The 65,095-nt window shown below is 52.7% G+C and overlaps 11 protein-coding genes across 11 annotated transcripts; 4 read left to right on the forward strand and 7 right to left on the reverse strand.

Annotated features, from left to right (window-relative positions):
- The first annotated feature begins 807 nt into the window (after positions 1 to 807).
- Positions 808 to 4,297, forward strand: LOC113147049. Its single transcript, XM_026336216.1, has 8 exons — positions 808 to 1,117; positions 1,474 to 2,036; positions 2,357 to 2,415; positions 2,648 to 2,764; positions 3,014 to 3,125; positions 3,806 to 3,953; positions 4,077 to 4,129; positions 4,199 to 4,297. The coding sequence occupies exons 1-8, from the start codon at positions 808 to 810 to the stop codon at positions 4,295 to 4,297; spliced, it is 1,461 nt and encodes a 486-aa protein (XP_026192001.1).
- A 1,786-nt stretch (positions 4,298 to 6,083) lies between these two features.
- On the forward strand, positions 6,084 to 10,870 carry LOC34620599. Its single transcript, XM_022733844.2, has 10 exons — positions 6,084 to 6,334; positions 6,684 to 6,831; positions 7,141 to 7,244; positions 8,011 to 8,107; positions 8,245 to 8,267; positions 8,470 to 8,861; positions 9,712 to 9,832; positions 10,015 to 10,076; positions 10,227 to 10,366; positions 10,514 to 10,870. Exons 1-10 carry the CDS (start codon positions 6,084 to 6,086, stop codon positions 10,868 to 10,870), a joined length of 1,695 nt encoding a protein of 564 aa, XP_022586547.2.
- Positions 10,871 to 11,283: 413 nt separating this feature from the next.
- On the reverse strand, positions 11,284 to 14,074 carry LOC34620600 (cathepsin L). The gene is made up of 4 exons (XM_022733845.1): positions 13,576 to 14,074; positions 12,947 to 13,062; positions 11,822 to 12,469; positions 11,284 to 11,427 (listed from the first exon to the last, which is right to left on the reverse strand). Exons 1-4 carry the CDS (start codon positions 14,072 to 14,074, stop codon positions 11,284 to 11,286), a joined length of 1,407 nt encoding a protein of 468 aa, XP_022586548.1.
- A 3,122-nt stretch (positions 14,075 to 17,196) lies between these two features.
- On the reverse strand, positions 17,197 to 21,149 carry LOC34620601. The gene is made up of 11 exons (XM_026336217.1): positions 21,061 to 21,149; positions 20,483 to 20,903; positions 20,222 to 20,367; positions 19,278 to 19,954; positions 19,019 to 19,163; positions 18,679 to 18,739; positions 18,329 to 18,403; positions 17,896 to 18,041; positions 17,693 to 17,774; positions 17,516 to 17,583; positions 17,197 to 17,272 (listed from the first exon to the last, which is right to left on the reverse strand). Exons 1-11 carry the CDS (start codon positions 21,147 to 21,149, stop codon positions 17,197 to 17,199), a joined length of 1,986 nt encoding a protein of 661 aa, XP_026192002.1.
- A 792-nt stretch (positions 21,150 to 21,941) lies between these two features.
- LOC34620603 (elongation factor 1-beta) lies at positions 21,942 to 23,380 on the forward strand. The gene is made up of 3 exons (XM_026336229.1): positions 21,942 to 22,224; positions 22,510 to 22,629; positions 23,067 to 23,380. Exons 1-3 carry the CDS (start codon positions 21,942 to 21,944, stop codon positions 23,378 to 23,380), a joined length of 717 nt encoding a protein of 238 aa, XP_026192014.1.
- Positions 23,381 to 27,191: 3,811 nt separating this feature from the next.
- On the reverse strand, positions 27,192 to 29,197 carry LOC113147051. The gene is made up of 5 exons (XM_026336218.1): positions 29,091 to 29,197; positions 28,567 to 28,747; positions 28,363 to 28,488; positions 27,788 to 28,123; positions 27,192 to 27,263 (listed from the first exon to the last, which is right to left on the reverse strand). The coding sequence occupies exons 1-5, from the start codon at positions 29,195 to 29,197 to the stop codon at positions 27,192 to 27,194; spliced, it is 822 nt and encodes a 273-aa protein (XP_026192003.1).
- A 5,795-nt stretch (positions 29,198 to 34,992) lies between these two features.
- LOC34620606 lies at positions 34,993 to 39,901 on the forward strand. The gene is made up of 9 exons (XM_026336219.1): positions 34,993 to 35,289; positions 35,528 to 35,699; positions 35,824 to 36,024; positions 36,220 to 36,306; positions 36,936 to 37,134; positions 37,705 to 37,829; positions 38,028 to 38,155; positions 38,458 to 38,593; positions 38,817 to 39,901. The coding sequence occupies exons 1-9, from the start codon at positions 34,993 to 34,995 to the stop codon at positions 39,899 to 39,901; spliced, it is 2,430 nt and encodes an 809-aa protein (XP_026192004.1).
- A 716-nt stretch (positions 39,902 to 40,617) lies between these two features.
- On the reverse strand, positions 40,618 to 44,214 carry LOC113147052 (methyltransferase OMS1, mitochondrial-like). Its single transcript, XM_026336220.1, has 10 exons — positions 44,154 to 44,214; positions 43,924 to 43,994; positions 43,424 to 43,496; positions 43,161 to 43,213; positions 42,843 to 42,891; positions 42,305 to 42,400; positions 42,053 to 42,114; positions 41,248 to 41,385; positions 40,911 to 40,950; positions 40,618 to 40,700 (listed from the first exon to the last, which is right to left on the reverse strand). The coding sequence occupies exons 1-10, from the start codon at positions 44,212 to 44,214 to the stop codon at positions 40,618 to 40,620; spliced, it is 726 nt and encodes a 241-aa protein (XP_026192005.1).
- A 1,803-nt stretch (positions 44,215 to 46,017) lies between these two features.
- LOC34620607 (replication factor C subunit 1) lies at positions 46,018 to 54,066 on the reverse strand. The gene is made up of 13 exons (XM_026336221.1): positions 53,669 to 54,066; positions 53,102 to 53,575; positions 52,492 to 52,885; positions 51,445 to 51,859; positions 49,860 to 49,961; positions 49,392 to 49,639; positions 49,113 to 49,257; positions 48,742 to 48,845; positions 48,444 to 48,569; positions 47,784 to 47,972; positions 47,533 to 47,595; positions 46,376 to 46,495; positions 46,018 to 46,176 (listed from the first exon to the last, which is right to left on the reverse strand). Exons 1-13 carry the CDS (start codon positions 54,064 to 54,066, stop codon positions 46,018 to 46,020), a joined length of 2,937 nt encoding a protein of 978 aa, XP_026192006.1.
- A 3,428-nt stretch (positions 54,067 to 57,494) lies between these two features.
- On the reverse strand, positions 57,495 to 59,168 carry LOC34617613 (AF4/FMR2 family member 4). The gene is made up of 2 exons (XM_026336222.1): positions 58,197 to 59,168; positions 57,495 to 57,881 (listed from the first exon to the last, which is right to left on the reverse strand). Exons 1-2 carry the CDS (start codon positions 59,148 to 59,150, stop codon positions 57,495 to 57,497), a joined length of 1,341 nt encoding a protein of 446 aa, XP_026192007.1. The 5' UTR covers positions 59,151 to 59,168.
- Positions 59,169 to 59,216: 48 nt separating this feature from the next.
- Positions 59,217 to 60,237, reverse strand: LOC113147053 (melanoma-associated antigen B4-like). The gene is made up of 2 exons (XM_026336223.1): positions 60,129 to 60,237; positions 59,217 to 60,058 (listed from the first exon to the last, which is right to left on the reverse strand). Exons 1-2 carry the CDS (start codon positions 60,235 to 60,237, stop codon positions 59,217 to 59,219), a joined length of 951 nt encoding a protein of 316 aa, XP_026192008.1.
- Positions 60,238 to 65,095: the final 4,858 nt, after the last annotated feature.

The following is a 65,095-nucleotide window of genomic DNA, read 5'->3' on the forward strand; positions in this document are numbered from 1 at the left end:
TGCGATTCATTGGAGAGATCGCAGTCGGGGTGCAATGCATGAGAAACATTGATGTGCGATGAGCGTTGAATGCAAACCTCAAACCGAGAACGCTGAAGCGGGGGAGAAAGCCTGATGTTCCGGAAGGCAAAACAGTCAGAGCACAGAGAACATAAGGAAGGCGTGTCTAATACGTGGCATGCAGTTTAGTTGCACTTGCGTTGCAGCAGAGGCAGCGGCCGAAGCCGCTGCAGCCGCAAAGACAGCGCATGATGTGACCTCCCTGGGCACATGCGCCCAGACGGTGTATGCCCGCTTATTCTTTTCCCCCGGTTCCGATCTTATCTTTTGATCTCTTTGTTTTACTCTAAAAGAATAATTCCATCCGAGTAACTTCGGCAACTCCTTGTTGAAGCACTTGTTCCCCTGCTGCTGACAACAGCCCCAAGCACGCGTTGCTGCTGTTGCTTCTCTTGACGGCGACGCCAGCCGTAGAGTGTACTTCCTGGCTGCAACAGACGCAACATGGGAGCAGCAGCGGCGAAAACAAGAAAGGGCTTTTGCCGGCTGTTCACCGTTGTTGCCACAGGAGCAGCTGCAAGAGCGCTATCGACAATTGCAGCACATCCCTGAAATCTTTCCAATACGAGGGAAAGCGAGAGGCAGCAGCTGCTGCCTGAGCACCTGCAGCCTTTCAGTGGATAGCGTACTGGTAGCAGCTCGAGCAGCCTTTGGTGTAGACACAGCACACAGCTGCTGCAACTGGCCTAATAGAAGAGCAGAGACTTCTGGCGTTTGGAGGGTACAGCTGCACTCTGCAACACCCCCATGGCCCTTCCTATCGAAGAGGCTGCTCCTGACGGCAGCAGCGGCAGCAGCAGAGACTGTAGTAGCAGCAATAAAAGCAGCCACAGTAGCAGCAATGGTAGCAATAAAAGTGCCAGCAGCAACAACAGCAGCAGTAGCGACTGTAGCAGCAGCGACAACAACAGCAATGGTAGGACTAGCACCTGTGGCAGCGACAGTAAGACATGGAGCTTAGATGACAAGATTCTCGCTTTGGGGGCTGAAGCCTATTTGTTGGAGGCTGCGTATGCACCACAGAGATCTTCGAACTTTGTCAGCAACATAAAGGCAAGTCCGTTGTCTCTTCTGTTGTAGTTGCTTCTGCAGCCTCGCTCTTTTTGCTGTGCCTCATCGAAGCCTTGCTCGTGCCGCCACGCATGTTTCTGCAGCAATCGCTTGCCATCCGTTCGTCGAACCGAGCAGTCATTACAGCGGAAGAAACAGGGGTTTCTGGAGGGTCGGGTGCTTGGCTTCCAGTTGGAAATCTTGCCTTTTCTTCAAATGATCGCGGGCTAAAAAGGCGCAGACGAGAGCTTCCAACTAGTAGTAGTGGGGGTGCCACTACTGCTACTGCTACTACTACTGCTGCTGCTGCTGCTGCTGCTGCTGCCGTTCCATGGCAGCAGCAGAAGACGCCACCCCGTTCAGCCCCTCCTCGATGCTTCTATACTGCTTTGCATCTCGAGCTGCAAGCTTTGTTGGAGCTGTTGCATCCCTCAGCGGTGGAGCAGCACCAACGACTTAGAGCAGCCGCACGGCTGCAGCTAGCTGCTGCAGCTGCCTTGCCAGGCAGCAGCTGCTGCGTATTTGGATCCCAGGCAACGCAGTTAGCACTGCCAGGGGCAGATCTTGACGCAGCATTGTGTGTGCCGCCTTCCTATTTCTCTGTTGCTGAAGACACCAGCCGCAAGGCTACGACTAGGACTACTCCTACGAGCAACAGCAGCAGCAGCACCGTCAATGCCAGTAGTAGTAGCAACAGCAGCAGCAGCACCGTCAATGCCAGTAGTAGTAGCAACAGCAGCAGCAGCACCGTCAATGCCAGTAGTAGTAGCAACAGCAGCAGCAACCAAAATGCCAGTAGCAGCAGCAGCAGCGAGTCCATATCAAGGGCACATGTAGTGACGTGCTTAGAGCTGCTTGCACTCTCTATACAACGCTTCGGCTTGGCTCAGTCTCTAGAAGTCGTTAGTGGAGCTCGAGTGCCTATTGTTCGCTATGTGGATGCGGCAGTCGGCGTTGCTGTAGATATTTCCTTGCTGCAGCATTCCTCAGTCAGCACCACTAAGCACATACGCAAAATGGTGAGTCCTTTGGGGGCATGCCTTTAGAGTCACGTAGCAGCTGATGTGGGTGCAAAGGATGCAGAATTTAGCAGCCAGATCTTCTCGGTGGCTTCGTATTTAGGAAGATAGGCGTTTGTTTCCTGCCGCCCCTCCTTCTTGTTGCATGACGTCATTCAAACACTGTGCTTCGTATCCTGATGATAGAGAATCATGACGCTGCTCTCGTTTCTGCCTTCGGTTTGCAGCTCCGTCGTTTTCCGGTTTTGAGGCCTTTAATTCTGTGTGTGAAGCTTCTTTTAAAAGTCGTGAGCTCCCGAAGAGGTGCTGTTGGCAGCCCCCTCTTTGCTGCTAAAGCTGATGGGATTTGCTGCTTATGAATCGTATCGAGTTTCTTGTCATATTGATGAGGCTGCCGCTTCTGGCGCACTAAAACACGGCGTCTCTGCGTATATGTCTTTGCAGCGAAACTTGGGAGACACGTATCGCGGTGGCATCGGCTCGTACCTCTTGTTTTGCATGAGTTTGCTGTACATACACCTCACACCAGGCCTCTTCTGTCGGCAGTCGCAGCCACGCGTGCTGCTGAGTCACCTCCTCATGGAGTTCATGCATTTTTTCGGGATCCAGTGGGATGTCGAGGCGTGGGGGGGCTGGCAAGTCACCTGCTGGTGCTGCATGCGCTGCTCGTGGTGCTGGCAGCACTGTTCTCTCCCCTGCTGCTGCTGCCTGCTGTCATTGCTGCCTCGGCATTGGACTATACTGCCACTTTCACTTGGGTGCATCTGCTATCTCTCTCTGTCTGTCTTGTAGTCTATTTCTCTCTGATTGTTTGACCACCAAACAGCACCAGCTAGCTGCACAAATGTGCGTGTAGGTGGGTGTGCGCGATGAGCTGACCTCAGTGTTCGTGGCGGTTGCCACATATTTCTGAAGGAAACGCAAGCCGAAGCTGCAAGGAAGGGCCTTGTTGTGGATGCTCCCCATCCGCAGCGTTTCTGCATGGAGAGCCCCTTAGTATGGCGGATATCCCTGCAGCGATGAGTGCCACTTCATCAACTCCGGACGAATGCTACAGCGACACTGATCCAACCAGCTAGAAAGTTAGGATTCCTCTACCTCTAGTTACTACTTATGCTGTTGCTGCTATTTCTGTGGGCGCTGCTGCTGCTTTCTCAGGACCCCACTTTAGACGTTGGACGGAATGCTTATAATTTTAATCACATCCGCTCAGTTTTCGCGCATGTTTACTTTGTGAGAACTTCCCTCCCCCCTGCTGACTCGCCGACACCCAGATCCTGAATCTCTCGCTCTGCATATCTTCGTCTCTCCTGTTGCTTTTAGATGTAATACAGAGAGGTTGCAGAAGGAGAGACTGTCAGTGATGCGGCATTTGCCTGCACCAATAGAGCCCTGCTTCGCTTTTTACGCTGCTGGTACTTGCCACACCGCTGGAGAAGCCACGTTTACTGCTGCTGTAGCTTTCGTGATTTTTCATGCGGATGCCACTGCTGCTGCAGACGCTGATGGATCGGCAGGCTCGCTGGATCGCCGGCGAGAGGGGAGAGGTGTGTGTGTGCCAAACCTTGAGCCGTAGCAACGGCCATAGGCCATTCACTTAAATCTCAGAGTAGCAAACAGGAGATGGCATTGTTACAATCACTATTTCTCTAGATCTGTCTCTTAACCTGCTGCAGGAGAGCCTCCTGAGCGCGATTTACCCAATCTGCCACCCACTCTTCGCCCTTCGGGAGGCCGATCCGCTGAGCTCAGCTGCAGCGGAGGCGTTGCGGAAGGCAGGCGTTGTCGCAGCTGAGGGCAGCAAGGCGAGCACGGCCAGTCCTCGTGGCTGCAGAAGGAGCTCGAGGCGATCCCGCAACAGGGCAGGAGCAGCGAGACGAGGCAGCAGCAGCAGTAGCAGTAGCTGCTGCAGCAGTGACAGCGAAGCTGAAGAGGTGACTCCAGGAGCACCTCCGGCAGGGCCATTAGCGGCCCCCAGTTACTCATGGATGTACATGGCAGTGCCGCGGAGTCTGCTGCAGCAAACTTTGAACGAGCTTCTCGCGGTATCACAAACGTGGGATCCTCAGGAGAAGCCACAGCAGCAATCCCAACTGCAGCAGCAGCGGCAAAAGCAGGTTGAGTCTTACGCTGAATTTTGGCTGCGGATGACCGACCCTGAGGAGTAGTCGCGACATACTAGCGACAGTACTGCCAGAAGATCTTGTCATTGGGGGAGCCCTACATAGATTTTTGTTCCACCCACCGCGCTGGCAGACCTCAAGGAGAGTGCTGCAGGAGGGGGTGTTGCTGCTGCTAGGTAACGCAGCCACAGCGGCAGTTATTAGAGTGGCAGGAGTGGCAAACGTCGAGTTCTCGCGTCGGGTTGGTTGGCTGAGGAAGGAACACGTGGGCAGTTGTCTGTGTTTGAGGAAACACGAGAGTGCTAGTGCTACTAGGCCCAGCGAAGATCCGCCAGGGCGAGGAGGCAAGCAACGGAGATACTGGGAAGGGGATTAAGGCAAAGAGGGAGAGACAGAGGCTGCGAGACAGAAGAACCCGCGTCTTGCGATAGAGTAGTACGAATACGGGTATCTAGCTCCACGCAGGTTGGACACTACGATGACGTGTAGCTTGTCGGTCGGTGACCGTCAGGATAAGCTTTTTTTTCCCTGTGTATTGCAGGGCAGTGTATAGTTGTTCTAATATATTTGCGTAGCCAATCTACTGGGAGCCCCCTCTAGTGTTGCGTATCTCGCCAAGTTCAGCCAGCGCACGTGCATGGCTGTTCTTGCGCTCTCCGCCCGCGGGGTGAGGCGGTTGGTACGGGGGTAGATCGGATGGCTAGTGCAAAAGGAATATGGCTATCTGTATGCAGCTTGCAATAACTGCTTTGTTGATTGTTCTTCGGTGTTGAAATTGGCAGCTATCTGCAATAACCGTAAGTGTGCACGGTGGGCAGTCGCAGTAGGGCTCTAGGGGATCACGAGTTGCTTGGATTCCTTGGCCTTCTGTTCCAAAACTCGCTGACATTTTCTTTTAGACCTGCTGGCAAAGTGCTAAGGCTGCACTTCTAGGAAGGAGGGAGTGCCTGCTTGCCCACACAGACACACACACACACACTTTCCGCTTCCCCGTAGTCTGCGGGCTACAGCGCTGCTTAACGAGGAATATGCTAACAACAAATAGGATTATCATATCCTTAAGAGAATCTCATGTGTTGCGAACATATTTACCCAGCAATTTCATGAAGCAGCAATGGACCGAAGGCACAGACACCCTCATCGCATGTGTTCATGAACATGCACACATACACCACCGGTGCAGCAGTGCTGCAAGGGGGCCCTGCTAGATTCGTCCTAGTCAGCGGAGGGCTGCAAGTACAAAGCAAATTCAGATAGAATGACGTTCTGTGTGTATTATAAAGCAGTATAGAGGAGCAGCTTTGGCCAGTAGGGCGCACAACAGACGCATCGAACTGCAGCAGCGCCTGCGGACGACATCGGAGAGGTGTGTGTGGGCCCCATGGGGTGGTGTAGTTGCCGCTATATTCATTGTAACCGCCTGAATGTGTACTATTCGTGCCAGCCAACCACACAAAAAGGAGAGTCTCTCTCTCTGTTTCTCTCTCCCTATGCATCCGCAGTGCGTGTGCATGGTACGACGATCAAGGCGCCATTGCTATGGCAACAGCAAGGGCCACAGCATCACGATAGAAAGTAACGGGCGCTCGAATCAGCGCATCATGTTTCCATAAGGTGCGATTCATGGTCAGACACAGTAGCGGCAGGCTTCAAAGGAGATACGACGTAGCGAGGCGTCGAACATGGGAACTTCCTGTCCGTTTCAGCCCATCACGTACGACCCCCAACACCAGCACTGGCAGCATCAGAAACAGCCACAGGAGTCGGAGAGACTGGCAGTGGTGGCCAAAACGGCAGAACGTGGCGGGGGGAAATAATACGGATGAAAGTGATGGAGATGCCGCCCTCCACTGTACGACACACCGCCGCTCTCGTGCGTAATCGAGGGGATAACGAAATTGGCATCTCGGTAAATGCACTGCCGCAACAGCAGCAGTGGCATCACCGAGTAAAACTGCTTGCTGCCGCGCGGCAGCTGCAACACGAGAAAGGCAGAGAGCGAAGCCTTCTAAGGAGCTGCGTTGCCATGCAGGTTCTCACAGCTACTGTTGCTGCATTGCTGCTCGCAGTACCCACTAGTCTGTGAGATCCACAGCATGCACATCCGATCCCGCGTTGTCGTTCTTGTTGCTGTTGTTGCTGCTGCTTTGCTGGCGAGAGCTTTCGCATGGCGCTGCTGTTTCTGAGGGTGATGCATGCTGCTCAAAAGGAGATTCCATCCACGCGGTTCCTGTCGCTGGCTGTTGTGGCGCCTCTGTACTTTCATGCAGTTGCAAAATAGACTAGTCACCGCCGATGGATGCATGTGTATTTGTGTGTGAGCTTTTGGTGGCTGTTAATAAGCTCATTTTTGCTGCTGGTGTATGTGTATGTGTATGTGTGTGTATGTGTGTGTGTGTGTGTGTGTGTGTGCATGTGTGTGTCTGTTTAGGGTTGTTATTTCTGGTACTTCCACCTTTGCTTTGGAGTTGCATGTACTGACTTTCTTTTCAGTTTTAACAGAAAAGGCAGAATATCTCGCTCCCGACGAGCGGCAGCCTGCTCTGATCGCAGCTACCCATGCTGCGGCTGCAGCGCATGCACAGGATATACAGCAGCAGGTACAACAACAAGTACAGGATGCAGATCAAGGGAGTGACAGCAAGAGTCTGAGCAGCCTTCATCGTGAAGTCTCTCCCTTTCTCGCACACACCGCAGACCTACGCGACAATAGCAGTGACAACAACGGCAGCATCACCAGCAGTAGCACCACTTCCCCCTCTAGTACGGACGCAAGTAACAACAGCACCAGCGGCAGCAGCAGCAGCAACAGTATCGGCAGCATCGACAGCGGCGAGGATAAAGAAACAGAGGATACATCTGCCGATATTACACCCGAGGAAAGGCAGAAACTTTCTCAGCGTCTGCGGCTAGAGGCGGGAGACCGTTGGGATGAGTCCATCACGAATACTCTTCATGCTCTTGCTCTCGAGGCGTGTGTCTACTCTTGCAGGTAAGGGTTGCGGGGTGGAGCCTCCCTGAGGCTGCTTTCAGCGAGGTCACGTGTTTGCGCATTGGGGGTGTGTATTTCTCAGCAGCAGTAGCAAGAAAAGGGCATGCATCAGCGGCAGGAGCGGCAGCAGCTCCGGTGTGTGTTTGCATCTGTGTTAGTGTGTATACTATTGTGTGTGTGTGTGTTTAACTGTGTGTCTGTATTCCTGTGCGTGTGTGTCTGTATATGGGTGTGTATCTGTGTATATCTGTGTGTGTGTCTGTATGCATGTAAGTCTGTGTCTGTATGCATGTAAGTCTGTGTCTGTATGCGTCTGTATGCGTGTGTGGATTACTGGGTATTAGTGCGTGTCTGTGTCTGTATGCGTGTAAGTCTGTGTCTGTATGTGTCTGTATGCGTGTGTGGATTACTAGGTATTAGTGCGTGTCTGTGTCTGTATGCGTGTGTGGATTACTAGGTATTAGTGCGTGTCTGTGTCTGTATGCATGTAAGTCTGTGTCTGTGTCTGAATGCGTGTAAGTCTGTGTCTGTATGTGTCTGTATGCGTGTGTGGATTACTGGGTATCAGTGTGTGTCTGTGTCTGTATGCATGTAAGTCTGTGTCTGTGTCTGTATGCGTGTAAGTCTATGTCTGTGTCTGTGTCTGTATGCGTGTAAGTCTGTGTCTGTATGCGTCTGTATGCGTGTGAGTATTAGTGGGTGTTGGTGTGTAAGTGCATGGGGTAGTGGAGCCGCTTGAATTTTCTGTTGTGCGTTTTTGTTGCAGGACTGTTGAGGGATTTTTCGACTGTCTAGCCACTGCTGCGGCAGCAGGCTGCACGATCGCAGCTCTTGCCTTCATATCTGGAGCTGCTGCGTTTGCTGCAGCCGTCGTGACGTTTTGCTGCATGGGTGTAGGGCTTTTGGTGCTGCTTTCGCAGACGTCAGTTGCAGGAACAAACAGCACCGCGTCAAGAAGCTCCTTCGTATTGGCGGCTGCCTGGCTGTGGCAGTCGCTGCTGCTGCTGCCGCTGCTGCTGCTGCATGCGTGTAGCAGGAGCCGTCGGCAAGCGCAAGGGCCTACTCCTGACGTGTATGTGATTCTTCCTCCTGAGGAGCTGTCTCTTGCTCGCGGCAGCGTCAACGAGGAAAGCAACAGCATCCACGCAAACAGCAACAGCATCCACGCAAACAGCGACAGCATCCACGCAAACAGCAACAGCATTCGGACGAGTCTTATTAGCACCAACGAATCTCCTGCTGCCGCTACTGCGGATGCCGCGAATTTTCTCCTTGCGGCAGCGGCAGAAGAGCAGCAAGGGGCTTCCGTGCCTGGTGCCGAGGAGTCTTTCATGGAGCAGCAGCAGCAGCAGCAAGAAGCAGCAGCAGAGTGTAGCCAGGAAGACCGACAAGGAAGCGCTTCAGGGGGTTCCCCATCCGAGTCAGCACTCGCGGCGAGACAAACAACACCGAGCAACGCCCCCTGCAGGCGAAGCGACAGCAACGCAGCGGCAAAGGCGGCAGCAGATGCATTTGTCTGGAGTAGCAGAGCGATACCGTTGCTGGCTGTTGTCGTGGCTTTGCTAGCCTTACAGGCAAGAAACGTGACCTCTCGAATGCAAATCGCAGGAGCACAACGCAAGGAAGCGAAAAACGCCAGCTCCTTCAGCCCCCACACCCTCCACGAACGCTGCAGTGCGCTGCGCTGCCTGCAGGTGTACATACTACTGCAAGAGCTGTCCAGGGTAAATGAAGACAGCCCTGTCCTACGAATCCTTAATCCAAACCAACAAAATTTCGCCGCAGCAGCCTCAGAGAGCTACCGGTCAGCTATCTGCACCGTCGTGCTGTCTTCATGTCAATATCCAACCTCCTCCTGCACGGCAGGGCATTTATCGAACGCCTATGCCGTACTATGCCTCTCGGTGTTACTTTCGTAACTCCCTGCTTTTCACCCCCTCTACTTTTCACCCCCTCTACTTTTCACCCCCTCTACTTTTCACCCCCTCTACTTTTCACCCCCACTACTTTTCACCCCCTGTACTTTTCACCCCCTCTACTTTTCACCCCTTCCTTGTTTTCTTAAAAGTGTGCGTGTAATATATATATATATATATATGTAATATTTGCACACATTCGCCAGTACATTCCGAATGAGCGGTGTCTCAGTGCTGCCCTTGTGATCACCTGGCTGTGCAGAGTGCGTTTCGGCTCCTCTTCATGGGGCCTGATCCTGTTGTTGCCGCTGCTGCTGCTTACACGCTGTTGGCTGCAGCGATTGCTGCTGCAGCGTAGCAAAATAGCTTTTCTCGTGAAGCGGCACGCGGGAAGACTGCAGCGGGGCTTCCACAGACACACACACTCGGCATCGAGCCTAGCAGTCACGTAACCGCAGCACCAACATCAGGCCATGACGGCACTGCTTCCCCCACACAAATATATGCATATATATATACATATATACGCCTCCCAAGCATGCACCGAAGAGGTGCAGCAGCAGCAATAACTGCTCTGGGCGTAACAGCCCGTTTGGCGATGCTCAGTGTTGCCCCTTCCGTGGCTGCACTGGAAGAAAAGGCTGCCTTTCTATGTCGTTTGGACATCTACTCGCGCCTTTTGTGCATTTATGAATGAAATCGTGTACGACCCCTAGTGGCTACGCGCACGCCTCATAGAATGCAGTTTAGAGGCACCGGAGGGGCAGCAGGCAGGCAGTGAGGGGGTTCACGGGCTCTACACAACTGGGTGCGCGCTAGTGCGCCAGAAAGCTTCTCCTGACGTCGCACTACAGCGAGAAAATAACTGCTGCTACGGCATCCCCAGCGGCTGCTGCTGCTCCGCAGTGCTCACGCCGTTCGGCCTTCAGCAGCCAGCACTCACTAGGCGCGTCAGGCTCGGCGTTGTGGGGGCTGCTGTTGCTACTGCTACGGCACGATGCGTTCTGCAGCGCTTCCTAAACGCCAGAAAATGCCTCAAATACGTGCCCTGCCCTAAGTCCGAGAGTCACTGGGAGGGAGAGAGGGAAGATGCCAAGTCGAAGAGAAGAAGAGTCAAGCAAAACGTGTCACATGCAACAACACACGTTTGTTGTTACTGCTGCTGCTGCGCCATGCAGCCCTCCCGCCCCTAGGGTTGCAAAGAAGGTGCCGCACATAGGCAGCAGAAGTGATCTGATCTGCGTATATTCTCCCTAGATAGTTTGTGTGGAACTGGTGTTTGTTCGGCTAATGTGGTCGTCTGCCCTCCGCCGCTACCCACTGTTCGCCATTTGACCGCAAAAAATCGGGGAGCGCAAGTGTGCTACAATAGCGCGGCCTGTTGCCTGTACCCCCGTACTGCGGATTAAAAATGAGGCAAACAAACTTGGGGGCAGCCTCTCTGCCCCTCAACGTGCTCTACGGCTAACCACGCTGCTGCGGAAATATACTGCTGCACCTAGGGAGAGCATGAATACCAAGGAGGCGGAGAGGCGCCTACAAATGAAAGAGAGGGAGGCAAGGGCGGGGTATTCACGGGGGAGTCCGAGATGTGCGACAGAGAGAATGAGAGAGAGAGCGAGCGAGAGAGCAAGAAAAAACAATAACACCCCCGCCGACCGCTTCCCCCTCCCCCTTTCCCTTCCCTGTTGGCGTCCACCAGTGCCATAAGCTTTATTATACTACGCAAACAAAGAACTGCATGCAGGCACCCAACAACCCCGTGCACAGGTTCCCCTCCCTCCTTTCCCCCGTCCTGCATGTAGACACTGCTCCTGCAGCTGCCACTGCACAGGCTGTGCAGCTGCGGCTTCTGGTGCTACTTTTGCAGCAAATCCCCCTTCTGAGCCAGCTACTGCAAAGGCCATAGCGCTGAAGAAGAGACAGCGTCGCAAGGGGCCAGTGCAACCGGGAGTTCATACATGCACCATCGCTCTCGGAGAGGAGGGGCACTGTGCACCCACATATGTATATGTATGTGTACTTATATATGTATATGCATTTACATATATGTATATAACTCTATCTATACGTATTTATACACCACCATAGCCTCTCAAATCGCGACGAGGCTGCTGCTTCTGCTATGAAGCCGATGCTCCCGACTCCACCGGCTCTGCTGAGGTGCTACTTTGACCGTTGCCTCCTGGACGGGCTGTGCTGGCGCTGGGCGGTTTTTCTCCCTCCACAAGAGGGTATGAACCTGCTAAGAGGAGACCGCACTGCCCCTGAGGACACAACAAACCAGAATTCGGCACTCTATAGCCACCCCATACATGAACATCCATATGGTACATACACGTATCTGGATAAAATATGTACACCATATATGTACATATATACGATGCGAAGAAGTGTATGCATACGCATGCATATATCCCGTAAAATGTCTGCTCCCTCTCGCGCCCCCTTCCCTCCTGAAAGTGCGCTCGAGGCGCAGGAAGCACGGCATAGATTTATGTTTAGATCGCTCAAGAAAGACAGAGAGAGAAAGAAAGAGAGAGAAAAAGAGAGAATACGAGAGCTCTATATATAGCAAGGGTTTCCCGGGGAGGCGGTGTTGCCCGTCCTTTATTTTCAGAATTATCTTTGCAGGTATCGTTTCGGGTGTATAGACAGTACCTCTTTGCCCTTATGCTGTGCCATTCTCATGAACCCCTTCTCTCCCCATCCAGTGCCCCAGCTGTTTTTCATGATGAAAAAGTCTCTGTGTGTTTCTTCGTCGGTGCCGTAGCCCACGAGAAGGACGCCATGATCAAGGTTGGTGCCGCAGGGTGCGTCAAATACGCCTTTTTTGTAGAACTGAAAATCGACTTGATCCGCTTGTATTGCTACAGAAACGGGTCCGTGGGTGGCGAGTGCTGCCTTCATGGCGGTTTCGTTCTTTGGGGGCACGTCGTAGAAGCCCCCAATATGCACACGAACTTTGCAGCGAGTTGCGCGGCACTTGTCATCGTGAGCTTCATAGGGATAGTCGGCCTCAGTGCAGAGGCCCCTGTGCGTGATGTAGCTGAAGGCATCATCCATGAGGCCCCCGTTGCAGCTGTTGTTGCCAAGATAGCCGGAGCAGTCCATCAGCATCTGCTCGCTGAGACTCACCAGCTCGCGTGTCTTGCTGCACCAAGCGCCTTCTACTGCTCCTGAAGCAGAGAAGGCCCAGCACGATCCGCATTGCCCTTGATCCTTCGGGGGAGTGACGCAGCCCTTCGAACGCCAGTCCACGGACGCCGGCAACGAGGCAGGAGAAATCACTGAGAGAGAATGATCGACCTACAGAAAACAGGCAAATCCACACTGGCAGAGAGAGATATGCAGGAAACTATGGAAAAAAAAGCCAGACGGCGGACGGCAAAGAAGAAAGACACACCCCAGCGAGCAACACGCAGACTTGAATCATGCAAGATGACCACAAAGCCAGGAAGAAAGGACACCCAAAATATGATGTATAAAGGAGAAGGATCATGCAAATATCTATATCTAGATAATATCTATATATCTATATAATATTTATATATATATATGTGGGGCAGAGACGGGGGGCACTCCCATCCAGAGGTAGCAAAAAAAAAGCAAACAAGGGGGAAACAGTTCACGAGACGCAGGAGCCGGGTGTAAACAAAAGAGGGTAAGGCCAGAGGGACAAGTGCATATGGGCTAGAAAAAAGGAAGCGCAATGCCACGTTACACTGCAAAATATCCTAGGAAGAGAGGTCCAGAAGCAGAAACAGAGTCTGGTGCCTATCGTACTCCTAATCTTGAATGCTGCATAGACGAGGGATTTTGCTTGAAACCCTTCACCATGCGGCCGAACTCCTGAGCCGTCCAGTCGCCAAATTTGTTCATAGCCAGCGAATACGAGTGCCCTGAAATTGTGGAAAGACACCATAACGAAAGAGGAAGACATACATGAGCAAATAGGAGTCAAAAGACATTCATAGAATACGAAACGGAGGCACGCGCCGCTTGCTGGGTGCTAAATGATGGCCCAGACGAAACACTATGGCACAGTTTTGTGCAAAACAATACAAATACATATATTATAACCCTTGTTGATGTGTACACATGCATACTCAGTAATATCTGCTCCTCCTGTCTACCCCCTCTCCGCAAAAGAGCGCTAAAGGTGCAGAAAGCACGGTATAAAATTTCTGTTCTTTGCACCAGAGAGTGCAAGAGCTCTTCACAACAAACCTGGTCATTACATTCAAGACAAGCGCAAGGCGGAGGACCAAAGGATGTGCAGGAAATAAGCCGAACAATTGCCTGTCTCATGTTCAATTCTTCCCGCTGCCAAAAGAGGCGAACCCTCGCCATACGTTAATATATCCATACAAACAAAAGAAATTGTGGCTGCCTTCAAGACGCTTCGTGCGTACCTTGCTGGTTGTGAAGCATGATATGGGTAAGATTCGCCTTGTAGATCTTGAATCTCTTTTGTTTTTCTTCGAGCGAGGCATACGACTTGGCGTGATCCGTCATGAAGCGGCTAAACGATACCGCGAAGTGCCTATCCTCCCACTCATAGATGTCCATCGGCATCTCCTCTAAAACTGCTGGGGGAATAATCCCCCCAGCATCTCTTCCCTCTTCGCATACGGAAGGTGCCTCCTCATGAGTCAGGAAGGGCCCATCAGGAGGCCCTTCACGCGCCACAAACAGGAAGAAGCCAAACACCAAGAGCAGAGAAACGAACGCTGCAGCAGCCAACAGTGCGGCCTTCAGACGAAAGTCAAACGTATACCGCTTAAGGCGTCGTGCAGAGCGAGAGCCAAAGAAGCGACCGCTTCTGCCAATGCTGCCGCCACGGGAGTTACCCATACCTCCACCTTCACCGGAGAGGAAGGAGACGTAATGCGTCTCGCCTGCAGACTCCATCTTGATGAGAGAATGACCTGAGAGGGACAAATGAAAGAATGAGGAAGAGAAGGACCCCAATAACGCACCCACTGCAACACGGAGTACAGCAGCACCGTTGCTTCCTTCTGGTGGCGCTGCTGCCGACTGTGTTGGCGGATATCAGGGCATTAAATGCTCTGAATGACGGAGAAACGAAAGAATCAAGAGGGTAAACGGGAGCTTTTGATATGCGAGGCGGCAAAGCTAGGTCTGCCCAGCCACAGTGAGTAGGCGTAAGAGGTCTGCCAAAAAAGTGACTGGTCTGGGGCCCCCCAACGAGGCACGAGACCTCTGTGCTTGCTGGATCGTGGATAGAGTTCCTTTTATTTTTCATCGATCAAATTTCATTATGGTGGTTTTTGTTACGGGGATGTGCGCCGTAAACTGGTTTCTTTAGATGACTAATGCGGATTGGCAGTCCGCCTCGTCGATGGACGTGGAGAGGCGAGATAGATAGACAGTGCTCTTGAATGGACTGACAAGTCTCTTCAAGCCCGATTATTCATTAACCGCGCGTTCTATTTTCACCGCTCTTTTCCGAGCTGTAGGAGTTGTCTTTGCCTGAAAGGCCCCTGCTGAGCCAGTGTTGACCGCTGCACACAGGATACGGCGAAAACAAGAGCACGAAGGAAAGCCAGAAACAAAACAACCTCTAAACAAGATGTGATGTAGGATCCCTAGCTAATGCAGCCCAGGCAGACTGTTGTGTCGTGCTGAGCAGTCGAAGTGGGTAGTGGTGCCTGAGTTCTTGATACTGGGAAGCGCGATGCTCCGTTTTGTGCCCCCAATGAGTGTCACAACATGCAGTTTCATGAGCACTCGAGAGCAAAATATTATATTTCTCTATTTACAGTGAACGTGCACCTAGGCATCAGGGGAAAAGGGGCAGCAGGTCTGCAATTCCGTGCGGCTATCGGGACAGCCCGCCCAGTTAAGCACTGTTGTTAGAAGGGAAATTCTTTGTTCACCCCAAATGATTACAAAGCTTAATAGAAAAGTGGTGAGTGCCTCTCCAGAAGAGCGCTCATTCGTGCTTCTCGACTGTAGTACGCTGAGGTAACACTGAGGCCCGTTCTACTGCACCCGCTGGTTCATTGAGAACAAGTCATGAATTGACCGATTCGTTTATCCGTAAGCACATCTTCATGATTGCAGAGTACCGCTAGTTCGTTGGAAGAAGATGCAATGCTGTGTGCGTGTGCGCTAGAGGCAACGTCCAACTAGCTGTGAATGCTCGGAGTGCTTCGCGGGTGCAGCTGCCCAGACCCTCACTGTTCCTCGTTTCTCATGTCGAGAGCCCTGTGAGTGGGGGTGGCTAAGGCGGGAGCTCTCTTGATGAACACTCAATGAATTGCTGTTCGGTCTTTCTTGAGTCTGGACTTGACTTACCCTCAAAAAGACCTCAGAGGGAGCGGTACAACTAATTTGCAACAAAGAGCCTATGCATACGAATGGCCTATCCGCTTAGTCGGCTCATAACTTGTCCTTCGTGAAGTATAACATTTGTTGTGCAAAGCGCCATTCCTACGTGTTGTTGAGCGCGCTACAACGCACGTTTTCCCTGGGGAATTGCCTTGTGTGGTGAGACTGAGTGCCTTCGCCTTCAACCGTGGTTGTCAAGCTCATGAAAAGTATGAAATCCATTTTCATAATGGCGGTAGCGCAATTGTGCCGGCGAACGGCCGACGTCCATCTTGAATTTCTTCATCGTGGTTGCGTATCGCATGTCGCAGCGTTTCACTTGCACAGCCCCCATCGTGCCTCCAGGCCTCGATCCCTGAGGAGCGGCGGTTCACTCATGTGACGCTGCTCTCAGCACGTCTTCCACATCCACAAGGAGCACCAAATAAAGGCTCATCACTGGGTGTAACCTATTCTCCCGGTTGCAAAACGATTAAAAGAGCATGATTAGCGTGGCCTCCAGTGTCCCTTTCTTAGAACAGACAAAAGGCCGGCCAATCAGTCAAAGCACCAGAAACAAACATGCAGGGAGAATTATTGCGTTCTAGGGTCTGGAAGTTGGTCGACAGTGCAAGTTGCGCAATCCACCACGCGCTGGTAGGAATGCGTTGTGTCGCTTGAGACTGCACCCTGTAGCAGATAAGGCGCGTAGCCAATCCCCCACCGCTGGACACCAGTCCTGCGGGGATTCACGCCCTAGCTCCTAGTCGCTAACTGTGAGCTACCGATGGCTCCAGGAGCAAGTTACGCTTCAGCGCCTCCAAGGGAGCCTTAGGAAGGAACAGCGACTGAACTAGAAAGACCAGAGACACCGGCTCATTAGCAAAAACCTTCTGCACAGCCTCGCCCGCTGCAAGGGACAATAGGCCCAGCCAAGCGCATGTGCTGCAGCCGGAGGCGAGATGCGTGGGCTCAGGAGGGAAAACGCAGGAGGCAAATGCGAGAGCGTTCTGGTTCAGATGCTTTGGCAGGCATTCACCCGCAGACAACAGACTCATCAGAGCCGAGACACCTATACGCCCCAACAACGGGTAACAAACAGAGCAGACACATGGGTGGCCACTGCAGGAGCGCACAGCTTTTTCTACGCCTCCCGGCAATGGACCAGATCAGAAGAAAGATCCTCTTCTGTCGCTGTATCCACCGTTGTTGAGGGGCCTCGAAGGGAGGAGAAGCCACAACGAGCAATAACAATCATAGTGAGAGCGCTGCACATAGGTACACCCCAAACCGTTACGCGAGCGGCGAAGGGGGGAGGAAAACTGTGTTAGCGTCTACACGAAAAGCTGCAATGCGCCTTTGTGCAGCTGTCCATGCAGACGGCCAGGACGAGTCAGGGGCACGAAGAAGGGCCCACAGACACGATGTAATACACGCTATCAAACTTAACGGCCCCTCATGTACTCATAGGGGCAACTGAAACCGGCTAACACACGGAAGGATTTCTTAAGGAAGTTGAAGAAGCTGCACTCAGAGAGCTTCAACAACAATGGGTGGGCTGCTCCAGAGACACCATGGAATGTCTAATGTAAACAAACGCACCAACCCCGAGGCTCAGTAACTGCACTGAGGCGACATCGCTAGAATGGGGAGAAACAGCCTCATAAACCATGATATTCAGCTAGAATCGCTCAGATCCCTTAAGCGGATGCCGTGAAGGTATTAAAGGATGCTGGTGACTGCTCCTCTTCTTCATCACTAAATCCATCAAAATATCTACAGCACATAGCAAACGCCAGCACACAACAGTATGAGGGCCCGATATTCAACTTATATTTTTACGTGACTCCATTGAGCATATAGACTGCACATTCATACACACCCACCAGACATTGAACAGCCCGCGACTTTTGGCAGATTTCACGCAGATACACTTCGCAGGGCCGGGAAGACATTCATCCCGCATGCCACTCCGCAGTGTGGCAGGCGAGCCTGTGGTGCAGTGTGCAGTGTACGTACGTTGAAATTATCCAAGAAACCTTTCTGTCGAGGGCCTCATTGCTCAGAAATTGCACACTTTCCATTTTCTGTGGAGGAAAGAGAGATAAACAAGGAAATCATGACCCTAAGCCTTAGAATTGCTGAGGAGGCAACAAAGGGAAAGTCTTTGATCCGTTTGCACCCCGCCGAACTTACGGCGATTCCGTCAAGGGCGTAAATTTCCTGACGAGCCGAAGGCTCTCTCTCGAGGATCGCGGAGATGTAGTCCAATGCAATGCTGCATGCCCACAGATGCGATTACAACACCGTCTTCGCACGAACGCGTTTAGGAGCAGGGCTGGTATTACGGTGCATGGCTTAGGACCCTCTTGCGTTCAAAAAGCTTCCAGTTTTCTCACATGGCGGTAGGCAGATCGTGATTTACTTTGCATCGATCAAGGATATCCAGGTAGGAGGGCAACACGGCCGGAGTCGCTGCTACAACGCTCTGCAAGTGGCGGCAGCCGTTGTTGAATGCCAAGTGTAGCACCATCTCCGCAGCTTCCTGAGGCGAAAACCCCTAAATGCCAAGCCCTAATGGCGCTGCAAAGAGAAAAGACTCAAAAGCCCGTGCAGCTGAGCTGTACGTACAAGCCCTGAGCTCCATCTCCAAACGCCACGCACAAAGTGACAGCTATTGTATGTAGAGGAAGAGCAAAAGCGCGGAAGAACGCAACAGAAAACGTTGCGGCACAAGTCTTTAAAAGGGGGATATCTTCTATATCTTTCCCGTCTAGTGACAACCCTGTGCCGCTGCTACCCAGCTGTCTTCCCAACGGCTCAGCCTCTTACTCGAACGATATCGTAGGTGTTGCCGCTGCTCAAGATTGCAGCTGCTTGAGGCAGCAACACCACAGCCGCGTCCTCCTGAGATAGAAGCCACCCCACACCTTGCAAGCAAACCATTTTTCTAAGGCATGGGGTGCTAGAGCAAAAAGATATCACTGCATCCCAGAGGACCCTTGGAAAAGTGAGAAGCAACGAGCCAAACTGAAGAGGCGGGCAGGCGCGTAGTACATGGCCGTTTTGGCACGATTTTTGCACGGACGTTACACATCTATTCACCGGTATGCGGGCACGTCAATGTGATAATTCCACGAAGCAAGCGAAATAAAAAAAGAGCCAAAGAACTCTTTGCCTACCGTTTGAGGGGGCCCTGCAGCAAGGTTACAGGCGACGGAGAGTGCAGCCTGCAGCACACCCCTGCGCATATGGCATAACGCAGCAGAACAAAAGCATCTCGCGATGGAAAGCGATCAACGACACTAGAAAGAGCAGCCTAATATGATACACTCTGCACCTGCAAAGCCCCCTCTGTAGCCTGCCCAGCCGCGAGACCCCTCAGAAGGCGCCATGCCTCGCTGGCACGCGGGCAGCAGGAGAAAAGAAACAAAAAATCCGCTACCTCCCGAGGATTCTGCATGCACGATAGAGGACGCACTCTCCCGCCTCCCAAAGCCGTAGAGGCGTTCAGCAGCCTACCGATGATCATCTCTGCTGACGAGCTGCTCTAGGAGAGCTATCAATGCGCAGTTCTTGAAAGCTTCCGGAGATGGACTGCCTTGAAGCGGCTGCGTCAGCATCTCTGCCCATTGAGTGCCAACACGGCGAGCATCGCACAAAATAGCTGCAGCATCAACAGCGCAAGAACCTGCCGACTCCGGCGACACCAATGAAAGCCAAGTGCTGCTGTTTCTGCTTCTCTGAGACGGTTGCTGCTTTCGGAGCACTTTGTTCTTACCGAGAGCCTGGAGAGTCGGCATGAGGCCGTCTGCGCCTGTTGTGTCGAGGCGTTTTCGCATGTACGTGTCTGCACCTTGTTGCTGCTCTTGCAGCTGTTGCTGTTGCTGCTCTTGCAGCTGTTGTTGCTGCTTCACTCTATCTCCCCCTTGCAGCGCGAGATCTGCAATCTGCAACAGCGTCTGTCCTAAGCGGGGGCATGCCTCAGCAACGGCGGCAGCAGCGGCGCTGCGATACCCTCCGGGCTGTTGCTGCTGCTGATTTGGCTGAAAGAAGTGTGGCAGAACTGTCACAAGTGCAGCGACACACCAGAGGACCTCTGAAATAGCGGCACGCCGCTCGTCTGCAGAGCTCAGCAGCAGCAGCGCCTTCTGGTGGTGCAGTTCAACTTGCAGCATGGCTTCGAGAGCAGCGATTTGCGCCGTCAGCAAGCCGACGTTTGGTAATGGTGGAGGAGATGCTGCTGCCGCTGCTTCTGGCACTGCTGGCAAGGGGACGCTCGGAATGTGCGCCTGCAGACTGCGGCACAGTTGGGCAGCCGCAGCCGCAAGGCGTGAAGCTCTCAGCGCTTCCTCCTGCGCCGGCTGAGAGCGCTCCTGGTTAGAGCCGTACGCAGCACTGAATTGCTGCTCCGCCTCACGCAGCAGCCGCAGTGCAGCTGATGAGGCTCCTAGGGAGCTGCATGCTGAAGGCCAGGCAGAGGCAATGTGGCTCAAGGCGATCGCCGCTCGCAGTTGCAGACTCTGCTGCATAGGTCTCAGTGCCTCCTGATGCTTCTGCTGGTAAAGAAACGGCAGCAGTGCAGAGACTAGCGGCTGCAAGGTGGACTCGTCTACAGGTGTCACTGCTGCCAACTCCCCTAGGCAGCCGCAAGCGTCGACGAGCAGCTGCAGGAGCAGCAGCTGCGCCTCCTGTTCGCCTCCCCGGGAGGTGCACTGTACGTACAGCTCAGAATTTTGTTGCAATGCAAGTAGGAAGACCACTTCAGGGTCGACCACCTCCCGTGTAGTACCTCCTGGTGCTGCCGCCGCTGCTGCGGCGACGGCTGTTTTTGCTTCTGGCAGATAAGTGACATCTATTGGATTTTTTTCCTCGGAAAGGGCGTCTAGGAGGGAGGGGGATGTTGCCATGAGCGAATGCAGCTGCTTCAGCAAATGCGCGTTTTGATGCAGCAGTTGCATCAGCTGCTGCGGTTCCCGTTCTTGCTGCTGCTGCTGTTGTTGTAGCAAGAGCTGGCAATACAGCTTCGACATGAGGTGCCTCAGCGGTTGCGGCTGGGGAGGCACATCTCCGGGGAGGACTTGCTCGATCCGCTTGAGGGCGAGCGCGCGCTCCCTGTGGCTCCTCCGCAAGCTGAGCAGCGCTGCCTCCCTGGCACTTTGCCGGATGGTAGCCGCAGTGGTCTGTTTCACAGTCACGTGGTGGTGGGAATGAACACCAGAAGCCCCTGCATCTCCAAGATTCGCGTCGAGACTGCCTCCCCCTGCACTGCCCCCGTTGTCTCCCTGAGGCGCGGTGGTTGGGGGACGGGAGGCGTGAGGCTGGTGTGTAGAGGACGACATGCTCGAGCGGTGGAGTAGATAAAAGCGGGGAGCGGAAGAGGAGAGTCAATGGTGCGCAAAGGGGACTGAAATTAAGCTGCACATACGCTACGGGAAAACGGCGCCTCGGGGGCGAAGGAGAGACCCTCGAGGACCATTTGAAAACGAGGAGCAAGACTGAGTAATCGCTGCCGTGTGTGCAGCAGCTGCTGCTGAAGGGAAGGTGTTTAGCGGATAGGTGACTCTTGGGATACACTATTGGGTGCGACAAAAGCAGGAGAAGCGAACGTAGGAGCCGTCGAGTGTCTGCTTCCTGGGGTGGCAGCCGGCATGAGATCTATCTGGGTTACAAGTGTATTTGTTGCACCTAGGCTGAAGGTGATCCGGCAGAATTGCACACTTAATATAATAATACGCTGTAGACAAGGAAATTTCCGCTGGAGGGTATTTCCGTTATTGCAACTCTACGGCGAAGCAACTGTTCTCCCCCGAGAACAGCCCCGCTTGTTCCCCGGCCGGTGATTCTCTCGTGCTCTCCAGAGTGGCTCAACCTCATGAGCAAAATGACATGGAGTGGGCGTTTTTTTCTGCCAATAGCTCTAAACTGTATGTGCTGTCGAAATTATGGTGGGTAGAGGCCTCCGGCATTATAGCGTAAGTCAGCTGGGCAGCAGGTGGAGCGAGCGCATACGACGCACCGCCAGGTAGTGTGAATGCAGCGTGTTCATGGAGGGATGGAGGCAACCGTGGGATGGTCCATCTGCCTATTAACTAACGGGTCTGAGTAAACACAAACCCTTCGACTTATTGGGTATAGTTCACGCAAACGAGTGTCCTATTACCTCCCCGTGGCTCTCAGATATTGGGCAGTGCAGATTGGGCATGCAGTAACTTGGCAGCCCCAAAGACTTGCAGGCGTAGTGGGGCAGATGTCTCGGGTTACTTGCTTGTCTGGATGCTTCTCTTCGCGCGAACACCGAACGGCCTGCTTTCCCCTTTTGTTGAGCTGCTGGATTTCATCCTTCCTGTGCCTTCAAGCGCTAGCGATTCTTCCTATCAGCTGCTCCTCCCGCCTGCGCCTCCCTCCACCCGGACCCCCTTTCACCGGCTGAATTCCTCCGAAAATGACAGTCCCAGAATTCGGAAATCTGCGATCTGACGCAGGTCTGGAAAAGCTGAACGCGTATCTCGCGCCCCGCTCGTACATTAGTGGATACACCGCAACTCAGGACGATGTTGCCACGGCAGCAAAGATGCTGGGTGCCCCCAGTGCTGCGAAACTGCCGCATGCCTTCCGCTGGTACAAGCACATCACCTCCTTCCATCAAAACGAGCAAGCTTCGTGGCCTAAAGGCAGCTTGAAGCAAGAAGCCAAGCAGCAAGATGATGACGACTTCGATCTCTTCGGTGCGTGCATGACGCATGGCAATTCCACATCTGCGTCCATAAAAGCCCTATAGCGACCCTTCGATAATTTCCTACGACACCGGAGCCCGCATCATCGAACGCACCGGGTGTTTCCTGGCGTGAGAGGGGGGTGCTCGAAGGGTGGACTGATTGGGAGAGAAAGCATTCATCAGGAAGCAGTCATTTCCCAATGGGGTTGCCCTCGCTGCTGGGTACTGCGCCTTTCGATGGCTCTGTTCAGGTGCCTTCACGCCTCTTGTGTCTGTTGTTGGTGTGCCTTCATAGGAGATGACGACGAGGCCGAGTTGGAAAAGCTGAAGGCGAAGAAGAAGGAAGAAACGGCAGGCAAGAAGAAGAAGGAAGTGATCAACAAGTCTTCCCTTGTTATCGAAGTCAAACCAGCCAGTAAGGCCCCCCCCTCCCCCCCGCCCTCTCTTCCTCTTCGATGCACGTAGCTGCTAGATGTCGCCCTATGGTATCTAGTTGAACAGATTTTCGTGTCTCTTGCTGTCACCCTGTCCACATCTGGTTCGGTTTCGCTTCTTCTTCGAGAGTGTGTGTTTCCATAACGCGCTCACTCCCAATATATGTATATATATATATGGCCTTTGTCTTGGTCCTGCAACTCTCCCTGCCGAAATCTCTTGTGGTTTGTACAATCTCGGCTCGCACATTTCCTCAGAATCTGTATCGCTCTTGGCGCGTTGCCAGATCTCTTGCTACAATTGGTTTCGTCTTTTGCGTGCATGTTGTTGCGACTTCTCGATGGATGCGCCGTAACTATGGTACTTATGTGGGGGGCGGGCGATGTGCGTGCTGATTTGTGGGTGGCCTCTCTACAGGTGCTGACAGTGACTTGGATGAGATCGTGCGATTGGCAAAGGATATCACGATGGAGGGCTTGACATGGGGAGAGGCTGTCAAGAAGGTTCCGGTGGCCTTTGGGCTGTACAAGCTTCAGCTATCTTGCGTGATTTTGGATGATTTGGTGAACACGACTGAGATCACGGATCAGCTGGAGGCTCTTGGAATGAATGAAGAGCAGAAGGAGCAGCTTAGGAAGAGACAGGAGGGTGAGGAAGAGGAAGAGGATGAAGATGAAGAACCCGAGGGCCTTGTGCAGTCAGCAGAGATTGTGTCTTTCAACAAGCTCTAAGCAGAGAAAATGGAGTGCGCAGCATCTCAAGGGCAGGAAGAAACGCATGGCAGGCGCTGCAGTTAGGCAGCAGTGAAGATAGGGGGCTCAAGGGGGGGTTGTGGATTCATGCAATTCTTCGGAGGTGTGCTTTCATGTCTTTATGTGGTGGGGAATGCTGCATTTTTTGGCGAGCCAAGAGAGCCGCAGCGCCCCAATATGCGTCTCTCCTGCTGCGCTTTCTTGAGCCTGTTGGTGACTGTGAGCCATGACAGAGTGACAACTTGCGATCCTTTTCTCTCTTTTCAAAAACCGCCGGCTAAATTAGTCCATTTTTACTGCTGCAGCAAGTGTTCTCGAGGGCTTACGTATTACGTTTGCCTGCACGGGCACTTGGACCCTTTTGTCTGCCCCTGCGTAGGCGGCTGTCACGGAAAAGTCTTCCTGTTGGGGGAGGCCCTGCGTATTTGTAGGAGTAGGGGGGAATCCGGCAACGACAGGCAGCTCTGATTCAGGCCTAGTACTGTCTTAGGTATCTGGATTAGCTCTTTCTTCTTTGTGGTGGCAGAAGGCCGTCTTGAAAGGAGCGGAGGTGGTGATTTGCTGCTGCATATGGGTGAACACGAAGCTTCACTGCCTCTAGGGCCACTCCGAGTGAAAACGTCAGAATGCGGCGTTCCCTTTCATCTGGTCCACACGCGCCGTAGCAGGCGGGCTTTGTGGTGGCGAGGTTTAGTGTTTAGGATGCCAGTGAACCCGTGCACTTCCAACGCTGCTAACCCGGCTAGTGGAATACGAGAACATTCATTACGATTTAGGGTTGCCTCGCGGAGGTTTCTGGGTTCGAGTCACCGAACAAACAAGCCTGACGCTCTTTGAGAATTGTTGGGGGTGCACCTTCATGACCGAGCGGAGCATGCAGGGTCAGCACAAAAGGGGCAGGGTCAAGGGAGGGCGTGTCTGGCAGCAAGAAAATGTGTGCAACGTTACTCAGATCTGAATGCCGACAACGCAAACTTTGGTTGCCTTTTTCTTTACTCTACCGCATTCGGTTCCTTCATGGGTTCAAGTGGTGGCTGGCCTGGTGCCTTGCTATTATGCATGCGTTTGGGGCTCCTGTGTGCCTTTAGGCAGCAACGCCTTAAACGCATTCACGCAGTAAGAAACACGGCTCTTTGGGGAGGCAGGGACACGTTGAACAACTCGAATGCGCACTCAGAATGCTACCATTTACCAGGGGGAAACTGACTGTAGCTGATGCTAGTCGCGCCTCAGCTGCTGCTATGAGTGCTAAGTCTCGTACATCCTGCAGTAGCACACCGTTTAATTTGACACCGAACAAGACAAGGGGCATGTGGGGCCCCTGAGCGCACAGGGCAGCATACTATGTATACTCTCTTTTCCAAGATTATCCTCTATATTCTGCCCCCAGAATGACGGCATATATATGTACAAACCCCCTCATAGGTGGGATTTCCTGACTTGCGGTCTCCATGATGTATTGTTGTCTACCACCTGGGCCGCTCTCAGTGTTGCACGGGCCTTACGGTTTGAACTGCAGGGTGCTTTGCGCCCTTCCGATACTATGAACACAAACGGCCACGGCAGCTCGTAGGGTAGTGTGAGTTTCACCGAAAGGCAACTCCCACCACATGTTCTCCTGATGCCATGTGCCCCTTGTTGCCAAGGTGGTCGGTCTTCGCACAATCTGGAATCCCTCCAACACAAAGGTATCCGGGACGTCCAGGTGCATATCAAAGCAGTAGACAGGAACACTTCAAATTGTCACGACTGAAATCCACAAGGCCAAGGCATTGCTTCTCCAAGAGGGTCAAGGGTAAAAGCTCATCGCCATAACGCTTTTCTAGAGCGTAAAAATAGGATTCGGCACAGGCAAAGATACACAGAGGGTCAATCTGGACACAGGGGGGCCTCATAGCGAAACGATCCAAGGTTTGGTCACTTTAGCGTTTACCTCTGGGGCCTCACTCTAGACCTATCTGTCCAAATGCGCGTGGAGTCGTCCAGGGGCTCTCTCTCCCTCGATGTGATCGATGCAGAATCTGTCTAGTAAAGTGCAGTTTTGGACGGATGGCTGCAGTATGCGTCCTGGCACTTGCAAAATAGAAAGCTGAAGAAAGAAATCGAAGGAAAGCGATGCCTCTTCGGGAGTATAAACGACGCGAGCGAGTGACGGTCAGTAAATGCGAAGGGCCATGCGAGGCATATACCAATAGGGATATGTACGCAGGCACACAAAGTAGAAGGCGCACATGAACAGATGAAAGGAGAGGCTTGGAAGTAGGCACTGAGAGGAAGATTCCATGAAGCAGCAGAGGAGATATCGGCCGGGAGACTGGCTCTGCTTAATGGAGGAAGAATTACAACCTGGAATAATACATGAAAGAACAGTGCCCGATCTTTTCTTTTAGCAAGAGGTGTTAGATTTCTTGCTTTTGCTATCCGAATATCCAGGCTGTTATTGGCTGTGCCTGGTCTGTGCAACCCTTGAGGCAGGCCCGGGAATCCATATGCCGGTGACCTCCCCCACGGACCTGGCGGGAGCAGGATTGAGAATATATGAATTGGACAGTTATAAGATACGTACAGCTTAAATCCTAAGTAATTGTGAGTTGGTTCACGTAGATTCAAGAATTAATGGCCAGGGAAGGAGGTTTCGGCCTCTGTAGTGCCATTATTGAAGCAGGAGGTCACTTACTACTCCAGTTTTGCTCCCTGATTCGCGTGAAAGAGCCACAGGCTACATTGGGTACGCGCCTCTGCAAATGCTTCTTTTAGCCTTCTTTTGTGCGTAAAATAGCACCTGCAACAATGGGGTCTCAATGTGGCGGCAGAAAAGAAGAGTAGAGTAGGTGTTGCTGAGGAATACGATTATATGCTGCTGCTCCGGATTCCGATTTGCGCGTGTTGCCGCTCATGTGGCTGTTCTTTGTTCCCATGCATTCTTTTTCCTATTGCACAGCCCGTACAAGCTGCGAGTGGCAGGTGACATCTTTTGCTTCGCCTATGAGCCGTAACGAGGTCCAGAGCACATGGTCAGGGCCTCCTGGCACTCGCGGCAATGAGCCAGGAACACTCATACCACAAATTCTGGGCCTCTAGCCTTCTTGCAGCCCTCAATAATTCTTGTCACATGCAAGGCGCCTTGTAAATATTCTTTCTTCCTATGACTGGCACCCCGCATCCCCGCGGGTGCCCCCTACACCCCAAGGTGGCCGCACGGTACCGCCCCCTCGCTCTAATGACTTCCAGAAAATATCCTAAGTCTGTTGAAGGGGTGATCTTAAGAGTTTGAGGGTCAGTGGAGGCCCCCGTGCGCCGGTACGGCGCATCATGACTAAGAAAAGTCCCAGCAGCCCATACCCTTACAGGGGGCCCCTTGGACTCAGGAAAAGCGTTTTACTCTCTACCCCGCTCCTCTGGCTGCCATATTAGACTGCCAATAAGAAGGCCCCTTCGAAGTGCCTGCAGGAAGGCACTCGTCGTCCACCAGGACTGTCGCAGTCTTGAGGCTCTTGGGAAGTCCAGACGCCCATGGAATCCGCCTATTGTTTTCTGATCCCGTGCAGCGTGGGCTCCCACGAGAGAAACACTTGGATGGCGTTTGTGGTATCTGAAAAAACCTCACAAAAGAGAATAAGGCCCCTCTGCCCCCAGCCTCTCTTTCGTCGAGAACTAAACGCACCAGTCCGTCAGGAAGGCCCCTTGGCTCCTTCCACGCAGGGCCCCCCCTTTCCGGAGGACTTGAGACCATGAAATTCCCTGACTGTTCTGAGCTATAAGAGCATGCAGGAAGCCGTCGAAATCCAGCCTAAGCCTCAGCGAAGGCAGGCGCCCCTGACTGACCAGGCGGCACGTGTAGTGCACCCGCGTGTTCCTCTTCCTTTTTCAGTGGTCACATGAATAGAGAAGGTCTCGGGACAGCTCTCCTACGTGCCGCGATTCCGCCATGAATCCCCTTTGGATCTCTGTTGCCTGGAGTACAGAGAGCTATGGACAAAACAGCTCAAAAATCGCTCTGCCTTGAGACAGTCCTGCTGGAGGACTCATAGGCGCAGTCAGAGCAATGCAAGAGCAACAGAAACGACTGCTACTGCTGAAACTTAAGGACCAATAGCATATCGGTGACAGGCAAGCCTGATGCTGCAGTCCTTGCAACAGCAGAAAGGAAGCACGAGCAGCATGGCCTCTGCAGCATCTGCATCAACGGAAGAACCCGAGGGCGCAAACTGGAGAGGCAAAATGCAAACTTGAGCGTTTCGCAGAAACGTTTCTACACGTCATGTCGAACGCTTACAGCGGTTGCTCCCGCAGCAGGACCATCCTTGTCAATGCCTGCCGATGCATCCCCAGCAGCAACCGCGACACCAAGAACAGCTGCCAGTAGGCCACAACAACAACACAAACAGCATCACCAGTGGCTGGTATCTCAGCGCTAGCAGCACTCCTATCATCACCCACTGCAGCACCAGCAGCAGCAGAACCTGCAAGAGCAAGCGTGTACCTTCCCCGTTTAGAGTAGCACGTGTGTTCAGCGCTCATTGACCCACTGTACTGCACCCTACGACCCGCCACGATGTCTCGATCGGCAGCTGCTGCTGAAGCAGCAAGTGCAGCAGCACCGGCAAGAGTAACCATATCAGCTTTCCCCTCACTGCCATCACCAGCAGGAGCATCCCTATTGGCATTACCGGTTGTACCATCCAGAACGAATAGGGGTGCAAGAAGGGAATCATTGGGTTGCTGTCACCACTGCTTTCCTAGGGCCCGATGAAAGAATGCCACGCTACTGCTGGTGCTGACACCAGCAGCACTAGCAAGAAGACCAGCATCCCAAACGCGCCATGAGCAGGCGTATCAGGAACAATCGCCGCTTACTCGCCAGGACCAGAAGGAGCGTCATCTTTATGGCCAACTACTGCAGCATGAGCAGCACCTGTGCCAGCAAGAGTGTCTGCAACAGCGGCAGCTCATGCTGGTACAGAAAAGTCACTAACACCTGAGGGATCACCACGTGCACATGCAGCAACATGGAAGCATGCGAGCACATCGCCGGCTCGTGCATCATCAGCTCTGGCAGTTGCCGCAATACCATCATGGGCAGCAGCCTTCGGTGCTTCCTGATCGGCGGCATCCGGGCTTGCAGCAAGAGCAGCTACTTCCTGAGCAGCAGCCGATCTTCCAGCAGCTTCTGCAGCGGCGCAATCGCCGTCAGCAACGGCTGCAGTTAGGCCATTCTCTCCAACAGCAGCCACACTTTGGAAAGGAGCGGCGCTCTTCCCTGCATGAACAGCAGCTGCAACAAGCCCGGCCACAACACGAGCACCAGCAGGCACACCAAAGGGCTTTAAAAGACCAAATGGTCGCCTTTAGTGGGATTGAGAGGATGCTGCGTGCAGTATCAAGTCTCTCCAGTAGAACTCCTAGGGTAGCGACCGACAAGATAATAGGCTTCTGTAGGAGAAGGTAGCGCTTGGCATTCCATAGCGGAGACCTGCTCTACCAGTGCCTCTTGCGCTGCAGAGCTGCCAAGGTTACTCCCTACGAGATCCTCATACACGTGCTATATTACTCGGTTAGGGGCCTCAGAAGTAAGGTCAGGTTCACGAAGGCTTCCGCGGAACATGCGGCGCATGCGGCGCTCGTGCACCACGCGGAAGAAGAGCCTGTGCAGCCATTGCAAGAGTTCTTTGGGAATCTGGAGAGCTACAAGGCAGGGGTTTCTAAGGCTTCTGGCTGGCTGGTCAGTACCGAGCGAAGCTCTTTAGCCGCAGTAATAGCTGCTGCGACTTCAGCAGAGGGTAGTGCTGGCCGCATGCGAGTGCGTTGCAAAGTGTGTCGCGGTCATCTCCCTGGACTGCCGGCACGCCACAAGGCTCGCACAGCGGTAGGCGCGTCAGCAGCTGAAATAAAGCCAGGAGGATCTAACCGAGCGCTTGCGGCTAGGGGAGCAGAAGTGGCAGCAAGACTTTTCGTGGACAGAGACTCAGCTGCTGCTGCTACAGGCTGCTGCAGGGTGTGCTCTAGCGCGCCTTGCCGGGAGGCGGCCTCCCTCTTCTCTCGGCAGGTACTGCCCCCAAACCCCAGAAAAGCCACCCATCATCTGCCGCTCTGCGCTGTGATCAATCACGATTTTGCACCATGCCGCGCCAGCAGCAGAAGGGAAGCAGCAGAAGGCCTGGGATAGCCAGCAGCTGCAAGAGCGGCTGACGCGGGAAGTACGTGGGGTGCGTTGGATACGGCACCCGCAGCGCCAGCCGGTGGAAGTAGACTATGCAAAAGCGGCACTCATGTCCTTGCTGCGCCTTAAAGCGGCCTATTTCAGAGACCGACTGCTCTGCAGCTACTTCCCTGACGCAACTCACCGTTCCTGCACCGCTTTCTCGAGCTATCTCGAGGCTGACAGGGAGGACACTTGGCCACCTGGAGGTACTGAGCGCTGTGGCATGCCAGCAACAGGCCCTCCTGTGGCTCAGCTCTGCAAGCAAACGAAGGCGAGGAGTTGTGCAGACTCTCTGCTGCCTTGCTGCATACCTGAGCCTCCTTTGAGGATGCCTCGTCACGCACGCTCCAAGGAATATCCGGGAAGCCGCCGCTGCCATCGCTGACCAAACACCCGAACTACCCCAAGTTATCCTCAGAGTCATGCATGCCATCCTGAGGAGGCCAGTAAGGGCGCAGCAGCACCCGCTACTGCAACAGCAGCAAATGCGGCTGCAGCAACGGCAGGAGGCGAAGAAGGAGCAGCAGCAAAAATTCTCGCAGAAAAGCAGTTGCATTTCGTGCATGGATGCTAGCGCCTGGTCGCGGAATTCACGAGCCTGCAGCCAAAGCAGAAGCAGCAGTAACTCCTGCAGAGGCAGTCTATACTACACCACGAACAACAACTGTAGACACTGCTGCAGCAGTGCTCGAGCCGCCGCTTCACAGTTTACGTGTACACCCATCTGTAGCAGACGCACCGGCCTCACCAGCACCACCAGCGATCAGGGGAAAGGCGATGCCAACACGAGGTCAGGTGGCTAAGGCAAAACGATCCACGGCCTTGGCAGGGACGGTGTCCCCTTACGAAACGCCACGAGTAAAAGCTAGAGGAAAAGCTGTTGCGTAAGCAGCAGCAGCATCTCAGTTACCAAACCGCGAGTAGCAACAACCGAATCTGCAGGTACGGTACGACCAACAACAGTGCCAAAAAACTGGAGAAAAGCTGCTTAATCAATCAGCTTTGGTTAGGGACGAATGCGAGTCAACGTCGGTCAACCGTGTTGATGTTATAGCTGTAGACGCCCTCGCTCCATCGCTTCGGATCTTCAGTGAAACGCGGTATCGGCTCTTGCTGCTGCTGCTTCTTCTGCCATGCCCTTCTGCTCATACCCACCCACAACCAGAGATAATGCCACCCAGCAGCAGCCAGAGGTGCAGCGAAACTGCCTCTGGGTGCCTCTGCCTCAGAGACGCTGCTTTTGGATGTCGTTGTGGGCAAAGTCTTCCTAGAAGAGAGGATGGGAAGACTCAAGAAGGCCCTCAATTTGGTTCTCTGCCACGCGCTAAGACTGCCATTCTATCCGAGAGCGCTTGCAGGAGTCAGCTAGGGCACAAGGTTTTCTCGATGGCAGCCAGTAATGTAGCTGCAGTAGGTGACCATCGGGGGATCACGCGGGGGGTCTTACGAAGGCCCTTAGCCATAGGTGGTAGCGGCCGTGTTGCAAGAGGCTTCTTCTTTCCTGCCAATAGTCAATTCCTTTCTAGACGCAAGCACAGGCTACTGCATCCTCATGAGCTTAGCAACATTTGACGGTACTGTGGTGCTGGGGGTGGTGCTGCTGCCGCAGAGAAGGCCGACACCAAGTAGCGGTTGTATTGCAAGCAACTGCGACTGTATGAGGAAGAGGCCCCAGGGCAGGCTGCTAGCAAGGGACGTCTTTAAGTAAATGCAGGGAATGCGAAAATTAAAAACACAAGACATAAAAGATGTGTCAGTGTGTAGAGACCCCTGCATTGAACACGGGCAGCGAAAGGGAGCGGGAGTGTGATGCTGAGGATGCGACATGCACGAAAGGCTTGCGCGTGCGAAGGCTGCAAAAACGACCACAGGCAAAGCAAAGCGTGCGCTCACAAGTGGGATACGAGGCCACCATACACCGTAAACCTTAGGCACCGAGGGGACAACTGGACCCTAAAACATGCCCCTCCCCGCTTACTTGATGCCTTTTCCCCCGAGGTCATGGGGCACCTCCACAGACTGCGACATCATGCGGGAAAGATTGTATAGACACTCCATCTACTAGGGGTTTGTGTGCGGCCCTCATAAGAGCAGACAAGGGACCTCGAGTATGGTGTACCTCGGGGAGGAGACCTATGGTTTTGGACAGTGGCAGCCTTGGTGTTTGAGAGTGCAGCAGTGCCACACGCTTGCCTCCTGCGTATAGGCGCTCAAGCGGCTTGTGCTTCTGGGTGCACACAAGCAACAAATCCGCAGAATTTGCGTCAACCAGAGGACTGCTCACGGGAACGCCTACAGAGCCAAAGAGTCCGAAAGCCCGACTATGACCCTAAGCTACACGCACCCCCTCAAACTGTCCGCAAAAAATTAGAAATGGCACTCAATGTAACGCCAAAATAAAAGAGAAGCCCAATAAACCCTTGAAAAGCCGTGAAAACCCTCGAGAATACGGTTATTAGGCGGCAATGGACCCTGAAAGTAAACAACAGAAGCACTGTTTGTCGGCGCCCTGCTTTTTGGAGCGCTCAGCGAAATCGCTTTGTGCTGCCATCACGAAAGCGGTAGTTGCAAACGCTCAAAGAGCTGCGATTGCTGTATAAACGGGATAGCGTGTGGGCCGTATATCGTTTCTGCTGCGTAGCCCCCTTAGCGCCTTGTTTTTGGCCTGGTGTTGCTTTTGTATACTGTTGGAGAACCGCACATTATAGGATGTCTGCCCATTCCTTTGTAGGATGGGCTTTCCCTCTTTCGCATTTCCTCGAAAAAGTGGAGGTGCCCTTCAAACTTCTCCGATTGTGCATCTGTGGTGGCTGGATGGTCTTTAGCGCCGGCTATTCCTAATCTTTATGGCCGTCTCTTAAGGCTCATAGATTGCACTTCTTGTTTCCAGCCGGGCTGCTCTCTGCTCCGTAACCAAAAACCTCGCATTGAACAAGAGCAGCTTTCCCATCGTACGCTGTAGGTCTTACAGGGGGAGCCGCCAAGATCTACGATTGCCTACATGGGCTTGACGTATACGATGCAGTGCCTCCACTGCTTCCCTTGTCTAGCTAGGGCTGTTCGGTCTTTATGATGAGGCACTGCGCTGAACTCAACCCCAGCCGAAACTGTCAATACCTTGCGTCCAAGAGGAAGGGTCAAGCGCAGCCGATTTAGTCGAGAGGACGACTGTAAACTTTTAAAGACATGGCAGTTGCGAAGCAAAGAGGGGGGCCAAGTGCGAGGCACGCAGAGAACGGCCTGTAACAAGGCGAGAGCTCAAACCGGAAACGGCTGCACATGAGATCAGAGAAAGCTGCTGCACAATATGTGGAGAAGCTTACGAAGTCTGATGCCGCTTTTTCAGAGGTAGTCGGCAGCATTGCTCCCCGCATGCTGCCAACTTGTGGGCCGTATCTACGTAAGTGCAATGCACTGCATTCTTGCTCTTCTCTTTGGCGGGTGCCATCTGGCCTTCCCGGATATGTGCCGGCCCGATCGTGCAAAGATATGTGGCAGTTCTGCCGCAAGCCAGGGCCGTAGGTTTTGCATTTAGCTTTGACAGCAGCACTTTCGTGAGGAGGCGTGAACGACACTGTCAACGAAAGAGCTTGTGTTTCCGTGGGCATTGCGCTGTTGAAGAACGTGGGTTCCCCGGAAGCAACCGCGAAGGGCATCTCTCAAGCACTGATACCCCCCTACACCACATACAGGGCACGTTCACTCTTATACACTGTGGTCTTTTCTCGTTGCTCATGATACATAGGCATGAGAGATTAAACTTTCCTCAGGGGCGCCTTTGCACACCAACTTCCTTAAAGGGACTCGGGTTTGAATAGCCCCCTCCCTGCTCTTTTGTTTGTATTCTCTGCCCCTGTTGCTAGACCCTATGCACAGGACCATCGTGTAACGAAATGCGCGTCTGAATGGCTTGATGTTTGGATAATTTGTTGCCTCTTTTCCTGTTCCCTGCCTTCTGCTCAGAAACTCCCCGTTGTTCATGCACCGTTTTCGTGGCGCAGGATCTCAAGCTTGTTGCCACGTCTTTATGATGACTCCACGATCTGACTCCGCTGCTTGCTACGGATCAGCACTAATCCCCTACATTAGGCGCTCTTTGAGGGGGGTCGTGTTGTATGCAGTAGCTCAGCGTACTTGGGTGACTTTGGGGAATCAAGAAACCAGTGATACATCAAAGGTGTGATGGCATCTGCTAAAGCGATAGCTCAATCGAACCAAGGGAACTAATAGAGTGTCACTCTGCCGTACGCCTGTGCGTGCGTAGGCGGTATATTTTTCTAGCTGATCACCGTTGCTATACAGGTACCCCGCAAACGAGGCACGAAGAGGAATCTGCAAGATCACACCTTGCGTAAGCAGGTAGCTAGATGCTCATCCGTGCGTTAGCCGCTTGGAGATGCATCCTTAGTCGCCTACCTAAACTAGAAGACACCAGCGGGGCCTTGCTGCAAAAGGAACTGGTGCAGTGACCAAAGCAGGCACGGACCACGAGGGCTATGAAGTAGTCTGCGTCAGTTGCACGGGGAATACACGAAAACACTAAAAAATTTGCAGTACACCCTCTCATAGGCACTTTGCAGCTCTGGCAGCAAATATCTGGCCTGCCTGCGCAAGACTGTCCAGTCTTGGAAAGACAAGCAGGGGCGTCCCTTACACCGGCATGAAGCACCTTGATCGGCTTCGTATTTTGCGCTCAAAGAGGTTGAGAGGTGCGATTGTGCAGATACGGCCGGCAGCTCGGCTGGGTGCTACCTGGGGGGTAATCGATCCCGACGACAGATGATGCGGGGGTACCCCGATGCGTTTGTTGAACTCTTTCGCCCAGTACTTCAGCTTGAGTCTGCCAAGAGTTTCTCTCAAATACTATAGGCAATAGGTCAAATTATCATGAATAACAAGCAACAAATGCAACAGATGCGAATCGCTCCCCCGGTTCTCGGGCTGATCACGTAGGCCTCAACATGCTTCGGCGATCGTGGCTGCTGTGGCTGCCGCGGAAGCGGCTGGTGCTCCTTGAGCACTTCTACTGTTTCCCTGCGCCGTAGTTATTATTTTTCTCTGCTTTAAAGCACATGAAGCTGGAAGGAACCTCCCCGTCGCTGTACTGGGGTTGCTTCCGCAGCTGTCCCGGTGTGCTGAATCCGTCTTCCCTCATGGTTGCATTTCCGCTTAGAGGAGGGCTCTAGGTGAGCTTCTGCAGTTGAGAGGAGGGGCGTATGCATGGCTTTTGCCGTATCATCAGCCGGTGGATCCACAGCGTCACGGCACGCGGGGTCAAGGAGCGAACACCGAAGGCCGCTTCAAACACCACTGGCTGTACAGAGGGAGGCGTAGCACTTCTAACAGCGGATGCAGCAGCAGCAGCACCTTGACCCCCGGCAGCCTTAAAATGCCACAGACGTGTGCGTCGCTTGGCATTCCCCAACCTTTTCGGGGGAACTTCTCCTTTCTTCGACGCCTCTTCTTCTTCACAGCAGCAGCAGGCATAGTAGGGGTGGTGCTGGCTATCCGCGCAGAAGCTCGAGCATGGTCAAAAGGAACTGTCACGCATGGTCCAGCTACGGATCCTTCCCAATGGGAAGACCGCCTCTCCCCTGTTTCCTCCATTCTTGTTTTTGTCGGGGCAGATGAAGTGGCCGCTCTAAGAGAGGCACTGCCCTTTCAGTATGCCAATGTTACTTTGCCGGTAAGTATGTTGTGGCGGAAGAGCTCACGAGAGTCTGCGTGCTTTCGTGTGCACGAAGCCTCAGACGTGCACAACACTGGAAATCGGCAAGGCACTCGAGTTTTTGTTAGCCTCGGCGTGCCATCTGCCCATTCCCTGAATCTTTTGGGCCTGCCCGTGTAGCAGCCTTGTTGGTGGAGAGTCCAGCATTCTTGTCTCTCTATATGTCTTTCGAATGCGTTTTCATGTCTGCTCTCAGGAGCAGCGCCTTGTAGCCACCAGGACGGTTGGCACCGTTTTCACGGACCAACTTTCCGAGCTGGGCAGCTCACCGTTGAAGAAACTCCGTACAACAGCCGTCCACCAAGTTGAGAGACCTCTGAAGGTCAATGTAGAAGGACCATATGAAGTCCGCTGTCTTGAAGGTGGGCGTTAGCAAAGCTTGAGCGTCCGATGTGATGGGGTAGCGGAGATGAAAGCGACGCAGGCAGAGACTCATGACAGATCTTGCAGGCCTTTGTGTTCTTTAAAGTGAATTAATTACACGTCATATAGACTCTTTGGTTGCCATGTGTGGCACTTTCAAAGGTGGCGTGGCCATGTTAGTCTCCATCGGTCATGTTCACGTGTACGACGGCCTGTACTACGCGCATCTGTACGTACACCGCGAAGATGGAAGCAAACTGACAATCCTCCCCGACTCGCTTCCCCTGGCAGCTTTAAATCCATTTCTGTGGGGTAACAATCGCCCTCAAAGTAGGCCTGTTCGCCATCCTATTGGCCGTGGCATCCCTGCGATAGTTCGCCGTACAGACAGCACGCAGGAAACTTTTTCTCTGCTGGTTACGCTGCTACAACCGATACGGTATTATGGGACTGCTTTCGAGGCTTCTTTCTACACTTCTATTTCTCATAGCTCTTTCTACCAGAGATTTGCCGATGTATTCGCAGATGTTTCCACCTTCAGAGGAACCGCCGTCTGTCCGCATCAAGGGGCTAAGCTTCAGGTAGTTGAGGGATGGCCAGTCAAGGTGCCAAGTAAGCCGCAAACCTATGCACATATATGTATTGCTACATACATACATGTGAACATATATGCTCCATTCACTAAGGCAAGGAACAATTCACCCAAGAGTATGTACGCTAGGCCATACCATGTATCGAAGCGGGTTCTATCTGTTTGTTGGCTTCCATTATGCGCGTTCCCTCCGCGTGCTTCCCCTTTGGGCGTTCCCTCCGCGTGCTTCCCCTTTGGGGCTTTTGTTTCCTCCAGCCTTTTGTCTTTGTCTGTCAGCCTTCTGCCTCATTTCAACGTTCGCCTGTGGCCTTCTTCGCCGTCTTCTTTCACTGCCTCCCCTTTTCCATTTTTGCACCCACAGTGCTTTTTTTCTCTGCCGTGTATTTTGCAAGCACAGAGGGAGCAGTGCACAGCCTTATTTTCTGCCTTTCCACGTTTCGTTCATCTACGCGTTCTTCCACGTCACTGCGCTGTTCTCAGCGTAGTTGCCTGTTTCCATCTGTCAATGGCTCCCTTTCTCCGCCTTTCCTGGTTCTCTCTCGCCCCTTAGTCCATCTGTCTGTCTCTGTGCAGTAATAGCTCGTGCTTTGAAGGCATGCACCCTTAAGCTGTAGTTGAATCTCTCCACTCTTCCGCGGTTTCTCTGCAGAGTTTGCGGACGGCCCCTGGGAGGTGACCGTCCTGGTAGAACGGTGCTTCCTCACGCCCTCAAGCGACAAAAAGCAGCACCTGCTGCATGCAGATCTGAAAGTTCTAAAAGTTCCTAGAGACACCGTCTTTCTTGCTGGTTTCAAACTCCAGTCTCTCCCTTTTGCCGGCTACGTGTCTCTACCCTCAAAATACCACGGGTGCGCCTACATGTTCCTAGATACCCTGTTGTCTCCTACCTCCTCTTATCTCTCCAGATTATTATTACTGCTTACCCGGCAGCTCTTCTGCTCGGCTTTCAATATCTCCACCACCTCCATTATCCTGTCTATGACCTCCATTACCCCTTCTCTCTGGCCCCTCTCCTTCCGCATGTATTGGCTGCCATGTCTTCCTGTATCCTTCGTCCTTTCGCGGCTTCCACCTTTGCCGCTTTGCAACTTCACCCTTCCTACCCATTCATTTGCTACTGCCACCTTTCCCTTTTCGGCCATGAGGGGACGACGCTCGCGAATGGTCTGAGTTACTGGAAGTCAGCGATTGTTGCTCGAACGGCAAACCGTTTACCCTGACTGTGGCTCAGAGTTTTCCTTCGTAGACAGGCGCAGTGAACGGTGTATATGCATGTATGTAGATATGTGTTTCTGTGTATCGATGAGCTACAAAATTTCTCGTGACGTTGGGTTTTTGGGTAAGCGTAAACGTCCAGCGTCTCTCCTTTCAGAGCATGACGTTCCTTGTCGAGCAGACTTTTGGTATGTTTGTTGCAGCTTAGAGGCAGCCATCGTAAGGGAGAGGATCATAGGGAGGAGTTGCCTTCTCAGACGGACAGAGGCTAAGAGCAATGTAGAACTGAAATGTGATGAGCTCATCGATGCAAAGCTTGCATCTCTCAGTAAGGGTCTACGGTTCAATTTATTGTAGTGAGGGTTTACGATGTATAGGAATAGATTTGAGGGCGCAAGGCTCATGAACATACGAATATATTCCGTTTCGCTTTCAAAAGTAAAATTCGGATCCAGCGGCAGCGAGTCGTATATGCAATTTTGATAAGGCGTGTGGCCTTAGGACTTGTTTCGCGTGTTCCTATCAGACAAGCTATATAAAGACCGTCCTCCTCTGCTCAAAACCATAAAGGGGGTGGGCCTCTTGATGGGCTGCTCTGTAGGCGCCTTTGCAATTGCGGCTTTCATGCAGCTCTTGGGCAGCATTGATGGAAAGGTGAGAGAAGATTTTTGTTCTTCGTCGTATACTTTTTGTGGGCTAGCCATTTTTTGTGTGTAGCTGCATTTACTCCTGTTTTTTCATGGCCCTTCACCAGTTGTTCAGTTGGATACTCCTGCCTTCGCCCTCATGTTGCTAGCATGGGTGATATGATGGTCTTCTTGCGCTTGTTGTGCTTTTTGCGTCATACGCGTCGTTGCTGCCCTTCCTCGGTCTTATTAAGCTGGGTGCAGTGCCTCGCAGATGCATGAATCTGGAGCATCGAAACTCATGGTGCTTGGCTGTGTGCTGGTCTTCAGCCGATGGGAGACCCTGAAGGCTGCGTTGCAGTGGGAGCTGTTTCCGCCATAGTCTCTATTCTTGCTGCTCTGGTAGATGCTCCCCGTGTCGGCTTGAAGTACTGGCGCTGGAGGGAGAAGTTCAGAAGAAAGACAGGTAAGAGAGTCAGCCGCCTTCTGTAAAACTAAAAGCTGCAATGCGGAGAAGCAGCGTGATGAGATGCCGAATGGTGTTTTGCACTTGTTACGCTGAATGTCCGAGAAGCTGTTCGGGAGAGAGGGTGCAAGGATTTTACAAGTTTTCGCATGCGCACGTGTATCTTCATTATGCTATGGTGTATGCAAGCGTTGATGTCATTGCTTACATATCGCCTTTTCAGGCCGCATCGTTGAGCAGACGGTGAAGAACTCTGCAGGAGATCACGCTACAAAGGGGGTGTTCCTGGACTTCTTGCTCGTAGTGCCTGCTAGCGAACTTAGAAAAAAGCGGGGGTTAGAGCAGGAAGAATCTGTGTCTCTCACACGGTCTCAAGAGCTGGCGTATGCGGACATTATAGAAGTGCTGCAGCTACGTGCGGAGGCTGCAGCCCTCAATGATATTCCTTTGAAAGCCAGCGAGCTGGAGAGTTTGGATATGCCAAAAGACATGAAAGCGCAACTAGCGCGACATTCAGACGAAGCTGAGCTCCTCAAAGAGGTAGCACAAAGAAGCTCTACTACTGGCTTGCGCTTCGGAGAAGACGGTAGTGTGAGAGTTCCTTCTCATATGGTTTTCGCACGAGTCTACCATGCCGCGGCCGACAAAGCCACGCAAGCCGTGGAGGCTGTGGCGGGAATTCCTGCGCATCCAGTGTTCGCCCTCTTATTGAGAAAGGCGCTGCTCGTCGGTCATCACCTCTGGAGAGAGCTTAGTGAAGTACAGGGGTTCCCCAAAATAGCTCTCCCCGCAAGCCAGCCGATGGATTTTGTTCCTCTGTCCCTGTGCTCTACTGTGTATAATCGGCTGAAGGAGTCTGGGAAGCTGCTAGGGGATGCGCAGCTTGCGCAAGGGATTAAGGAGAGGCTTCTAGAGATTCAGGCATCCGAAGAAGCTGGATTAAAAGCGCTACTGGAGGCTAAAATCAAGGAAGCCGTCGATAGATTCATGCAAGCTCTGGCGACTGCGGAAACTGAAGGAACAGTGGGAGCGCACAGGGAGGCTTTAGAGAGTAGGCTTGATGAGATGAAGCGGTTTTTCGCTGCAGCAAACGTTTCCGATGATATGCTGCCGCCGTCAATCTTCACAAAGTTGAAGAACTTGGATGATAGTGAGAGCGAGGGCATCGACTTCGATATCTCAGAGGACGGCTCTAATAAAGAAGAATTTAATGAACCCTCAGCGGCTTCTGGCAGTAGGGCGGGCAAGGCCGAGGAAGGGGAGGATGAGGAGATTCCAATGTTCGATGCCGAAGATTTCTGGAGCTAATTCTCCTGCTGCAGGTGTCGCCGTTGTTGGCGCTTTTCTCCCTTTCTTCCCTGCACAGGAAGGCCCTGTGGACAAACTATTCGCATTTTTCAGTTGGGATTTGCTAGTCGAGAGTCCTAGAGTCATCACAGTAGTGCCAGTGCCACCCTCCCCGGAGCATGCAAGTCCAAAAGGTTGCCACGCAGATTTGCTGGCGGTGTTGTGCTTTACTCGCAATTTGATCTCCACAACCCGCCGCTTCAGAACGCTGTGAGCCCCTATTCAAAAAAGGTTTTGGGAGACTTATTTCAGCAAATGATCATGACAGCTATCTTATAATTTGTCCTGTCATCCCGCTTGTAAAGCAGGCACCTAATTAGCTACAGGAAGGGGCCCATAGCTGTAGTCTTGGTTTTACCAGGCTCTAACCAAGCCTTCTCGAGCAGAATGTCATCTCAGCAGACTAGAGCCTACTTCTAATCTCTATTCTTTGAGTTGTTTCCTCAAGAAGGGGCTCTTGTACTGCCCATTTCCACCCTTCAACCCTCCCTCAAGGACGTTTCTCTTTGTTTACAGTTCCCAGTGTTCACGATTTACAGGTGCCTTGCAAGCAGATACAACCACATGGCGGGTGGTGGGGAAGTTTGCATCGCAAGCCAGTCCCTACTCAGGGCCCCTGGGAACTCAAACCCTCCTGACACTATCAGCTACCACCACCTCGATGGGAGGTGTGGGAGTCAACCATCCGACTTGGTATTTCCCTCTGACTTTTCGTCAGTTTCCTCTCTGCCCTTCTTCGCGACTATCAAATATGTTGTGCCTAAAAGAGAGCAGCGATAGCAGCCGCGCATGCAGCACCGACAGTAAGCTGTGGCTCCCGCCATCGCTCCCTCTGGGCTAGTGAAACAAATAGGCAAGGGAGCAGCAGTGGTGTAGAAGGCGCACACACATGCAAAAGTGTAATCTGCATATCCCAAATTCAGAAAGGACTATTGCCAAGCGTTATTCCTAAAAGGGCTAGCCATCTCACCGAAATTTTTTCGCTTAGCACTGACGACCTCGAATCCGGCCTGTACGCACCAGCAGAGGATTCTTTGTGCGTTATTAGGGACTCTGACATTGCACGTGCCTCCATCTACACTTTTATAGGAGGCCCTTCAATGAGCGCTTGGCGTCTACTGGTTTCAAGCTGCTTGAGAGCTAGTCCAAGAAACCACTAGAACGCCATAATAATGTTCAAAGATAGCTTGCAGGGCTAGGCCCCATGAATTCTCCTCAAGGGTTTACAAGTGGTCGCAGGAATGTGCACACATACGTATGTACATGTATATATGTATGCATACTCACGTACATACATACAGGCATACCTGTTTGACCAAATCCACTACGGGGCGGTTGGGGTAGCATCCAAATTGCTTAACGTGATGCGCACAACCCCGGGATAAAATGAGATTTACCAACGGCCACGAGGAGGCACCGTGCTCCAGCAAGAGAAGAGATCCCTCCTAAAACAAATTGAGACAAGTTTGAGGCAGCGACACACATGAGCAGACGCACAAAGATCGGCTGTCCCTTGTACGGATGCTTATCTCACGGAGAGCAGAGTAAGAAACAGGGGGACGCAAAGGCAGGGACCGTGCAGAAGACAGAAACGACAATGTAGGAGAGAAAGTAAAAGGACGAAGGCACAGGGAAGGAGGGGGTGGGTGGGTGCGGAACGGGCGAAAGACGGCGATATGCAAGAGACGGAACAACTTTGCAGAGGGAGAAACTGGTCACATCGGCGAAATCTGAGAGGCCAGAAGGCGCCAAGCGCCAAGGCAGGGCCCCTAACGATCCAGAGGGATATGATTGCAAAAGCAGTAGATGGTATCGAGGCAGCAGAGAGTCCATCTTTAGAGTGCTCTCCACGAGCCTGCTCTCGGGTTTTTCTTCTTGGAAGACTCTGGGGGAAGGGGGGATGGGGGTTCTTAGGAGTAAAGAATCCAGGAAGCCCGCAGAGTTCGAAGGGGAGACAAGAATCATACCGTGCAAACGCTCATGCATGGCAACACACCCCCTGCCTCCTTGGGCATACAATGAGCCCTCATGGTGGTCCTCTGAACACCATGGACAGGGAAAGGAGAGGCCTTCCTAAAGCGCGAAAAAGCGTTGCATGGGGAAGCCGCTCACCGGCTGCAGCACTCGCCGCAGTTCCTTCAGAGTTTTGACAGGGTCTTCGTACGAGCAAAGCGCTGTGCATCAAGCTCGCACATGTTGTGAAGCCTCGCCATCATGCAGAAGGGGCCCTTTGTCGTGCTAGGTGTCGTGAGTGGGGGTTGGTGATCGTTTCAGCTACGGTGGTGGTGTGTTGCGACTAAAAGGGCGAAAGATGGGGATCTATCGCATGCAGCTCGGCGCTCTAGGGTTTACGGCGAGGCGGACCAAAGGTTTCAACAACTGCATGGTATTTTTCTGCCGGGTCAGGCAGTTTGCAGGCGTTGGCAAGACGGAAGGAGTGAGGGATCGTTCCGAGTTCCCCTGGAAATGCAAACAAGAGACACTCCGAGTGGCCACGCCAGTCAGAAGTAGAAAGATGGAGTGGGGCTTGTCTCTTCCTAGGGAGGGAGCTATGCAGAGGCTGCTGAACTTTTGATCGCTTTTTCCTCATGCGCTGACTGACTGGTTGTTTGGTGCGGCTCTGGGTGCACAGCCGTGGGGTCGCATGCATGCACGCCCAGCGTGTGCCTTTACTCCCTTTCGTGAATAACTAAGACAGGCACGAAGCATGAGACGCGAAGGGTCACTAGACACCAGAAAGGCCAAATGACTAGCGGCGGAAGGCGGATGAGGCGGCAAAGGGCGCACAGAGAGAGAGCTGCATGCATGCATGCATGGATGCACGGTGGGAGCACAGCACAGGCACGAGAGAGCTGCTGCTGAATTCGAGTTGGGAGATTATTCGGAGCGATGCGGTACAAACCTTTCTTTGTCCTTGCCTCCTCGACCATAGGACTGCAAAAGTCCGTCACCTAATCCACGCAGTCGCAGCAAGCGGAAGTGGAGCGCGTTGCATTTCTGACGTTTATCAGAGAATCCCCCAAGAGAAACGCTTACCTGCCCTTCACGAGATCAAGCCCTTCTGATTGCCAGACCCTTCGGCTCCTAGCCAGTCGCACTAAGCACCCCACTTGAATAACTTAGCCGTCCATGCCACCCCCTAATGGGCAAGACTTTGCGCCTTGGAGAGAGCTGCTAGCTATCGAGGGAATCCTGCCTACGAGCCTCTAAGAGGACTTACAGTGAGGCTTCTGACGCGCGCATTGTCGTAATATCGGAAATTGCGCCCAGTGCCTGCGTGTGCAAAGGAGACAAGGCTTTTTTCAAAAAGGATTTTACTGTTTCGCGACAAGGCCGCTGCTGAAGGGCCTCGGCGAGGCTCGGGAAATAGAGCTGCATCTGAAGTATGGCGATAAAGTTTCAAGTTTTGTTAAAGTGAAGCAGACGTAAGGCACGCATTTAAAGGGCTGGGATTCATAGATGCAGAGAAATATCTTTGCGAACCTGCAGCAACCTCAAGAACATCCCCTTTGGCCTGCTGTATCAACTCCTTCCGCCACCTACCTATACCCATGAGCTGCACTCCATACACAAATGCATCGGCACAGCCAGATACATATACATACAGAGAGAATGACATAGACCAACAAAAAGCGCATGCACAGACAGTTATACACACACAGATACACAGACAATTATACACACATAGACATAGATCCATACACACAGACAGTTATACACACATAGACACACAGACACTTATACACACACAGACACACACAGACACTTATACACACACAGAGACAAACAGACAGAGACGCACACAGAGACATATAGACACAGACACACAGACAGTTATACACACATTCACATACTCGAAACCGCACAAAGGGGATGATGAGAGGGGTTGGTGCTGCGGAAAGCATGCGAAATCAGCGGCCAGTGAGCTAAGGCTTCGGTGGGTAAGACGAGGGTGTGTGTGGGAATTGAGGATCAGGCCTGACGATTTCCTGGAAGAAGACCTCTCTGTCCCAGCCTCCAGCCTTTGTTGCGAAAATACGACGACGTTCTGCCTCTGACAGCGCACCACACCTGACTGTGTCACGACAGGGTGCAAGCGGCACGAGAAAAAGCGTGACTGACTGCACAGCCACAGCAATACAGCGTTGCGCGGCAGCGCTGCCGCAGCAGAGGAGACTCCTTGGCAGTCCAACTAGCGTGCCAGCTAGCTGACCTGTAGGAAGGGCCTCCTCAGCAGGCGGAGGCGCAGATGCAACTCGATAAGTAAAGCCCATAAATGCAGAGGCACAAAATACGGAAGCCCCCGCCACTAAGCGCAGGCTGTGGTTTCGCAGCATTGCCTACAACGCAAACACACCCCGACACACTACACTGTGTGAAAAATCCCTTCTCTTGAGCCTGGCTGTTAGCCGAGGAGTTGAGTGCTGCGCTCTGCCTCTAGGCTTCCAAAAAAGGGCTCATTGCTGTGAGGGGGCTGCTGCAGGAGCTGAAAGAAGCATCTTGCGGCATGAAGTTGCATTCGAAAACACACACTGCCCTTTGTATCGCGCGCGGAATCCGAGAGTTCCCTGGCGAAGGCGAGAAACACAACCCCACTGCTTTGCCTGACGGCCAGGGATTGACGCTTTTCTGTCGAGAGCCCTGAAGGGCGCTTGGAGGTGAAAGAGATTTTTACCTAGCGCCAAGAACTCTTCTTAGAAGTTGAGGTGCCAGCCTTGACAGTCTAACGATGCGCTAAAAATGCACCTTGTCGCTGTACAAAAAACGCCGTGCCTCAATTATTCGATACCCTTCACCCCAAGCGAGTACCCCATGAACCTCATGGCGAATATCGAAATCCGCATGCAGAACCCGCCCCCTGCCCTTTGCAACCAACTCGCATGACCGCTTTACTGCTCAAATATATATTTAGGAACAATAACTGACAAAAACAAGGGGATCAACAACGTTAATTCATTCTCTAGACAACACGTCGGGGGGCCCCCCGGCGACACCCATATGTTCTGGGGGCCCTTCAAGGGCCCCTCCGGGGTAGGCTTGCCAAGTTCGTAAGAACGTGCCAAGATTAGTAACGGCCGTTATGCGCAAAAGGGTTGCCTCTTCCACAGCAAAAAACATCTTTAGCTTTCCCACGCACTCGCCGTGGAGGGAAATCGATGGGGTGTATGCGGAACTGCAGGCTAGAGTAGCGCTTAGGCCCCGAACCGTGAGGCTCTCCACAAGAAAGAGTGCAGGCAGTCGTACGAGACACGAGACCCACTTCTGCTAAAACTGTTGAAGATCAAGAGATTCGGATCTGAGCTTTAAGAAGGGATCCCGTGTCGCTCACCAAACCGTATCGATAGGCATGCATACTAACTCCATGTGGCGTTTAATCTACCTATTTAGTATTATTTACGAACGGATACTGTTCTAGACCATTTGGAGTGCGTATCCGTGGAGAAATATACGCATATAAACGGCATGTACCTCGAGACTTCCTACACGCGTTCCCGCTAATGATGTGAACACGCACAAGCATACATACGCACTGCTGCTCATATATATGTAGGCCTGTTTAATTAGGCCGTACGCTTTCCCCCCCTTTTGCTTGCCGTCCCCTTCGGACAAGAGGCCTTTGTCTTGGGGGCCCCCCTGGGCGTCCCCTTTTTAGGGGCCCCCCTCTGACCTGCCCCAGCCTTTCCCCCTCCCCGGCTGCTGGCGAGAGGCCCCCGTTTCTTGGCTGGCTGCGCTGAGGATTCTTCTGTGTCTGAAGAGGAAATGCTGGAAGATTCAGCTGGTTCGTCTCCTTCCAGAACCTGCGCAAGCACACTTCGCAGCATTTCAGGATTTGTGGTGGGTAGCTGCTTGAAGCTCATTTGGCCAAACTTCCATGGATCTCATGGATAAGCACATGTGCATGCACGCATCCACATAGGCATGTTTTTTTAAGCACGAAAAGTGCATATATATTTGTATACATAGACGCCAGGATGGCATACGTAGCGCTGCGTTCAAGTTGAAACTAGAGGGAGACAGAAGAGCAGGCAGATTCACAAAGTGGGAAAATGAAGAGGCGCCACCTCCAGGGAGTGAAATCAAAGGTCAGCCTGTGTAGCATATATCACCTCTTTAAGAGACTGCGTCCTATTTTTGGATTTTGAGCAGTGTATTTGCGTCTGCTGCTGCAGCAGCGAGGAGCAAAGCCGCGTGAATGCCGCCTTCGACTTGCTCTCGACGGATTCATACAATCGCGCCTAAAATGTGGGAGAAGAGATGCCAAGACGTCTCAGTATTAGCAGCAGACAGAGAGAAAGAGAGAGCAGCTAATCTGCCCTTGAGCATGTCGGTGCACCAAATGCGGTCTATAGTTGCGGAAAAGGGGATTTTTTCCTTGCGCCTTCCCCCCCTCCCCCCGCTTCGTCCATTTCCACACTCTACAACCTAAAGCCTCACCTGTTTCCTGAGCATAAGCGATTGCATATGATCCACTAAGTGCTCCCTCCTTAGCCCATATGTACTCAAACGCTCTACAGTGGCCTTAGGATCTCCGCCACAAGCCAAAGGAGCGACAGCCTGCAAACACGACCCCCCCTAGAAGCAAAGCCGCTGAGAAGAGCCAGTCAAGCTGATCAGAAGGAGCTGCAACATCGCGCTGAAGGGTACAACTGTGCAGCGCAGGCAACCGTAAACAGAGGGGAAAAGGCTTGCCATGGCATAGAGGGCATCGAGGTAGCCTGAAAGCTTGAGTGCCCCTATACTCGAGCCGCTGGTTGGAATCTTCAGAAGGTTGAGCAGCAACTCGGAGAAAAGGCGTCGGTTTTTGGATTGGGTACTGCAGAAGCGAAGTAGCGAGTGGAGTGTATATACACACAATAAACGTTTTGTGCGAACAGTTACGGCGTCCACAGCTCGCACACGAACACATGGATTGCAACTCCCTCAGAATACCAATACATACATGCGTGTGTATTGCAACTGAATACGACAGACGAGGAGGAAGGAAGTGCTCTGGGGTATGTGCACCGAAGGAAACGGACAGACACCGGACGGTGATGCAAAACTGTGCGGTATGCGCGTGTGATCGACGAGAAGATGCATGCAGACACGAGCAAGTTGCGTGCAAGTGGAAAAAGCCCCAGTGACTCAGAGGTGTGCCTGCGTTGTTTTGTGTCTAGGAGGCCTTAAGAGAGCAGCGCGCCAGAAGAATTTCTCGAGGAGGGGGTCGATTCACGACTCTGGGGGAAGCTTTCTCTGGACTGGTGTTTCTCGTGTACTATGTATGCCCTTTTTCCACACCTGTTTCGTCCAAGCCAGGAAGGAAAGTTCACTCTGGGGATAAAGCCTCCAACCTTGTGAACCTAAGAGAAGGACATCAGGAGAAGGCATGCAGCATTCGTGGTCGCAAAGGCAGGATTGTAGTGAAGCGGGATCGGCGGTTCCTAAACAGCGTCGCGTTGAGATGAAACTTGCGACATGAAGGTGATGATAGATGTCTCCTATTTGCTTCCAAGAAGTTGGCGGATGCACATATATGCCTCCCCCTCCCCCCTTCCTTCCCTACGAGTGCACATAGGCGACCTGTTGCTCTGGCGTAAGCAGCAGACTCTCACCTCCGCGGGAACGTCCACGCAACAGAAAGCTGCCATAGTCGGGAGCAAAGACCACTCCTGGTTCTGCAGACACAGAGATGCCCCCCCTCACACATATATTAACGAGCAGCTTCCGCAGCTGTGAAAATGCCACCATCAAGAGGCCCTCCACTCCAAGTTGTCACCTCCACGTTCGCAGTGACACCGCAACTCGACACCCTCCGCCTGCCCCTCGCTCATACCCCGTTCGTTCACCACGTTTATGTACTCACGGATCTAAGGACTGCATTTGCTCTGTCTGCCAGGCACAAAGCACGTGATGCCTTCGCGCTGCTCTCTAGAGCACACAGTTCTGGTGAGGGAGCAGTCCCCAAAGTGCCATGGGAATCCCAAGAATGCAAAGAAGACGTGTTCCCTAGTTGCTGGTGCAGCCCTTGGCCTATGGCAGTCAAGTAATTTTCCTGTGAAACGGATCGCAGGCATGGCGTGCACGCACAAATATATTCATACATATTAATATGTGTATTACGTATTCATGTATTACGATTTATGGGAACGCAAATGTATATACACCTTGAAGTTGATGTGTCTTAATTTATTAATTTTTATGGGAACGCAGATGTATATACACCTTGAAGTTGATATGTCTTAATTTATTACTACTTATGGGAATGCAAATGCATATACACCTTGAAGTTTATGTGTCTTAATTTATTACTACTTATGGGAATGCAAATGCATATACACCTTGAAGTTGATGTGTCTTAATTTATTAATTTTTATGGGAATGCAAATGCATATACATATATGCAAATGTATATACACCCTGACGTTTATGTGGACCAATCCAAACAATTAAGAGCTCAAGAGCTCCTACGCCTTCTACAGGCCTCCGTCCCCCCCCCTCCCTAGACGTTTGAACTTCATGGTACCTGAATGAGGAGGGGGAGCATGTCATAATCTACGAAAAACATATCCACCTTTTCCCATAGCTTCATTTTGCTGCCAGTGCGGCTGTCGAGCAGCAGCTTGCAGCACTCGAAGGGGCCCAACGTCACCTGCAGAGACACAGCAAAACTCCCTGCCGCACCTGAGACTCGGTAGGGGGGTTTTACTTCGCAAACAAGCAGAAATTTCAGACACACCTCCTCCAACGCACAATGCCGCATATAAGAAGCAACCACGCGCGACAAAAATCCGCCGCTTAAGGGGCCTAGGAGTCTAAATTACTTGAGCGTCCTTCCCAGCAGAAAGTGCAGCTCCGCCTAACTTTCGGTGTCGCATCTGTGTCGCAAGCAGCTGCAGCTGTCCAACACACTGACGCATGTCTCCCCCTGCAAGGCACAAATCAGAAACTCTCCTTCCTTGACGTCCAGCAGGGAGGGCGCAACACAAGCCTCTCCGTGGGCTGTGTTCTACCCCGCAACCCCTCCTCACGCATTAGATCCTAGATAGCTTGGAAACGAAGCTTCAAAAGGCAGCTGCCATGCAATGCAGTGCTTAGTGAGAAGGAGCGCCTCAAGTATCGAGGAGGAGGCACGAACACACGCACACACCCATGAATACGCGCAGTGCAATGCAGCACAAACACACGTTCTTACCTGAAATCTCAGCAATCCTGGAAAGCGTCTCGTCGGAAACAACGAGGTCCTCCGCCGCCGCAATTTGCTGCATGCGAGCTCTGAGAAGTGCAAGTGTCGGCTTTTCGAATCGGAGATCCAAACATCGGCTAGCAATAGTCCTCACCTAAAACGAGCAACGCGCATCGTTTGCTTCTCCCCTTACCTCAGCGAGAATCCTTAGAGGGCAGATCAAGGACCTTCCTTCCCTTCCCCTTCCCCCTCCTTTTGATGCCCTTTTTGACTTTCTTCCCCTCCTACCTTGGTGCTCATTCGATCATTGCACACGCAAATGATAGGTATCCGAGTCGTGTCTATCAGCTTCAGCATTGCCTGAGATCCCCCCCTGTCTCCTCCACTAAGGCCGTCAACCTCATCCAATAGGAGGCACGGAAATTTGCCTTCCCCATGTGCTGCTGCAGCGCCTGAGGCAGTAGGCGTTGTTTTGCCGTTCTTGTCGAGCTTGAAGAAGTTGACTGTTACGCCGCCAGTCACTAAGTCTTGCAGCTCTGCAAAAAAACAAGAGCATGCGCTTTCAGAGCTCGTCTAGAGGATTTGCGCATGAAGGGGGACAAACAAATGCCTCTTTTCCCCCTCTCCCCCTCCAGAAAACACCCCACACGAGCCCGCGCAAATCGCAAGCAGCGATTGCCTCGCACGATTTTGTCGCAGCCTCCCATGCTGCATGCCCTCCTTCCCCTTGCCAGACTCCTGGGTAGAGACACCCACCTTCTATATGCGCCTTATTTCGCGAATCTGAGGCATTGAATTCCAACAACTGAAAGCCATATCGCCGTGCCGCTACTGCCGCTGCAGTCGTCTTCCCAATGCCTGGAGGGCCACTCAGCAGGCATGCACGGGCATTCATATTGAGAGTAGGCTGCAACAAAAGAAAGAAAGCAGCACAAGTGGGCATTCATATTGAGAGAAGGAGACTGCAACAAAAGAAAGAAAGCAGCACAAGTGGGCATTCATATTGAGAGAGAAGGAGGCTGCAACAAAAGAGAGAAAGCAGCACAAGTGGGCATTCATATTGAGAGAGAAGGAGGCTGCAACAAAAGAAAGAAAGCAGCACAAGTGGGCATTCATATTGAGAGAAGGAGGCTGCAACAAAAGAAAGAAAGCAGCACAGGTGGGCATTCATATTGAGAGAGAAGGAGGCTGCAACAAAAGAAAGAAAGCAGCACAAGTGGGCATTCATATTGAGAGAAGGAGGCTGCAACAAAAGAAAGAAAGCAGCACAAGTGGGCATTCATATTGAGAGAGAAGGAGGCTGCAACAAAAGAGAGAAAGCAAGCAACAGGCAGCATGCATTGCACAAACGGAAGCCTATCGAAGAAGATCGAATCAACACCCCCGTAAGAAAAATGACAGAGGGGCACTGCGTATTGCACAAACTCGAAGAATTTTCGCAATGCGCAGGTGACACCACAGATTTCTTGACAGGCCACAAGGAAACGGAGGGATTATAGATAGAGAAAGAGAGACAGACAGAGAGAAAGAGACAGAGAAAGAGAGACAGAGAAAGAGAGAGAGACAGAGAAAGAGAGACAGACAGAGAGAAAGAGACAGAGAAAGAGAGACAGAGAGAAAGAGACAGAGAAAGAGAGACAGACAGAGAGAAAGAGACAGAGAAAGAGAGACAGACAGAGAGAAAGAGACAGAGAAAGAGAGACGGACAGAGAGAAAGAGACAGAGAAAGAGAGACAGTCCAATATACACACAAAAAGACAGTCTGCCACACTGGAGAACTGATAGCGGGAATCTTCATAATCTTAGATGGTTCAGAGCCGTGAAATTTCCACATACCGGAAACATCCCGCTTGCAAAGCTTCCCGAAGAAAAACGCGGCCTAAGATTTTCTTTTTTTTTACCTGGATAGCAGAGAAAGTGAAGATGCAACATGAAGTGCCCCTTGAACGTGCCGAACTATGAATACACTAATTTTCGCCTTTTAATAGTCGATTAAAGAGTGAGTCGGATCCCACTGTCCTTCCCTTCCTTCCTTCTTATTCCCTTTCTTTCTCCCTCATTCGCTTTCTGCCTCATTTCCTCCCTCCTTCCCTTTCTTCCTTCCCTCATCGTTTTCTCCCTCCTTCATTTCTTCCCTCCTTCCTTCCCTTCTGCATCTCCTTCATCACCCCTTCCTTCCCAACTTCCCTCCTTCCTTCCCAACTTCCCTCCTTCCTTCCCAACTTCCCTCCTTCCTTCCCAACTTCCCTCCTTCCTTCCCAACTTCCCTCCTTCCTTCCCAACTTCCCTCCTTCCTTCCCTCTCCTTTCTTGGGGGGCTGAAGTGTATATCGAGGATTTACCCTTGATGCAGACGTCGTGCCAATCCCTTAGCCACTGCAGAAGAAGCTGGAAAGGCCCCTCGTTGCCTACGAACTCCTCGGGTGTCTGTGGACGATACTTCTCTGCCCACACTGACCATCTGCTGTCTTGGACTTGAAGTGCAGCTGCTGCTGGCAAGGATGGAAGCGCTGCTGCCGATGCAGCTCGATTCGCTGCTGCAGGGGCAGCTTTTTCTGCTGCAGACTTCAGAGGCGCAGAGGATGCTGCATGCGCCACCCCCCCCAACATCTCTAAGAACTCCTCCTCACGGATTATGCGAATGTTGCCTCCCTTCTGCTGCAGCTCAGTAGCCTTTCGATGTTTCATCCCCGACTCCACGGGCCGGCCGTCTTCCAACTCAGCCCCCACTACCAAATAGTTCGTCTTTCCAGACACCTGCGCATGCATCTCACACCTTCTACTCCTATGCCACGCGAGTTATTCTTCCCCCCTTCCTCCTTGTTGCCAGCAGCCACGGAAGGCAGGCAAGCAAGCAGAAAGACAGACAGACATGCAAGCAGAAAGATAGACAGACATGCAAGCAGAAAGATAGACAGACATGCAAGCAGAAAGACAGACAGACATGCAAGCAGAAAGACAGACAGACATGCAAGCAGAAAGACAGACAGACATGCAAGCAGAAAGGCAGACAGACATGCAAGCAGAAAGACAGACAGACATGCAAGCAGAAAGACAGACATTTCCTACTCCCTACTCCGTGACAGCCCTCTGAGCCTGCTGATAAAACAAAGTGTGCCTTCCAGACTAACTACTGCAAAAGCGACCTTGACAAGTGTCGAAGCTCCCAGCCAGCCGTAAAACAACCCGTCAACTCCAACCAACCAACCAACCCCCTCAGAAACACAACACACACAGGTGCTCCTCCCCTCTAAGGCGAGCTTGCGACTCCCCGCCTCCCCCCAAGGAAGCCAATATCAAAATAACAGACTCTCCAAACAGCTTGCAGCACAGCCTCTCTCTCGCATGGCCTCCCCAAAGGTCAAACTACGCCTCAGCGCAAACCTTACCGCAGTCGTAACAGAACCGCCTGCTGCAACGATTCGTTCCGCTGCAACTTCTCTAGGCATCTGCTTCAAGACTCCCGTCAAGACAAGCTTCATACCAGCCAGTGGCTTGTCGCTTGTGCTATTGCTGCTGCTGCTAGTATTGCTGCTGCACAGCTTCTTGCTTTGGAGGCGCTTCGGAGACTTCGGGGCTGGTGCCGCTGCTTGCATGCTCCTGTCATCTGCAACTGAGAGTCTGCGCTTTCGAATCTTCGGAGAATGCAGATCTTCCCGAACATCTGCTACCACACAAAGCCACATACTCTGAGCCTCATACAGGGAAGTTTCCGTCTGCCACGCCTCAAGACCTACACACTCACGACGCCTCTTGCCGACTAGACACCCAACCCCTCCAACCCTACAGATATATATATATATATATATAGATATATATGCATACAATAATGCGTAAATATATATGTATATAATACATGCATTTATGCACAGATATGAGCGCTTACCCTCCTTCTTGTCCGTGCAAGGCTCTTCATCAACCTGTATATCTTCTACAGAAGTAGCCTGCTGCTCTGTCTGTACAGCCTTCTTTGCAGTGTCTTCTTCCTGCCCCTTCAACGCAGCAGTGGCAGCAGGGGCTGGTGGTGCTTTGGCGTCAGAAGGTGTTTTCTTCTTGTGTTTTTGCAGCTCCTTTGTAGCTGCAGCGGCAAAGAATGAATCCACGTCCACCTCGATCCTTTGGGAAGCGTTCTTCTTCTGCTGCTCCGCGTTTGGGAGAGCAGCAGCACCAGCATTGCCACACCCACCACTAGAAGGCGTCGACTTGAGAAACTTATCGAGGGTGACTGCTGGGGCGGTAGAGCCTTTTCCCCGTCGGATTCTCGGCTGTTCCTCCTCGCTCTCAGACTCCCCTGGCTCCAGTACAACGCAACGCGTGCCCTTGAAGCCTTTTCGCTGCTTCTGCGTCTGCGGATGCTGCTGATTGCTCTTCTTGCCGCTGCCGCCGCCAGTATTTTCACTCTGCGGGAGGCTCTCCACCTCTGCACACTCCTCGTCGCTGTCCGATACCACCACTCGGCGTAGGCGTCCACCCCTGCACGACAAGAGAGCGAAACAGCAAAGGCATCAAAATTTTCCCCGCCCAAGTGTTTTACAGCACCAACACCCGCATAAAAACAAAGCATACTTCCTTGCGGCAGAGGCAGTCTTGGGGGGGCTCAAAGTCTCCTCCTCGCTGCTACTGGTGCCATCAGACTCCTCTTGGTGGGCTTCACTCTTCTCGCTGTCGCTGCTGCTGTCGCTGCTGCTGCTGCTGCTGCTGCTGTTAGGCCTGGGTGTCACCTTGGAACGACCCCGCTTCTCGGGGGCCTCTCCACGGCGATGTCTGGAGGATTTCGCTGCAGCCACTGGTGCTGACTTCCTCCGTTCTGGCTGTGCCGCAGACGCAGTCGCCTTTCGAGGGCTGTGTGAAGCACGGGCTTTGCTGCTCTTGCTGCCCTTGTTGCTGAGCGACGCATTGCTGAACTCCTTCCCCTGACTGGTCGTGAAACCCTCAGGGGCAAAGAAGCTGCGAATATCCGCCATGACGGCTGAGCGTGCTGTGCGGAAGGGGCTGAAAGTTCGAAAGAGTGCTCCACACACACCGCGGAGCAGGAAGCAAATATGTCCCCGGCGAGGACTCCTGAATTATTCAGGCTCTTAGCCCGAAGTCGTCGAGATTCATCCCCGAGCGCTAGACTGGCGTTGGATGTTGCATGCAGTCTGTACAGCGGGCAAGGGTCGGTAACGAGGACACTGTGGCTATCAGGCGGCGCGCCGTGAGTACACCTTCTGCAAATGTATTGCAGATGCGTATTCTTGACGATGTAAAAGCAAAAACTCTTGTTAAACCAGATACAGGAGTGGTCAGGCAGCAGACACACGAGGGCCCCCTCTCCAGTCGGTCGGTGGAAGGGGGGGCTGCTCGGAAATGCTGCAGACACAGGAGGAACTCTCTGCGCTTTTCTTCCGAAGAAGGGTGTTTCTTGCTGCGTTTCTCCTCATTTTCGTTCCTTCCTTTCTTTACCTTTCTTTTAGGCAGATTTAACCATCTCCTCCGCCGGTGCAAAGTACCCTAGAGCGCGTGTGGGTGGGTGGTTCCCCAGGGGTGGTTCTACGGGAAGAGGTGCTCTGTGTGGGGAACCCAGGCACTGCAGAGAAACTTCAAGGCTCTGCTAAGTCAAAGCAAGTACAGCGGTGGTCAACCGTGGAAGACGCCTTCTTGCAGCATCAAACTTGCCCAACACAAGGCAGTCTACCATTTAGAGGAAAACCTGGTTGACGCTGTCCGTCTATCCGAGGTAGAAGTGACGCAAGATTCAGTAGAATGCTAACAGCTAGCTATATCTAGATGCAGTTACTCAGGGGCGAGAGAGAAAAGCGCCCGGCCACACTACGTAGAGTGCATGCAGCGTTCCTGCGGGAGCCCATGCAAAAGACTCCGTCGTACAATACTCTTCAAAGGTCTCTATCTGTAAGGTGTGCCGCTTGGCTCTAGAACCAGCACAATGCTACGAGGGGGGTCTTGCGTCTTTTTTTAGAGAGACCGCCTGTTGTCTCTCCCTCTTTCCTGAGGGTTCTGGCAGGAGGGGAAAGGTACAGCTAGGGTGTGCGTTGCAGTGTCCTCTTACAGGCTAACCAGTTGACTCATTTTCACGAAACATTAACACTTATCGCGTTGAACCATCTCGACTCTGCAATCAACGAGACACGACGATAGGCGAAAAGCCGAACCACAGTCAACGTCTCCCCAATTTCTAAAAATCACTGGCGTAGTACAAGGTACACTGTGTTTAGCTCAGCCTACTCCTCTAAGCCTCCTAACTCTGTCAGAACTCTGAAAGGAGTTGAACGCTAGCCCACTTTAGAAATATCCCTGCTCTCGTCAACCTCCCACCCTGCAGGATTTCCTGCCTCTGAGTGAAGAACAACAGGGGTTCAACGAGGGGTGCACCCTTTCAGTATTTAGCGCCTTCGCACAGAGTAGGGGACAGCATTCTAGCCCGCAGCTCGATTGCCACCCATCTAGCATGTATCCAACCCTGCTTTACAGCAACTGAAAGAAGCATTAATCAAACAATACCGGCAATGCCAAATAGAGCATATTCTAGCTTTCAAATGTTGCGCCTCACTCATGATGCTTGCTTGGTACTGTGAAACGAAAAGCGTAGATGCAGGCTAGAGAGGACTGCAGGACAAAAGCCTTAAAGACGCTGTGCGTTTCTGATGGGCAAGGGTATATTTGAATGTACAGAGGATCTAAAAGTTATCTCTCCTAGTGCACTGTCGCACTGGAGAGGTTTCATGCAAAAAGCTGGATAGGACCACCGAGGACCGCGTAAAGGCACTAAACTTCGAGCTGAGTTGCGCATATATTTGCAGTCTCACTGCAAGGTTGCATCTATTGGGAAATGCGCCGTATCCTACTTCAAATCTTGCCAGTTCGGAGAGGTCAAACAAACGCTTTTCGAGCCCTTACTTTCAGGCCCCCAGGAATATTCGCATGTATGCATAAATAGGTATATATATATATATATATATATATTTGAGCACACCCTTACTACAGGAAGTCCATTGAGCTCAATGTAGGACCAGCAACAAGGCAAGGCGTTTATGGAGGCTGGAATAATGTGTCTGAGGATGGCTTCATCCGCTGGTCTTGCCCATGATTTCAATTTCTTATGCTGTCCATTATCGATGAAATTCATGCTTTGGAGGTACTCAGAGGGTCTGTTTGCACCTGTTGGTCTGCTTAGGCAGAAAATGCGATTTCGCACGGTCAAGCGAGACACGTGCCAACATATTCTAGAGGACGCTGAGGATTGTGACTTATTAGAGCCCTCAAGATCTGAATATTCGGCTTTGTGAGTACACTATTTTCTTCAGGTGTACTTGTGAGAGGAGGTGCTGGGAGTGCACGGAGAGGAGACTGGCCATCAGTCAGTAGAGAGGGCTGAGCGGCCGTAGCCCCTCCCTGTGCGGCGTCTCAGGATGAGCCGTAAGCTGCACCGTTATACCACCCCTGTCTAACGATTCTGCAGGCAAATAGAACTAGCAGCTTTTGAACGGAAACTAGCAGAAGTGTGCAGCTACTCCTGAGGACCAGGAGAGATAAAGTGGCATTGCTAATAGGCGGCAAGAAGGGGCCGAGAGTGTGGAATTAAAGTCGAGAAGCCAACCTCAGGTCCATAGTGATGGTGACTAAAAGTTGGTGCAGGAAGCTTACTGTGTAGCTACAATGAAGCGTCTAAGGTTTTCACATCAGCTAGAACTGAGGGGCCTTTCAGGACATGCTTGGAGAAATGTATGAAGTAATCCCGTTTTCTGCGCCACTTTGCAAGAAGCTGTGAGCGAAGATGAATGAGAAAACCTTAGCATTCTCCCCTACTGGTTTTCAGCCCCAAAGGTTTCAGCCTGTATCCACAGCCGTCATGCAGTTAGGAAGTAAGTGTCCTCTCTTCCAGAGCCTTCAAACAAATTCAGCGTTCGAGCAGATACAAAGTTGAGCCGTGCAGTGTCCATCTGCCTGATGGCGGCTTGAATGAGCGACGGTAGCAACAGCATGCGGAATTCAGGTGTTCGTACTGCGGTGTCACTGCTATTTTTATGGCCTCTGTGCTGAGGGCTTGCAGAGTGATGCTCAAGATGCCGCTTGCCCAATGCAACAGTGCATTTTGTTGGGTACACCTCAAACGTAGCTTGCTAAGGGCCTACAAAGCCCTGTGCTGCATTGTGAGAAGCTGCGCATTGGAAATTGGCGATGTGATAAGAGTCAGTGCACCTCGGAAAGCGGTCAAAACGCAGTGTGAAAGCAGATCCTAAGGGGAAACTAGGCCCCTCCAACTAGTGTAGCGGCACAATTGCAGTCACAGGTGGCCCTCTTTGCTGCTATCTGCTACTAATGCTGTTCGCCTCATCTAAACCTCGCGCGGCTGCGTTTTGTTTGACAGCGACAGTGAGTGCCGTGCGGTGCTCTACCAAGCGGCATATTGCTCTTCTTCTGGCACAAGGGACTGCTGAGACTGACCATTAGGCCGTGCGCTGCTGCTGTCAGTGCTGTTGTCTGTGCTGCTGCAACTGCGGTGATGTGTCTCACTGCCTGCAGCAGCGCTGAATAAAGCCGCATCCCGGGGTGTCTGCACGTGTGAAGGGCTGCGCACACTCCCCCGTCGAGATGATGCAGATCTGCTGCGCTGGCGGAAGCATGCGATAAAGGGGTTACTGCTGCTGCTGCCTGTACTGCTGCTGCTGCTGCCTGTGCTGCTGCTGCTGCTGCCCCCCAGCCGAGGTGACTGCGACGGAGAAGCTGTTGGAGTCTGGAACGGCGTGTTCGAGCTGCTTCCTGCAAAGTCTCCCTGCTGCTGATGGCCATGCAATGAGGGAAGCTGGTTCTCGTATACATTCTCTGCCGCTTCTTGCCTCCCGCCTTCCTCGCGTTGCTGCTGCAACATGCCGGCTACTCGCAGCTTAGGGACTGCATCAGCAGTGCTTCCCGCCTCAGATTGCAGTTCCTGCTGGTGCTGCTGATGCTGTGCCGCCTGCTCTTGCGATGTCGGTCGAGCAGCACTCTCAGAAAGAGGCGTGACAGCAGCTGCAGCAGCCGCTGTCACGCCTCCAGTGTCAGGTGCAGAGAAGAGCTGCTGAAAACTGCTGCACAGTCCTGCTGCTGTTGTTACGGGGAGATCTGTGGCAGCAACATCAGGAGACGCAGTCGGCGGCTGCGAAAGGTCTCCCCGAGAAATCCCAGCATTTGCAGTTTCGGATGTTGCAGGAGCAGCAGGAGCAGGAGCAGCAGCAGCAGCAGCAGCAGCTCGCTGTACAACAGCTTGCAGGGCAACAACTGCAGCAGGAGCATCAGTCCCTCCTGTCGTTGCGAACAGCTCCTCCCTCACGCGAATCTCAGGGATAGAAAGGGAGCCAACGATTTCCACTGCTGCCGGTAGTACAAAAAACGTTGGTCGTGGTTCTACTCCTGTGGATGTTGCTGGTGTAAAGGCTGCCGCTGCATCTGCTGCTGCTCGAAAGATCCCCTCTTGAGGGTGTAATCGCGTGGATGGTGTCACCTGCAGTTCGGAGTCTCTAGCTGAGACTGCACAGAGGCTGCCGCTGCTGGAGCTGCTCGGCAGCAGCTGCTGCTGCTGCAAAAGATCCCCGCGATCGCTGTGCTGCTGCTGCTGCTGCTGCTGCTGCTGCTGCTGTAAACCCGCAGCCGAAGTTTCAAAGAAAGAGTGCAGCAGCTGTTGTTGCTGCTGCTGTGTCGTTCGCCTCAGTTTGTCGAACTGCTGCAGCAGATCCTCTGCAGCAGTGATTGGAGGTAGCAGGGCAGCAAAGGCAGCAGCACTGCGTCTCGGAGGCAAACTGTCGCTTCCAGACACGGCAACCTCAACCCTCCTTTGTTGCTCCTCCGTTCTGCTGCTGCTGCTGCTGCTGATGCAAAGCGCCTTCTTCTGCTTCGGCTGTTGCCGCTGCCTCTCTGCGTCTTGTGCGATCTCTTCCTCCCGTATGAGGCTGGCTGCAGCAGCTTGCTGCTCGTGCAGCTGCTGTGCTGCTGCCTCTGCAGCAAGCAGCAGGCGTTCTATTTCACGTCCCTCCTGCTGCAGTGCTTGCTGCTGCTCGACAAAGCCACTCATCAACTCCCCGAGAACCTGTTGCTGCACTCACACAAAAAAGCCGCATCCCCGCACAGCAACTTGAGCCTACTTCTCTGTGTCATCAAAAGATACAAACACACGACCAGCAACTAGCGATTCAAATTCATCCCTACGACTAACACATCCAGCAACTAGCGATTCAAATTCATCCCTACAACTAACACATCCAGCAACTAGCGATTCAAATTCATCCCTACAACTGAGATATCCGGCGACTAGCGATTCAAATTCATCCCTACAACTAACACATCCAGCAACTAGCGATTCTAATGCATCCTTCCAACTAACACATCCAGCGACTAGCGATTCTAATTCATCCCTACAACTAACACATCCAGCGACTAGCGATTCTAATTCATCCCTACAACTAACACATCCAGCAACTAGCGATTCTAATGCATCCCTGCAACTCACACATCCAGCGACTAGCGATTCTAATGCATCCTTCCAACTAACACATCCAGCGACTAGCGATTCTAATGCATCCCTACAACTAACACATCCAGCGACTAGCGATTCAAATTCATCCCTACAACTAACACATCCAGCAACTAGCGATTCTAATGCATCCCTGCAACTCACACATCCAGCGACTAGCGATTCAAATTCATCCCTGCAACTAACACATCTAGCGACTAGCGATTCAAATGCATCCCTACAACTAACACATCCAGCGACTAGCGATTCTAATGCATCCTTCCAACTAACACATCCAGCGACTAGCGATTCTAATGCATCCCTACAACTAACACATCCAGCGACTAGCGATTCTAATGCATCCCTACAACTAACACATCCAGCAACTAGCGATTCTAATGCATCCCTGCAACTCACACATCCAGCGACTAGCGATTCAAATTCATCCCTGCAACTAACACATCTAGCGACTAGCGATTTAATTTCATCCTACAACTAAATCGGCCAGCGGAGGAAGCGTCAGTGCAGCAGGCTGCCTACGCTTTTCCTCTGGATAATAGCCTGCGCGGAGTTGCGTATATCTTCTAGGGCCCGTGAAGCTTTTACAAATACCAGACGGCTTCCATGTTCGAGCAGCTGCGGCAAACATCGCAGACACGGATTGCTGCAGCTTCCCAAGGCGGCAGCATTGCCTGCAGAAGGAGAGGAGAATAACCTTTGCAGCAGCAGCTGCTGCTGCAGCTGCTCTGCAGCGCCTCCGGCACTTCGAGGGGTAATCTCACATGAGGGAGAGCAAATGCCAATCCCCGCTTTCCCCCTCCTTCCCCCACCCAATAAAGAAGCGTCACATGCTGCAACAACACCGCTGCAGCATGTGGAGAACGGCGAGAGACTGACTGCCCACTGAAGCAGCCGGAGGCAGCAACGCCGTACAGACAGCAGACGCGATCCCACAGCAGCAACGCCATTCCCTCGACGCTTCACCGCATGTGCATGCCTCTGCAAAAGGACCAGCAGCGAGCCTTTCGAATACCTCGAGCTGCCTCCGTCTACTGCTGCGATGGCCTTCCAGGTGTCTCTGCACTTCCTGCAAGGCTGCAGCGGCTGCCGCTGCACGCCGCTGCAGCAGCGCCGCAGCTTCAGCCGAGTGTCTGTACACCGGAACTCTGGAGTGGGAGAAGTGAGGCTCGGAGTCGCTAGCCAGGCAGCATCCGCAGACTAACGTGCTGCAAGGCACTGCAGCAGGTTGCAGCAAGAGCAGCAGGATCCAACAGCGACAAACTGCAGCTGGAAAGCATGCGGCAGAGGAGCACTGGCGAGAGCAGCGGCAACGGCTCAAAATGGACATCAGCCTCAGAAGCACAAAAGGCAGCATCAGCAGCTTCAAAAAGCAAACATGCCGGGCAAAAAGAGGCTTAGACGTTGCCAACAGCTAAGGATGGCAGAAAGACAGCAGGAGGAGCAAAAGACGAACCACAGAGGGCAACGACGGGCTGCCACGGGTGGAGTTTGCACATCCTGCACAAGCCGCTTGCGCATGAGCAAAAGGGAGATTTTCTTCAAAGTTTGCAACTGCTGCAGAATTTGCAATTGCAGAATTTGCAACTGCAGAACGAACAGGGACGCGAAAAGAAAGGCTTGCCATAGGGCTGCTCAGGAGATTGCAGATCCGGCTGACGCTTCCTCGAGGAGAAAAAGCGACAAAAAGACGAAGAAAACGGCACCGAGGATAGGGGAAGACACATACGCTTTTGAGTCCGTGCAGACTTCTTCCTCTGCCCGTGAAAATCGCCTCTTTAGCTCCTTCCTGCGCGCGTCCTCCTCATTTTCTCGCTGCCTCTGGAGGCATCGCTGGAGCTCGCGTTGTTTGGCGAGACGGAGCTGCTGCTGCTGCTCTTCCTGTGCGTATCAGCAACAGCAATGAGTCGCATCGATCAGCGCAGGGAAAGGCTCCATCGAAAGAAGCATAGGCGAAGCGAAGGGCAAAAAGAAGGGCAGCGCCAGGAGCAGCGAATTCATTGAAAAAACAGGATGACGGAGCACCATCTGCTGCTGCTGCGGGTACAGTTCTCTCTCAACAGCACTAGAAGAAGCAGGAGCAAAAACAGCAGCAGATGCTGCTGTTCCTGCTCCTGATACAGCGCGTTCAGCAGCAGCAGCAGCAGAAGCAGGAGCGGCCGCTGCTAGACAGCTCTTTCGGGAGGATCAGACTCACCTCTTCAGCGGACTGAAGCAGCGCAAGATTCTCTGCGGCTACGCGAACTCGACAGCGGCAGCAAGGGCAGCGCAGAGGCGCAGACAAGAGAGAATCGGAAAGCAGCGATCGTCTTTTTTGCTGCTGTGCTGCAGCTGCAGCTACTGCTGAGGCTATCAGCGCATTTGTTGCCGGCAACGCCCTTCCTACACCCTCAGCACACGCATCATGACAAGTGACCCCACCAAGCATTCCAAACGGCAGCATGCCTCCTTGAAGGCGACCTTGCTGCTGCTGCTGGAGCTGCTGCTGCAATCCGGCAAGTCTCTCGCGGGTAGCAGTAACCCCCTCGAGGAGCTGTGACAGAGACTGCGAAGAGGCCGCTTCATGGTCGATTAATTGGCAGATGCAGCTGCAGCACAAGGAGTGACCTGAGCGCTCACACAGACACACACACACACGTCTTCGCTGGGGAATTTGAAGTCTTGATGAAGTCTTCAAGCAGCTGCAACTCGATGGCTGCCACCCCCTCTAAGACGCAACAGCTCCCCACTCGCTGAGCCCGCTCACCGCAAGTCAGAACTTTAGGTCTGCGCTCGTCCTCCAATGAGAAGCCTTCGAAGCATATGAAACATTCGTGTTTCCTGTTGCGACCAGGAGTGGAGCGCTCTGCTGCCGTTGGGGCAGCAGCAGCGGCGGCGGCGTTTTTCTTCTGTTCGGCAGGCATCTCTAGGCCCCTCGTTCCTCCTGCAGCCTGTGGCGAATGCTTTTGGGCTGCTGCAGTCGCCGCAAACAAGTGTCGCTGCAGCAACAGAGAGGGGGGAGAGGGCGCTGGAGAACAGAGCAGAAAACCGCGCCCACGACGGCTGGGGGCAGCATCAGCAGCGAAACGCGGCCTGTGGATGAGCCAGACAGCTTCCTTGAGTGTGCGATTTGACGAGAAAGCGGAAGACTGCGGGATGAATTTCGGGGAGGAATTCGGGGGGAAGAGAGAGACGCTGGATGCGACAAAGAAGAGCGCTCCTGGGGGCCCTCTTGCGATCAATGGGTGGCTTGGTGCAAGAGGACGAAAGGGCTGCGGTTCAACCCTCAAAGAACCCCTAGAAAGGGTGTAACACCCGAAATTGTTGGCATTAAGCCTCACGTTCTAAGCCTTTCAGCTTTCCTGCAAAAGGCAATGGGCAACTTGGCAGCGGGGAAGCCAGTAGCAGCCATGCGGGCCGAGCGCGCTGCGCTGTGGCACACCATGCCTGCCAAACTTGCAAAGCCCAAATATCCTTCGCGCGCTTTTTTAAAAGATATCAGAAGGAGTATCGAATCAATGCATCTGCCGCCTTACCAACTCCTGGGGCAGCACACACAGAGGGAGAGCGAAGGGGCAATAAGGGGGGGAGGGGCCCTTTGTCGGCAGTGGTCAACAGCCGCAGCCACGCACCAAGGCGTCACCTAAGAGCGATACATTCTCTAAACTGACTGCCAAAGAGCCTGCGGGAGGTTCTCTGGCCGTCGACAGTAGTTGCTTGTCGCCAGGCTTCGATTCAATAGGCTAGGGCTTGTACCGCTTGCGCACGCGAGACGCTGGCATGTCGGCAGCAGTGCTGCGCAGTCAAAAGCGGCTCTCAAATGATGCCTTGAACCCTTGTCTTCTTGAGGCAGGCGTAATTTGCGTTCATCCCTTTGTGTGCGCAGGATGGCAGACTTCTTCTCCTGCTCAACGGCAGTGGCTGATCCCCGTGTGCTGGCTGCCACCGCTGCCTGGGCAGAGCCGCTGGTGCTGCTCAGGTTGCCTAAGCGTCTGCTTTCCTGAACTGAGCAAAGGACGCTGCAGAAAGCGGCTGCAAAGCCGCAGTAGCCGCCAAGAGGGACGGGAAGCTCCTTAAAGGACCCTTTCCCAAGCTCGAGTGCCCTGCTGAACGCCGCTTTCCGCCCATCTGATGAGCGTAAATTGAAAAACACACCATAGCCTCGGCAGAGGCTTCTCTAGAAACCTATGCGCACAGGGAAAGGCCCTTATCTGGCGCATTAGTAGCTCCCTTATATGCGCAGTAGACCCCAAATTGCCAAGCGCCCAACCCTCTGGAGGGCGTTCTACTTGGGTGGCATCCTTCACTGCATTCGGAACTCTATGAAAATAGGCATCGCCATGAGCCAGACGTGACTACACAGGCGTTGACTGCTGCCTTCTAGGACTGCAATGAACGGATGGGACCCCTACCCCCCTCCCTCCCACACTTTTAATCACCGTGTCTCGTGTTCAAACAGAGAAACTCAGTCTATGCGCAAACTAACGCATGAAATTCATAAACAATGCACATCAGGCGCTCCAATGTGCAGTCGCACTCAGCAATCACCGAGGGAGCATGCAGAACGGGCAGTCACAAACGAGGGCAAGGCCCAGCACCTCCGCCTACCCCTCAACCCTTCTATTCGCCTCAAGAACCCTCATATAAAGGCTTCTGAAGAGTCTCTACGTTACTTCAGTTCATTCTACAATTCGACTGCAGCTGAGCATTCAAAAAGCAAGGGTAAGCGCATAGCTGCTTTACTTGTGCTACCAAGGGATAGAGCAGCAGCGTGCTGCCTCCCGCTTCTGGCCCCCCTTTTCCCCCAAGCATCTAAGCCACCCCAGGCGATATCAAAGCCACACAAAGCGATCTGGAGGCGGCACACACAGCCCCTTCACAAACAGTCCAGTCGGCTTTTAGGTGACTCGCTCATTTTCGGGGATCTCCCTCCAGCAGAAGAATGCCTTACAAGAGGGGGGGATTATTTTTAAGGCGTGCAGCACTCCACACAAGACTACAGGCCAGGCCTGGCCCTGCCAGAAGACCATTCGAATTCATGGAGATTACCTCCTACCTCATACGCTGCTGCTTAACACACATCACAGAATTGCATCGCAGAAAATGCAGACTCCCCACGCCAACCAACCATAAAGAACTGCTGGTGCTAATATAGGGTAGGAATACGGTAAAAAACGTCTATAAAGGAAAACTGCTGAGCTCCTGGAGAGCTGCATTAGATACGGATCCTCATGATCACGAAACGAGTCCTGTTTCTCGTTTTTTTTGCAACCGTCCTCTCTCAACGCATGACTAAAAAGCATGCGGGGACGCGCCTCTCGACAGCTGCTGCGTGAGTACAATCCGCCGCTTCCGCTTGTTCCCTGCACGTACAGCCCATCCCACCAAGAAGTAGGCACCCAAAGAGAGGGCCAGGAAGACGGAGAGGACAATGAAGAAGTTGCTGTTGCGGTGTACAGACAGCTCGAACAGGGGTGTGGCCAGCAGCGAGAGGACGCCGCCAACCGACA

The sequence above is a fragment of the Cyclospora cayetanensis genome, unplaced genomic scaffold (assembly GCF_002999335.1).
Source record: "Cyclospora cayetanensis isolate NF1_C8 unplaced genomic scaffold, CcayRef3 CcayRef3_contig_98, whole genome shotgun sequence".
NCBI classification, from domain to species: Eukaryota; Apicomplexa; class Conoidasida; order Eucoccidiorida; family Eimeriidae; genus Cyclospora; species Cyclospora cayetanensis.

Bases quoted from the DNA above. Each gene is read 5' to 3' on its own strand.
- LOC113147049 (XM_026336216.1), top strand. From the start codon at position 808: ATGGCCCTTCCTATCGAAGAGGCTGCTCCTGACGGCAGCAGCGGCAGC. The intron at 2,037-2,356 runs GTTCGCTATGTG...TTCGGTTTGCAG, and splicing joins GTGGAGCTCGAGTGCCTATT to CTCCGTCGTTTTCCGGTTTT. The intron at 3,126-3,805 runs GTATGGCGGATA...AACCTGCTGCAG, and splicing joins TCTGCATGGAGAGCCCCTTA to GAGAGCCTCCTGAGCGCGAT.
- LOC34620599 (XM_022733844.2), top strand. From the start codon at position 6,084: ATGGAGATGCCGCCCTCCACTGTACGACACACCGCCGCTCTCGTGCGT. The intron at 7,245-8,010 runs GTAAGGGTTGCG...TTTTTGTTGCAG, and splicing joins GCGTGTGTCTACTCTTGCAG to GACTGTTGAGGGATTTTTCG. The intron at 9,833-10,014 runs GCGCCTTTTGTG...GTCGCACTACAG, and splicing joins TGTCGTTTGGACATCTACTC to CGAGAAAATAACTGCTGCTA.
- LOC34620600 (XM_022733845.1), bottom strand. From the start codon at position 14,074: ATGGAGTCTGCAGGCGAGACGCATTACGTCTCCTTCCTCTCCGGTGAA. The intron at 12,470-12,946 runs GTACGATAGGCA...TGTTTTCTGTAG, and splicing joins TGCAGCATTCAAGATTAGGA to GTCGATCATTCTCTCTCAGT. The intron at 11,428-11,821 runs GTACTGTCTATA...TTGTGTCCTCAG, and splicing joins CACAGCATAAGGGCAAAGAG to GGGCAGTGCGGTCTCCTCTT.
- LOC34620601 (XM_026336217.1), bottom strand. From the start codon at position 21,149: ATGCCGGCTGCCACCCCAGGAAGCAGACACTCGACGGCTCCTACGTTC. The intron at 19,955-20,221 runs GTACGTACAGTG...TTCAGCATGCAG, and splicing joins TTGCAACAAAATTCTGAGCT to CTCCCTAGGAGCCTCATCAG. The intron at 17,273-17,515 runs GTACGTACACTG...TATGTGCTGTAG, and splicing joins GTTTCTTGGATAATTTCAAC to ATATTTTGATGGATTTAGTG.
- LOC34620603 (XM_026336229.1), top strand. From the start codon at position 21,942: ATGACAGTCCCAGAATTCGGAAATCTGCGATCTGACGCAGGTCTGGAA. The intron at 22,225-22,509 runs GTGCGTGCATGA...GTGCCTTCATAG, and splicing joins TGACGACTTCGATCTCTTCG to GAGATGACGACGAGGCCGAG. The intron at 22,630-23,066 runs GTAAGGCCCCCC...GCCTCTCTACAG, and splicing joins TATCGAAGTCAAACCAGCCA to GTGCTGACAGTGACTTGGAT.
- LOC113147051 (XM_026336218.1), bottom strand. From the start codon at position 29,197: ATGCGGCCAGCACTACCCTCTGCTGAAGTCGCAGCAGCTATTACTGCG. The intron at 28,489-28,566 runs GCTGGAAGATCG...GAAGCACCGAAG, and splicing joins ATTGCGCCGCTGCAGAAGCT to GCTGCTGCCCATGATGGTAT. The intron at 27,264-27,787 runs GTTTGTGTTGTT...CCACTGAAAAAG, and splicing joins TACCAGCCACTGGTGATGCT to GAAGAGGAACACGCGGGTGC.
- LOC34620606 (XM_026336219.1), top strand. From the start codon at position 34,993: ATGCCACAGACGTGTGCGTCGCTTGGCATTCCCCAACCTTTTCGGGGG. The intron at 35,290-35,527 runs GTAAGTATGTTG...GTCTGCTCTCAG, and splicing joins ATGCCAATGTTACTTTGCCG to GAGCAGCGCCTTGTAGCCAC. The intron at 38,156-38,457 runs GTGAGAGAAGAT...GCTGGTCTTCAG, and splicing joins TGGGCAGCATTGATGGAAAG to CCGATGGGAGACCCTGAAGG.
- LOC113147052 (XM_026336220.1), bottom strand. From the start codon at position 44,214: ATGGGCTTTACTTATCGAGTTGCATCTGCGCCTCCGCCTGCTGAGGAG. The intron at 41,386-42,052 runs GTGAGCGGCTTC...AATTTGTTTTAG, and splicing joins TGCGGCGAGTGCTGCAGCCG to GAGGGATCTCTTCTCTTGCT. The intron at 40,701-40,910 runs GTGAGATGGCTA...GCTCTCTTTTAG, and splicing joins TGCTAAGCGAAAAAATTTCG to GCACAACATATTTGATAGTC.
- LOC34620607 (XM_026336221.1), bottom strand. From the start codon at position 54,066: ATGGCGGATATTCGCAGCTTCTTTGCCCCTGAGGGTTTCACGACCAGT. The intron at 48,570-48,741 runs GTAATTTAGACT...GTGTCTCTGCAG, and splicing joins CTGCTGGGAAGGACGCTCAA to GTGACGTTGGGCCCCTTCGA. The intron at 46,496-47,532 runs GTGAGAGTCTGC...TCGTGTTTGCAG, and splicing joins GCGTGGACGTTCCCGCGGAG to GCTGTCGCTCCTTTGGCTTG.
- LOC34617613 (XM_026336222.1), bottom strand. From the start codon at position 59,150: ATGAGTGGCTTTGTCGAGCAGCAGCAAGCACTGCAGCAGGAGGGACGT. The intron at 57,882-58,196 runs GTAACAACAGCA...CATGGCCATCAG, and splicing joins TTGCTGCCACAGATCTCCCC to CAGCAGGGAGACTTTGCAGG.
- LOC113147053 (XM_026336223.1), bottom strand. From the start codon at position 60,237: ATGTTTGCCGCAGCTGCTCGAACATGGAAGCCGTCTGGTATTTGTAAA. The intron at 60,059-60,128 runs GTAGGCAGCCTG...TTAAATCGCTAG, and splicing joins CTATTATCCAGAGGAAAAGC to TCGCTAGATGTGTTAGTTGC.